At 42.2% G+C, this 72,089-nt stretch overlaps 2 protein-coding genes across 2 annotated transcripts; both read left to right on the top strand.

The window, feature by feature from the left end:
• The first annotated feature begins 5,106 nt into the window (after positions 1-5,106).
• LOC140537921 (claudin-1) lies at positions 5,107-8,426 on the top strand. The gene is made up of 4 exons (XM_072660240.1): positions 5,107-5,440; positions 6,738-6,902; positions 7,824-7,902; positions 7,996-8,426. Exons 1-4 carry the CDS (start codon positions 5,221-5,223, stop codon positions 8,153-8,155), a joined length of 624 nt encoding a protein of 207 aa, XP_072516341.1. The 5' UTR covers positions 5,107-5,220; the 3' UTR covers positions 8,156-8,426.
• Positions 8,427-12,000: 3,574 nt separating this feature from the next.
• On the top strand, positions 12,001-70,597 carry p3h2 (prolyl 3-hydroxylase 2). Its single transcript, XM_072660761.1, has 15 exons — positions 12,001-12,595; positions 53,739-53,891; positions 56,712-56,901; positions 58,094-58,225; positions 59,144-59,271; positions 62,238-62,327; positions 63,235-63,275; positions 63,591-63,682; positions 64,203-64,330; positions 65,941-66,036; positions 66,131-66,281; positions 66,451-66,568; positions 66,999-67,074; positions 67,156-67,296; positions 68,609-70,597. The coding sequence occupies exons 1-15, from the start codon at positions 12,188-12,190 to the stop codon at positions 68,696-68,698; spliced, it is 2,034 nt and encodes a 677-aa protein (XP_072516862.1). The 5' UTR covers positions 12,001-12,187; the 3' UTR covers positions 68,699-70,597.
• Positions 70,598-72,089: the final 1,492 nt, after the last annotated feature.

Genomic DNA, 72,089 nt, shown 5'->3' with positions numbered 1-72,089 from the left:
CAGTAACAAACAATAGAATTTTGAACACTCTGGTCAACATTGTTTTGTATTGATTGTTTCTAAGAAACCAGCAAACCTCAAAGTCTGCCTTTTTCATTGACTGTATAGTTGGATGAGTACATGTCCACAAACTTTTGGACGTGTTCTAAATACAAATCAAACATTCCAGTTCAGTTCTTCTGTAAAACTGACTACATCATGTGCTTGCATAACCAGGACCTGAAGGGAAGTTCTTGCGGGACTGTTATGGGTGTTCTCTGGAGTATATGAAGTGAACAGTGTCGCTTGCAAATGTGACTCTGCCCAGTCTGAATAATGATTCTGAATGATGTTGTGGTCGCTGACTGAGTGAATTAACGGAAGGTCAGAGGGCACGTCATGACTCGCCTCTGCTAGGAACAGATCTTTTTTTGGCTTCAGAACAGTCAGCAACCGCAACTTCCAAAAAAAATACTCCAACACGTACTAGAAGGCTGTCGTAGAACTATGGTGTGTAGCCTGGGTCTCCAGTTTGTTTGTTTTTCCCTCCTTTCATGAATGAAGCTGTTGGGTCATTCTCCATTTGGAGCGGGATTCAGGTGGATACATTTTTTAAAACTCAATTAAACTGATACTAGAAAACCTTACAGTGTCTATTAACTAGTGGTGTCAATCTATTAAACAGTTTAATCTCAACAATATTCTGTAATTAATTGTGATTAATCACAAGTTCAAATGCTAGCGAGCGTGTCCTTGAATTTTTGGGCGGGCCTAATAAAACCTTCTTTCTTATAATGATCTTAGTGTAGTTTTGAGAACTTTAGCCTCAAACACGACGAAGCTCGAACACAGAAACTTTAATGGAAAAAATGTTTCACTAACTTTTTAAGAGATAAATATATGATCAGTCACTGGGCTGGATTAAGCTAAGAGCCAAGAGAGGAGCACCTGTGTGTGTGTGTGTGTGAGAGAGAGAGAGAGAGAGAGAGAGAGAGAGAGAGAGAGAGAGAGGAGTAAGAAAATGAGAAATAGTCATGACATTTAATCCATATTTCAGCATAAATAAAGTGTAATCTACCCTCAACAGTAGCAACGCTGTGTTTACATCGCTAAGAAAACTGCTAATGCGTCACTAAACTCTGTAAAGAGAGAGATCTACCGAAGGAAGTTGGAGCCAAACTTGGTAAAATTATTAATTTGCGTTAACACTAACAACATTACTAGTAACATCTCCAATCATCATATATGCCAATTTGACCCAGTGGATCCAGATCGGGACAGATCCAGGTATATTTTAATGGATCAGGTTTTGGCTATTTTAATCCTAATTCCTAAATCCCTGAGTCTTTGGGAAATTCTCATTACGATGTACGGCAAGTTCGGACTGCCGCTGGACTGCAGGACCACACAAGTCACGTCCTGATGCATGCTCGATTGCACAGGGGGAACAAGAACACATCCAGGCATTCGGTACAGACTAGGCTAGATGTTAAATTTTGAATGGAACACTGCTACTGATGACATTTCACAAGTCCACAAGGACACAAGCACAGACAAGAGTGTTCAGAGAACCATCTGGTGTCCTCAAGATGCCACAAATGGACATTATTGCCCAGCCGGCAGAAGTGTGGACGTTCTCAGAGGGTAAATAAAGGAGATGAGAGTCTACAGTGTGGAACAATTTTACAGTGGAACATAGAAACAGATCATAATATCTGAACCTTTATAAAACTATCACTGCAACGCTCTGTTTTACCAGCGGGAGAACCGCTCACCTTTCTCTAATTTGAAACCAGCACTGAAGAGCCCATTTAGAACCGAGTGGAAGCTAATGCTAATGTTAATGCACATATGCTAGCTATAGAAACCAAAAACACACACAGCACATTCACCCACTATAAACCAGTTATTACACACCAGTAGTCGAAAAACAACAGATATCAGTCCGGAGTGTGTACCACTACACACCCTCCCTACACACACACACACACACAAAGTGGTTTGACTGCAGTGTTGTATAGGAGCTGGGAGCTGATTGGTCAGGAAGAAGAGTCAGACTGAATTATTATATAAGAAGATATTAAACCCACTATAAAACAATTGCTTTTAGAAAAGTCTCAACCAAACTAACTCAGTCAGTACAGAACGTCTCATTATGGAAACCGCTAATAAAAATAAAGGAATTTTACTGAACATATTAATCAGCAGCTCCTCTTTTATCTCTCATATATTTTTATATATTTATACAAACACAAAGATCAGATCAGTATCAGCTGATACTCAGCATTAAGAGACTCAGATGACATCGAGGGGGACAAAATAACCTATGAAGCACAGTGTCTAACGCATGTCTAAAGCCCCCGGCATTGAGCTGGAAGCAGTGGAACTGTGTTCTCTGGAATGATGGTGCTCCATCCAATACTTCCAAAGCCTTCGCTGGACAGTAGAGACAGTTACTGCAACACTAGCAGGATAAACTATTTTTAAATACCTTAATTTAAGAAGAAGCAATGCATGAGCAGGTGTCTGTCCCAATACTTTAGTCCATATAGTCTATCAATGAACTAACAAACAGATTCAGTGATTGCACTATACTCACTGATGACAGATGATTATTTGGCTTTATTTTGCAATATTGGGTGACTTGACCTCCAGACACCTCTCATGAGTATTAAGCAGGGTCTGAAATGAACGTTCAGGATCACCACTATCAGACAAAACCAGCAGATCAGTCTCTGTTCAGTAAACACTTCCAGGAATGCACCATCCCTTCTCAGCTATCTACAACAATCTTACATAATTCCTCAAATGCTCCACGTTGGTGTGGAAATAAGCTTTTATCTTTAGCATGGTGAGGAATGTTTTTCTGCAGTTTGAATGACATAAAGCAGGTTGAGGAGGAAGCCCCACCCACTACAAAACACTCCTCCCACCTCCCAGCATTACAGCAAACAGTGTGTGAGGTCAGAAAGACTTCCCATAAAAAACAACAATAACCACTGCACAGGAATGAACAGAGCATGTACAGTAAGTCCACCACCCACAGTTATACCAGGCCTACGGCCACTTGGGTCGAGGTCAAGACCACATACACACACACACACGCTTGCATTTACACTGATCAGCCATAATATTAATACTACCTGCCTAATATTGTGCCTCCAAAACTGTTCAGACCCAATGAGGTGGTATGGACTCCACAAGACCTCTGAAGGTGTCCAAGACCTAGCAGCAGATCCTTAAAGTCTTCTGTAAGTTGTGAGGTGGGGGCTCATGTGTCCTTTCCTTGGAGCACTTTTGGAAGGTATTGACCACTATATGGGTGGCATGGTGGTGCCCCTGGTACAGTGTATGTGTCGCAAGGCTCCAGGTGCATGGGGTTGCGGGTACGATCCCTCAACTCTGCAGAGTCTGTAACTGCAGAATCTACAACTCATCCCAAAAATATTAGATGGAGCACCATCATTCTAAATAACACAGTTCACTGCTGGGGGGCTTTATACCCCTCTAGAACATGTTTGGCATGAGGCAAGCTGAGGTGAGGAACTAAGTGAGCAAGACTGAGTTGATGATGTTGCATTTACAAAGCACACTGATGACACAGCCATGTGATGATCACATACACACATATACTCCTACGAGGACTGGGTCAGTCAAAGGCCACAGCTGCACCACTGTTTTGCGGAATATGGTATGTACTATATCCATATATAGCCAGACGAAGACGATGCTAAACTCTTACAGTGTCATCCACATTAAATGAACACTGTAGCACATCCAGCATCTTCTCAGTAAATTCATCATCTCTGAGCAAGTTTTTGGGCTTGGATCTTCTCAAATTTCACCTTCTTTTGGTCTACAATAAAATGCTAAAGCTCAAATTCAAACTCACAAAGAAAATCTGATTGAAAATTAGACCTAAATAAGGATTTAGTAACTAACTGTCATGGAAAATGAGGAAATTAGATGTTGCCACACTGAGCTCTTAGGAACTGCTTTAGCTCTCAAAACAGCATCAGTTCTTCATGCCATGAGATTCCACTCAAATCCTGCAGATTTTTCAGGATTACATGAATGCTGAGAATCTCCCCTTCTGCCACCTCCCATAGATGTTCTATTGGATTTGGGTCCAGGGACTGGGGAGGCCACTGAAGAACACTCAATGTCAGTGTCATGTTCATGAATCCGATTTGAGGTGAATTTTTGGTGCATCATCATGCTGGAAGTAGCCATTAGAAGATGGGCAAACTGTGGTCATGAAGGGATGCACATGGTCAGCAACAATCCTCAATCAGGCCGGCGATTTGTATTAACAAGCCCAACGTGCGCTCAGAAAACATTCCCCACACCATAACACCACCTCCACCCAACCTGGAGATATAATGTTGTTGATACTAGAGAGCAGCTCATCACCTCCAGACTTTATGGGAATACAGGTCGTTATGTGAACAGTCCTCATCATCGCAGCTTTCCCTTAAAGTTGTTAAAAATGTTCGCAGAGGAAACCTGGATCCATGCTAGGCTCAAACACACATCAGATGGGAAAGTTCAGTAAGACTCAAAGAACCTGGGGAAGGGAGTGAGGGCAAGGCTAAAAGCTAACCCAGCTGTAATCCTTTCCGCTAGCTAACACACATCGCTCTAAGAGATGGAGCTACTATGAGGCATCGTCGGTGCCGTAGACCAGCCAATAAAAGCAGAGCTTATTATCATTTCATTCGAAGGTATTTAAATAACAGGGTGGTAAATAGTTTTATAAGCTTTTTATGCTGTTCTGGTTCTGGTTTAGCGGGTGACTTAACAGAGTCATGATGGTGACCAGCGTACCAGTGTCCAACACAACCGAATATTATGTTTTTAATCAATGAATTATCAATACAAATTTATTTATATGCAAATTTGCATTGAAAATACCAAAAATGGGCATTAATAGGTTAAAAACATGAAGCAGTTAGTCATCTGTGTGTGTGTGTGTGTGTGTGTGCGTAATAAAGTGTAAGGGACAGTGTTGCGTGTTGCGTGCATTGCGTAAGTGCACGGTGAACGCCCCCCCTTCGCGACCTCATAAAAAGCCCCTGCTGGACTTCAGTGCCCAGTCAGACTCTCTCTCTCTCTCTCTCTCTCTTTCGGCTTCTCCTGAGCTGCTGTATCGCCTCTAGCCGGACCTCGGCACTGGTCACTACACGCGACTGTAAAGAGCAGCAGTGCTTCTTGGGTTTATTCCTGGACAGAGGCTTTCAGATGGCAAACACGGCCGGGCAGATTCTCGCCTACATCCTCTGTTATGCTGGACTGTGTGGTCTCCTGGTCTCCACCTGCACCACCGACTGGAAGACCATCGCGCGCGCTAACGGGGAGACGACGATGTATGAGGAAAGCGTGGGGCTGTGGATGAAATGCAGCACGGACTCCGGGGCACAGTTTAAGTGCACGCCCTTCACCTCCATCCTGCATCAGTCGCGTGAGTGCTCCGACACCGACACCAACTGCACCTGCCGACCACAACACCAACCTGCTTTAACTTTAATACTAACCCACCCCAACACCAACCTAATTTAACACCAACCTGCTTTAACTTTAATACTAACCGACCCCAACACCAACCTAATTTAACACCAACCTGCTTTAACTTTAATACTAACCGACCCCAACACCAACCTAATTTAACACCAACCTGCTTTAACTTTAATACTAACCGACCCCAACACCAACCGACCCTAACACCAACCTGCTTTAACTTTAATACTAACCCACCCCAACACCAACCGACCCCAACACCAACCGACCCTAACACCAACCTGCTTTAACTTTAATACTAACCCACCCCAACACCAACCGACCCCAACACCAACCGACCCTAACACCAACCTGCTTTAACTTTAATACTAACCCACCCCAACACCAACCGACCCCAACACCAACCGACCCTAACACCAACCTGCTTTAACTTTAATACTAACCCACCCCAACACCAACCTAATTTAACACCAACCTGCTTTAACTTTAATACTAACCGACCCCAACACCAACCGACCCCAACACCAACCTGCTTTAACTTTAATACTAACCCACCCCAACACCAACCTAATTTAACACCAACCTGCTTTAACTTTAATACTAACCGACCCCAACACCAACCGACCCCAACACCAACCTGCTTTAACTTTAATACTAACCCATCCCAACACCAACCTAATTTAACACCAACCTGCTTTAACTTTAATACTAACCGACCCCAACACCAACCGACCCCAACACCAACCTGCTTTAACTTTAATACTAACCCACCCCAACACCAACCGACCCCAACACCAACCTACTTTAATACTAACCGACCCCAACACCAACCGACCCCAACACCAACCTGCTTTAACTTTAATACTAACCCACCCCAACACCAACCGACCCCAACACCAACCTACTTTAATACTAACCGACCCCAACACCAACCGACCCCAACACCAACCTGCTTTAACTTTAATACTAACCCACCCCAACATCAACCGACCCCAACACCAACCTGCTTTAACAGCAACCTGCTTTGACACCAGTTTCCCTTAACATCTGCCTTCTTTAGCATCAATAAAAGCCTGCCTCAACACCAGCTTGCTTTAACACCAACCAGCCTAGCGCTCTATTCTATACAGACTCTCCCGGGCAGAACGAGCCGTGTTCATGAATGTGGTCATAACTACCATGCTCTTATAAACGCACTTCACTGTGACTGGGTGTTAATCCTGCTCCTTCCTCCATCACAGCTGAGATCAACATCAGCAGAGCACTGATGATCACCAGCATCGTCCTCTGCAGCCTGGCCTCACTGATCACCATACCAGGTCTCAAATGCACCAAGTGTCTGGACGGGAGCGAGCAGCTGAAGAGCAAAACTGCCATGATAGGAGGTGGCCTGTCCATTCTTGGTGGTGAGTTGTTGCCGTTGATTCGCCCGCTCTCTGGAGAACGAGGTGGAATCGGATGTTATGGGACATCTGGTCATATGGACAGTATATTAGTGCAGTGTGCTTCGTAATTGTTATAGGCTTTGGATGATAGACATTTTAAGCAGTCCCCAAGTAGCCACTTGACAGTCCATTTGTCTGCTATGTATGGTTCTTCAGTAAATGAGATTTGTTTATGTGAGGAACCATTTGAATGTTGAAGAACCTCCATGCAATGTAAATGTTTTTTGCTACTGTAGAAATCAGAATAGAAAGATAGTGTAATCGTTGTAGAATTCACAGAACAGGATGCTCTGGAGCAGCTGCACGTGACCCTAAGGTCACCACACCTAGGGGTAAAAAGCCCCCAGGAATTAGACTCTAAAAGTCATGTTGAAAGTTGTTGTGTAGTGTGCAAAGCACAACGCCTAAGACCCCGGTTACCCCTGGTCACTTCATGCATCTTGAGTATCTGGATAAGGCCAAGCCTCTTCAGGAGGTGGTCTGAGACACATTTGAACACGTTGGCTGCCTAGTGATGCTGCATTGGCAGCAGTGTCACAAAAAGTCAGAGGCTGACTGCACATGTATCAGAATAGGCATGTGCTTGTCCTCACCCTCCAAGAGCCTGGAGCTCTGCCAGTGTTAGGGGTCCTAGTGATTGAGGGAGTGCGTTAACTGGCTCAGCTAAACTGGGGAGAAGTGTAGCTTTGCGTAGCACGTTGTGTAGACGACTCTGAACGTTGTGTAGATGGCACAAGCCGAATTTGTGAGGGTCTGTGGATTGAATGCTTGAATGAATGAATGAATGAATGATTGAATGGACAGAAGGAAGAAATGCTCGAGATGATCGAGCCTCTGGAATTGGTGGTCCACTCTAACATGCTCCTCTGCCTGTCCCTCTAGGTCTGTGCGCCTTTGGATTGATCACTTGGTACGCCTATAATGTTGCTGCGGAGTTTCAGACCAACTCTGTTCTGATCAGGTACGTCTTTTCTGTTTCCGATACTGTAGTCCCTCAGTTCCTGCCGGGTCTGTTATATTTAACCTCATAATAATATCGTTTGGATGTCTGCAGGTACGAGTTTGGAAATGCTCTCTTCATCGGAGGAGCTGCAGCCCTGCTCTCCATCATTGGAGGCACTCTTATGTGCATTAGCAGCAATTCTTGGAAGCAGTTCAGGTCACATGGGGACAAGCAATCCATGTCCCAGAATCAAGCCACAGCGTACGTATGAAGACGTGCAGACGCTTCGTCTGGGATAGTTCCTGAAGAGAGAGTCAGTCCACCAGAAAAGATGGTGAACGCACTCCTATGTGAAGTCACTTAATTGTAAGGGTGATCATGCCTGGTTTACAATGCTGCCAGTCATCAGTTATGTTAATTAATAGAGATTAATAGAGTGTGTAGGTTTTTATATATAATATCCAGCCAAAGGAAATGATTGCTTTTCGTTGTTTAATATTTGTTTTTGTACAATATGAAGATTATGTGCACACAAAATAATGAATGCCTTTTCATGTTTTTTATATTAAATGATCTGAATCATTTTATGAATATAAAAGGTCTTGTAAAAGGTGTTTTTTGGTGTTAAATGTGAATTTAAATAAACTAATTAATTAAAACTGAATTTTTGGTCAGAAAGTCTTTGTATTTTTAATGACAGTTTAGATGTTCAGTCCTGATTCAAACACTCAAACAGTGGATGGACAGACACTGACAGCTCCATGTTTATGTAAAAGAAGAGAATGGATGTGTGCAGTACCCTGAAATGGGCTGGCACCCTCTCCAGTGGGTACTCCTAACCCTTGCATCCATTGATCCTGGGTAGGCTCCTGATGTACCACAACCCTGAGCTGGAAGCAATGCATATGATGATGGATGGATACAGACATGAAGTGAAGATAAGATAAGATTAGATAATCTTTTATTAGTCCCGTAGTGGGAGACATGTAGACATGTAGACATGATACATTTTCAGACTCTTAAGACCCTGTGTCCTCATATGGGGACATCACATTTCTGCTTCTCTGCACCACGATACTTCATTTTTTTAACCTTTGACCCTTTTTATGCCTGTTAGGTCCTACTAATCCCAAATAGCAGAAATTAAAAATGCACACCAAGCAAAAAGTCTGGGTCTCAGGAGGATAATACAAAAAAGTTTGAGAGTGTCTTGTTTACAGTGGCCTGCAGGGAAAGGGGGTCGGGTCTTTTCTGCCTAGTTTCATCCAGTACTTCTCACAGTATTGCTGGCTGGCACACCTCCTGAATGCCAGTTCTTGGCAGGCACTTAAATCTTTAATAAGTTAATACAACCAGTCAGGAAATCCTAAAGCATTCAGTATACTACCCAACACGCCCTAAAGCAGCCAGAACCTAAACCGACACATCTTAAAGCAGCTGGCACACTATCTGGCACATCTTTACAGCATCCGGCACATGTTAAAGCTCCCGAAACACCAACTGGTACGGCTTACAGCAGCTGGAACACCATCCGGCACATCTGCCAGCACACCATTTGGCAATTCTTACTGCAGCTGGTACACCATCTGGCACATTTTAAAGCAGTCGGCACATTACCTAGCACATCAGCTGGCACACTGTCCGGTACATCTTAAAGCAGCTGGTTCACCAAACGGCTCATCCTAAAGCAACTAGCTTACTATCCAGCACATCATATCAAAGCAGCTAGCACACCATCTGGCAGATCTTAAAGCAGTCTGAACATCCAAAAGCACCTGGCAAACCATTTGGCACATATGAAAAGCTGCTGGCACGTCTTAAAGCAGCCAGCACACCATGTGGCACAGCCAGAAAACCAAGATGCACAAGCAGTTATAATACAGAGGTGATTCTAATGTGCGCTTCAGCAGAGCTGGACTCTCTACTTGAGTTCAGATGCAGAATCCTGACCCATTCAGTTTTGCATGTTCTGAAGTTCATTTCGCTCCTCGTTTAGAACACATATTGGTGTGTTTATAAAGAGTATACCACTAAAGGTCAAGTAAGATCCATTATTGATTGGTGCAGTTCAGGAAAGTCTTGAGATAAAGTGTAGATTAGATTAGACTAGATTATTGTTTTAGTAGGAATATATGAAAACAGGGAAATACAAAAACAATACAAGAAATGATATATATGTAGACATTAAACCAGACATTAACCTCAACCTGGATATTAATTTGCATTAATTTGCATATCATCACTGTTACAGGAAGAAAAATCAAAACTACATTTTAACAGGAGGATGAAAATGCCATTCTGGAGCATTTCTATTGGTCTATTCACAATGAAAATGTTTACACTGACACAATATAAACAACAACCAACAGATTCATATTATGAGAAAACGGCAAAAATGGAAATACAAGGTTTGGATATTAAGAATTTGCGCGCAGAGCTGAGTTGCCCATAAGCCAAAAAGCTGTAATCAAACTCTCTTGCACTACGTTTTCCATCTCAAGGGTGCCTTCATGACAATAAACAGCGCGTGTGTCAGTAAACTAGAGAACCTTGTGTATTTTGATCTTTTTCAGGTTTCCGTGCGTTCTTACGCATTCTGTGCGCTTTGACGCATCACATGCGCTTTTACGCATTCTGTGCGCTTTTACGCATTCTGTGCGCTATTACGCATTCTGTGCGCTTTTACGCATTCTGTGCGCTATTACACATTCTGTGCGCTTTTACGCATTCTGTGCGCTATTACGCTTTCTGTGCGCTTTTACGAATTCTGTGCGCTATTACGCATTCTGTGCGCTTTTACGCATTCTGTGCGCTATTACGCATTCTGTGCGCTTTTACGCATTCTTTGCGCTTTTACGCATCACGTGCGCTTTTACGCATTCTGTGCGCTATTACGCATTCTGTGCGCTTTTACGCATTCTGTGCGCTATTACGCATTCTGTGCGCTTTTTACCCGTCTGGTGCTTTTTGCGCACGGTTGGCAAAACAAGGAAAACGGCTGCTAAAAATGTGCTGAGGGATGTGATGGCTGCTCTAAGACGCACTGAGTGGTGTTGCGGCTCTTTTAAGATGTGCCAGGTGGTGCACTGGCTACTTTAGGATGTGCCGGTTGGTGTTCCGGCAGCTTTAGGATATGCCAAGAGGTATCATTACCCTAGAATATCACTGAATTACTAGCTGTACCAGCTAATTATTGGAATTCTCAGGACGAATCCGCAGAAATTAGATTCCTTGGGCTTTATTTTGGTATTTGGTGTAAAAAAAATAAAATTAATAATACACCAAATATTAAGAACATTTGACCATGACTGCAGTACAACAAGGAGAGCTCAAGTGTTTGGTGCGTTGTACAACTGTAGCCTGAGGCCTTCTGTTGTGTCAGAATTTAACCACTAGGGGGAGACAAACCTCAATTAATGAAAACAGGAGAACTTCACCTAAAATCAGTCTCCCAATGTAGTTTCTTTTGTTTTGCACTGGGACTGAAAAGCTGGTGTAGCTAACTTCTAGGTCTGTTTGCCAGATCTGTGAGCTCATGATTTAAAGCCTAGCAGAACATAGATGTCTGACCAAATGCCTAAGAATAATATACATTTAAGCTGCATAAATTAGCCTACAGTCACAAACTAGCTTAGTTTACCTGATGGAAACACCACTGCCACGCTTAAAGAAGAAAGTTCGCCAGTATTTCTTATTGTAAAGGTTTTATTTTATTTTAGTACTGATTTATTTTACAGTGTTGGTGACCAGAAAGCCTGGGTCACTATATGTGTCAAGAACGCAGAGCCTCTTCATTCACCATCCATCACCAAACCAGGGAAAGGGTCTTTTTTCAGGGACTATTTTGCCCTGTCCTGCATGTATCTCTCCGCCATGGATGGCTTTGAATGTTCTAACTTTCTGTAAATATGTTTGTGAAGAAATTGTGTAGAATTGTGTCCCCATTAAACCCTTGTTTCCATGTAACATTTAGGACACAGACTCCAATTTTAACCGGTGAGTCACTGGTGACAGTGTGGGACAGACCGCAGGTTTCAGGGGGTCGTTATTCTCTATTAGCTCCTCAGTTCCTACTTGTGGAAGTGGAGGAGGAGTCCATTTGTAGGAGGAGGAGGAGGAGGAGGAGAAGGAGGGGGTCGCAGAAATGTCCCCGACTAATCGCCCCTTCACAATGACTAACACAGACCCTGGAATGATAGCACGGTGGTGTGTGTCGCCCACGGCTTCTAACATCACCACGGTGGACGGTGCGGGTCTATCTGACCGAGAGACGGACTCTGCAGAGCGCCTGAGGTGAGCGAAGATGGACGTGAATCTTCTGGTTCTCCAGCTCGGCGTGCTCCTGGCCCACATCCTCCAGATAACGTCGTCACTGGAACCGTACGACCTCCTGTACGACAACGGGGTCGAGGCGTTTTCCAGAGGCGACTATGCCGGCGTGGTCCGGTTCATGGAGAAGGCGCTGCAGACTTTCTCCCAAGTCCGTCACACCAAGATCCGCTGCCGGCTGCAGTGTGAGGACCAGCATCGCCTCGACGGCTTCATCAACACCGACCTGTTCTTCGACTCGGTTCTCCGGAGAGCCGCCTGTCTGAACGGCTGCATCGAGGGGCAGATTGGCACGCAGTCCATGCACAAAGTCAGCGACGATGTTCTCCAGGACTTCCACAGGAGAATCCCTTACAACTACCTCCAGCTCGCCTACAGAAAGGTAAGGTCAGGAGAGGTGAGGTTAGGGGCTCTGTGGTTGTTCACGATGAATGAAGCTGTGGAAATGAAGTGATGCTGAAATCCACATAGAAACGTCTTAGACTGACCAGTTCAGAGAGGTAGCCTGTATTGACCAGTTGAGAGAGGTAGCCTGTACTGGCCAGTTCAGAGAGGTAGCCTGTACTGGCCAGTTCAGAGAGGTAGCCTGTACTGGCCAGTTCAGAGAGGTAGCCTGTATTGGCCAGTTCAGAGAGGTAGCCTGTACTGACCAGTTCAGAGAGGTAGCCTGTACTGACCAGTTCAGAGAGGTAGCCTGTACTGGCCAGTTCAGAGAGGTAGCCTGTACTGGCCAGTTCAGAGAGGTAGCCTGTATTGGCCAGTTCAGAGAGGTAGCCTGTACTGACCAGTTCAGAGAGCTAGCCTGTACTGGCCAGTTCAGAGAGCTAGCCTGTACTGGCCAGTTCAGAGAGCTAGCCTGTACTGGCCAGTTCAGAGAGCTAGCCTGTACTGGCCAGTTCAGAGAGGTAGCCTGTACTGGCCAGTTCAGAGAGGTAGCCTGTACTGGCCAGTTCAGAGAGGTAGCCTGTATTGGCCAGTTCCGAGAGGTAGCCTGTACTGGCCAGTTGAGAGAGGTAGCCTGTATTGACCAGTTCAGAGAGGTAGCCTGTACTGACCAGTTCAGAGAGCTAGCCTGTACTGACCAGTTGAGAGAGGTAGCCTGTACTGACCAGTTCAGAGAGGTAGCCTGTACTGGCCAGTTCAGAGAGGTAGCCTGTACTGGCCAGTTCAGAGAGGTAGCCTTTATTGGCCAGTTCAGACAGTTTGTCCAGTTCGGAGAGGTAGCCTGTACTGGCCAGTTCAGACAGTTTGTCCAGTTCAGAGAGCTAGCCTGTACTGGCCAGTTCAGAGAGCTAGCCTGTACTGACCAGTTGAGAGAGGTAGCCTGTACTGACCAGTTCAGAGAGGTAGCCTGTACTGGCCAGTTCAGAGAGGTAGCCTGTACTGGCCAGTTCAGAGAGGTAGCCTTTATTGGCCAGTTCAGACAGTTTGTCCAGTTCGGAGAGGTAGCCTGTACTGGCCAGTTCAGACAGTTTGTCCAGTTCAGAGAGCTAGCCTGTACTGGCCAGTTCAGAGAGCTAGCCTGTACTGGCCAGTTCAGAGAGCTAGCCTGTACTGACCAGTTGAGAGAGGTAGCCTGTATTGACCAGTTGAGAGAGGTAGCCTGTATTGACCAGTTGAGAGAGGTAGCCTGTACTGGCCAGTTCAGAGAGCTAGCCTGTATTGACCAGTTGAGAGAGGTAACCTGTACTGGCCAGTTCAGAGAGGTAGCCTGTACTGGCCAGTTCAGAGAGGTAGCCTGTACTGGCCAGTTCAGAGAGGTAGCCTGTACTGGCCAGTTCAGAGAGGTAGCCTGTATTGGCCAGTTCAGACAGTTTGTCCAGTTCAGAGAGGTAGCCTGTACTGGCCAGTTCAGACAGTTTGTCCAGTTTGGAGAGGTAGCCTTTATTGGGCAGTTCAGACAGTTTGTCCAGTTCAGAGAGGTAGCCTGTACTGCCCAGTTCAGAGAGCTAGCCTGTATTGGCCAGTTCAGACAGATTCACCAGTTCAGACAATTTGGTCTCTTCAGAGAGTTGGCCTGTTTTGGCCGGTTTAGACAGCTTGGCCAGTTCAGAGAGGTAGCCTGTATTGACCAGTTCAGAGAGGTAGCCTATATTGACCAGTTCAGAGAGCTAGCCTGTACTGGCCAGTTCAGAGAGCTAGCCTGTACTGGCCAGTTCAGAGAGCTAGCCTGTACTGGCCAGTTCAGAGAGCTAGCCTGTACTGGCCAGTTCAGACAGATTCACCAGTTCAGACAGTTTGTCCAGTTTGGAGAGCTAGCCTGTATTGGCCAGTTCAGACAGATTCACCAGTTCAGACAGTTTGTCCAGTTTGGAGAGCTAGCCTGTACTGGCCAGTTCAGACAGATTCACCAGTTCAGACAATTTGGTCTCTTCAAAGAGTTGGCCTGTTTTGGCCGGTTTAGACAGCTTGACCAGTTCAGACAGTTTGTCCAGTTTGGAGAGGTAGCCTTTATTGGCCAGTTCAGACCGTTTGTCCAGTTCAGAGAAGTAGCCTGTATTGGCCAGTTCAGACCGTTTGGCCAGTTCAGAGAGGTAGCCTGTACTGGCCAGTTCAGACAGATTCACCAGTTCAGAAAGTTTGGCCAGTTCAGAGAGGTAGCCTTTATTGGCCAGTTCAGACAGATTCACCAGTTCAGACAGTTTGTCCAGTTTGGAGAGGTAGCCTTTATATGGCCAGGTCAGAGAGGTAGCCTTTATTGGCCAGCTCAGACAGTTTGGCTAGTTCAGAGAGCTAGTCTGTATTGGCCAGTTTAGAAAGGTAGCCTGTATTGGCCAGTTCAGACAGACTGGCCAGTTCAGACAGTTTGATCTCTTCAGAGAGCTAGCCTGTATTGGCCAGTTAAGAGAGCTAGCCTGTATTGGCCAGTTAAGAGAGCTAGCCTGTATTGGCCAGTTAAGAGAGCTAGCCTGTATTGGCCAGTTAAGAGAGATTCACCAGTTCAGACAGTTTGTCCAGTTCAGACAATTTGGTCTCTTCAGAGAGTTGGCCTGTTTTGGCAGGTTTAGACAGCCTGGCCAGTTTAGAAAGGTAGTCTGTATTGGCCAGTTCAGACAGTTTGGCCAGTTTGGAGAGGTAGCCTGTATTGGCCAGTTGACTGACCATCCAAAAAAGCTTAGACTATCCAAAACCAGCTGGTGTGGAGCTGGATGTCTCAGCAGGGTAACCTGACTGCAGTTTTATCACTACTAGATTTTCACTGGCAGCCCAGTTTTAGCATATTCTACGTAAAAGAACTGTCAATAGTCCATAGACTACTGTATGTTCAAAACAGCCACTGTACAAGAGGAAAAATCCATTTCTATGGAAGCCAATGTAAAAAAGACTTCTGCTGGACTTCTGCAGTGAGAACCCAAGTGCCCAGCTTGTTCATGCCTGAGAAGAAAAGAGTGAGTTGAACTGCATGCTGAGAAATACTACTAAATCCTGCATAGGCCCCCTCTAATAGCCTTTTTATTACCAAGATCAGGGCTGTGATAAGGGATTCACGTATTGAACTGCAGTAGAACTGCAGGTACACATAACCGAATAGTTGAAAGCCTGCAGAGCATTTCAGACGAATGTGTCTCTTGATGGGCTGTAATGTGATCTTTAGTGGCATCATCATGGTCTAGCCATGATAAAGCAAAGCATGAAAGGGAAAACCAGTGGTGTCAGTCTCAGTCCAGCACAGTTAGGCAATTTTCTGGCTCTTAACACACCTACTAAACCTGGACTAATACCTTCCAGGAGTGAAGCTGGACCTCCCTTGTATAAATAGCATATTTTTATAGAGTCCCTGAGAATAGTTCACTGGCTACAGAGTCCGTGCTGTACTCATATTACCACCTCCACAAACAAGCACACATACACAACCCTCAGCTTTTAGCTTCCCTGATTGCACATGATGGCGGAAGATCAAGGCGGCCTGGTCGTACACTAGGACTTGTGATGGGGTTGAAATCAGACGCATTCCTGCCTGCGTTCCCTAGTCAAAGGCCTTCAGAAAGAGCTGCTAGTTATGGATATTTTAGGTGTGATGTTTGTAAAAATAAATAGCATTCCTCATACGGCCCTCTCCCAACCTTTCCACAGGAATAAGGGAGCTTTCTGGCCAGATTATAGGTCATCACAGTCGGCAACTGTTTCTCCTTAGACGAGTTTGTGCTTCTGTCCAGTTCACTCTGTGTTTATTCGGCCAAATATTTTGTTTCCCCCCTCACAGGCTGTTTGCCTAGCAAAGCGGAAAGACGCCGCCTTGTTCCAGTTCATGAATGGGGGATATTTATGCCAGGGACAGTTATGGTTATTGGTTGGTTCCTGTAGGCCCTGGGTGCCAAACCACAGAAGGATCAAAGATCCTTAAAAGCTTATGTTTTCACCTGCCCTGAAAGCAAGATAAGCTGGAGTCAGGCAACCTCTTCAGAACCTCTTGGCAAATGATAGTTTCCAAACTTTGGAAAATACTAGCAATCCATTGAAGTTACAGACTGATGATGGCTTCGGCCTGAATAAACTGTTCCACTATGGCTGCACGGTATACTGTTTGTTAATTGGTCACATTACAGTGTTGGATTTTGGTACTGATGGTGAAGGCCAGTCTTTCACTGCGTCAGATCGAGTATTCATCATTGTGGTTTTTAAAGTCAGCATGAGCTAGAAATAATTTTTCCCACTAAATATTTGCGGACACCCCTTGTAATGAGTGCATTCAGCTACTTTAAGTTGCACCCACTGCTGACAGAAATGTGCAAATGCACACACAATCAGCTTGTCTAGTCCCTGAGTAGGACATTGTGCCCTCACTAATGCTCTTGTCAATGATTGCAACTAAATCATCAAAGCCATGCTCCCAAATCTAGTAGAAAGCCTTCTTCCCTGGACAGCAGAGACAGTTCCTTCAGCAAAAACAGGATGAATTCTTTTTAAATACCCTAGACTCTGGAAGAAACAGCAAATGACTGGGTGTGCGAGTGTTTATGTCTATCTAGTGTATTTCTGAGTGAGCTAATTTCATATTTTCGCCACCTGGTGCATAGTAATGTAGCCAAAAATCAGGAGAACCAGGAGTGATGTTGGGTGAGGTTAGAAATGAACAAAAGGCACAAAATTTAACTGAATAAACTATTTTTGTTTAAAATGTACCATTCAACTTCCATTCCAGACATAACATATGAAAACTAAGCTAACCACTGGCATTTTCATCATATTTGTGATATCACAAAAAAAACAGTATACTTAAATGAATCACCTTTTAGGCCTACAGCCCACTCACACTGAAGTTGTAAGAAGTGTTTTAGCCTGGACTGCCTTTTGAGTGAGCCAACATATAGGGCAGCCAATCAGAACAAAGTTAATTTACATATATGTCTTAACGGCACAATGCCACAAATCAGCTGTTTGGAGTTAAGGGATAAAAAGAGGTTGGTGTAGGGCAAATACTGAAAATGTTTTTTTAATACTTAAAACTACATAAATCTACACAAACCTTCATACAATAATATTCATTTTATTATTATTTGTTTAATAATGTAGGATGTAGGCCCTTTAAATATTATGACATGATGAGGTACGTTTAATATGACCAGATCCTTGAACCAACCAGGTTTAAAGGTCAACTTTGAGAAAAGAATTGAGCGAGCCCTTAATAGACTCAACTTAATAGAACTTAATTCAACTGAAAGGTTCTTTAGAAAACCTGAAGGTCCGTCGAATTGGCAGTGATGCATTACAGCCTGAGGGAAGGACCTGAAAGGCCCAAATCCATCTCAAGTAGGAATGGCTGACAGCTGAAATTCATTGTTTCGAAAGATGAAAACAAAAGTATGCACAATGAGTAAATGGACTTTGAGGTGCACCTGCACTGCTTGTGGAGTGTGTGTGTGTGTGTGTGTGTGTGTGTTCCGAATTTCCTCAGCAAACACACTCTCTCACCCTGAAAAGGTTCTGCTGCACAGCATGGCACTTCCTCTGCAAACCTACTTCTGCATGACTGGCACTAAGCGGATAAGAGTGTGGTAGGAATGTAGGGCCACACGTTCATTTACTTCACTTAATATAGCCTCACCTGGGACTGGTGAGAAGAAAACACTACAAAAAACTACTGTTACAGGTGGGCTGGTACTCCATAAGGGTAGTGGTGCACATCTGACCTGAAGCCCCAAGTTGCACAAATGCAATATAAATGTGTACAGAAGAAGAAGAAGACTTTTCTTTAGGGTTTTTCAAATGGTAAAGGCTTCTGGGTAAAACATTGTTTTCACACGTAGACCTGTCAGTGTTGTTTTATTCAGTTTTAATGGCCTCCCACAGTGGGTCAGAACTTTTGTCCAGAAAATCTGTGGTTAATGTGAGACCAGATGTTATCAATGATGTTTAAATCTGGGGCCATCTTAAATCTTGGGCCAGGCCCAAGCATGAGAGAAGTGGGCCTCCCTTTAAACCATCTATAGTGTTTAAAAGCATTATCTTCACATCGATCACTTGACTTTCTGTACAAAATGTTGATGCTCTGTGGCAATGATGCAGTGCTGCCAGGAGGAAAGGATCCAGATGTTCTTCTCAGGTAGAAATGAGCAGTTCAGTAGGACTGTTTGTAGAATAATAAATGAGAGGAGTGTATCACTGCTTATTGAAGGCATACTGCCCACTATTGAGAAATATCTCCAGACGATGACTTACCATCAGTTCTTTTTCAACCAAATAATTCTCCTCCACACAAGAGAGATAGCTGGAGAGAAGGTCCACTAATCTGATGTTTTGGTCTGGTGAAAGCCCACATTTAAACCCCATTGAGAACATCTGGTCTCACATTATCCGCAAGTGAACTGGGAGGCAGTTTCCGCTGCTTACCAACTGTGGGAGGCCATTAAAATGAGTAGAACAACATTGAGACGTCTATGTAAGTTTGCCCTGAAGACTTCACTATTTAAAAAATAAATAGAGCTTGAATTTTGCCGTAAATTAGTGCTACAGAAAAAAGGTAGAATTTTTAATTACTTTTTTATGCTATTTATTTATGCTGTTTTACTTACTGACTATTACTAGTAATAATTCTAATCAAATTTTCAGCTCTATTCAGACAGGAATAGTTCTGACGATGTCCACAGTATCTTAACATAAATCATATTATGATGTAATTCATCTATATAACGTATATACAATATCGCCCACTGCCAATGCAAGCAAAATTTGACCAATTACTCCCTCATTCCCAATTCCCACCCACTAACCAATGCTCAGCCTGCCACTAGATTCCACCAGTGCTAGCCAAGACATGAAGACATGAAGCCAGCCAGCACATCCCTTTATTAAACTGCCACAAATGCAGCGGTGCTCTCAAAGGAAAAGCTAAAACCAATTGTCAGTTCTGTTCCATAAGCTAACAGATGCCCCTAATGGTTAACATCACACTCTGTAGTCAGAGGAGATAGAGGGCCATCCTACTTACCCAAAGAGAGAGAGAGGCTAAATATGCACTCTGGGACTCCCTGTAACGGATGGCTGTGGCATCTTTTATGATCTTAAGATGATGAGGCCAACACCACTCGGGAGCCCCAGTAACAGCCAGTTAATCAACAGAGCAGCACTTTCAGCTTTAGAGCATCTACATATGCTTACGGATCTCTAGTTTACATGACCCTCATTAGCCTTACATCACCAGACCCCCACTCACAGTGTAGCTTGATTTAGCAGTAGACATCTCCAGTGTCTGAAAAACTGAAAAACTGGCCTATGGCATTCTTACTAGATCCTGATTTATACTTTATCACTAGCTGTTGACAGCATGTCTTGCCACATTAATGCACGCGTACGGCCTGGAGCTGGTAGATCTCTCGTTAAAAAAGTGTGTTAGATAGTTAAATGGTGAGCGAGCCCTCAGGAAGAGCTCAGAGCTGGCGTGTGAAGCTCATGAAGGGACTGATTCTCGGGGAATTCTGGCAGGGCTTAGGACAGATCCTGTTTTAGTGGAAAAAGGAGATACAGCAGCCAGGCAGACATCTGTTTGGGCTGACAAATGGCTGGTTGGAGTTTGGTACACTGTTTCTGTGTCACCCTTGGCTCAAGCTCCTCTTATTTTGAAGGAGATCGGTTCTTACTTGTTTTCAATAGCTTGGGTCCGGAGAACAGTGTTTGCTTTAGCTGCGGCTTTGTATTAATGTATACAAGGGATTTTACAGTAACTCTTACACACACACTGTTTGTTTCTCAGATCTAAAACGTGTCTGGGCAGAATACCAGTGTGGATATTACATCTCGTTGTGTTGCAACTTACAGTACATGTCCCATTGTAAATGTGTTTTTAATAATGTCATGTTGTTTAATGGACACTCTGGCCAATTTAAATAAATTGACCGTTGCTACATCAGTTGCAGACAGGCCTTCTGCAGACTCTCCTTAAACAGCCCTGCCATAACAATCTCTAGATTTAAGGACTAGAAACCCCCTCCCCATCTGGTGACATATGTTGAAGATGAAAGGACCTGTTTGCTGGGTATTGTAGTAAGAAGGGATGTCCGGATCCAATCAGAGTATCCACTGATATCGATCCAATCAGGTTTTTGTGTAATACACGTACACAATATAGGCAAGATGTGCTGTTATTTAATACTGGTCAGTGGTGGCTCTGCAGTTAGAGCACAAGGCTGTTGTGATGACAGGGTTGTGGGTTTGATGAAGGTAAATTTGGTCAGAAAGTGGACAAAAATTGGTCAAATCAAATTTAAATAAAAAATAATTTAATCATTAAAAAACAAGCTTAAGTACTTGGTATCTGCTGTCATTTTGCAGAGTCACAGCAGAAGGGTGGATTTGGAGGTCTAGAGGAAGGGGACGAGGGATTTTGGAGGAAATACAGGAAACAGCTTCTATTTGTGTGTGTGTGTGCGCACGCATGTGGAATGCACATACGACTGACTAATCAGTAGAGGTTAAAGCACTTATACTCACAGTAGCTCATTGTATTCGTATTTACCACCTCTACAGTAAGCCCTCTACAGTAAGCCCTTTTCTGTAGTGTAGACTTTGCTACAGTAGCAGTAGCCCACACCTCGTCCATGTCGCTGTGATAATCAGCATGTGTCTTTGATTACAAACTGTGATTCTACACAGTCACAGCGGAGAGACACTGTTTGTTATAAGAATGGAAGCACCAGCGGGGGCTTTACATACCAGTCTCTGGACACCCTGTTCAGTTCCTCAAATGAGAATTCTACGAAAACTTCGTTTGTGCTGGAAAGTTGACCCTTTTCCAACTTTAGCCACTCTTGAGCACCTGTTTTTAGTGAGTGGGACGTGACCTCTCAAAATCCTTAGCTATGCTGTACCATAACAACCATACCAACCAAAACCAGCCCCTCGCAAAGACAAGTGTGGCCTCAATCTTGTGGCTAGTGTGTGTTTGCGTAAGTATCTGAGCCAGATGGAAAAAAGTGCAATGCTGTGTCCTCCTACTCCATTCCTTTTGGTTCAGAGTCGGGCCAGAGCACAACTCGGTCTCACTCTTACTATTTCTCTCAGTAACAAACCTGTAGAAAGGAGAAGCAAATGAGGGAAGGTAGTGTATTGGGCAGTGTATATACTGTGTGTCAGTACTGGTGTCAAACAACAGCAGTATTGATCAAGGCCTAACATGGCAGATAGTATTGTCTGATATTGAAAAATGCAAAATTTTGCAGTATCGGCAGAATTCGCACTGATTGAGCACCGTTGATTAGTGGCTCGTCTTTTATTGGAAAGATCCTCTGAAAGATCCTCGCAGTAACAGAGGTTGCAAAATCTTATTAGTCATTACATGACTGAGTAATTAAAACTGCATATATTTAACATCTGCATTTTATCTCTCTAAATTAGTATTGTTTAGACCCTAGTATTGATAGATAACATGTATTATATCCACAATAACATTATATTCTTAAACACATGATGTACCTGTTGACAGATACATATTTTTAAAGGTGCCCTACAATGGAAAACTGTATTTGGCATAGTTCTTATAGTTTCTTAAAGAGTAATTTAAGTCCAGTACATGAAAGTGACATATTCCAACACGGTTGTCTCTTCATTTAACTGAAAACTCGGGATAACCAAAACAGAGCTGTGAAACGGGCCAGTTCCAAAACCTCAAAAAGTTTACTCAACGAATCTGTGCTCAGAAGGGAGGGCGACCACACCATGGTGCACAGCAGCCAGGGAGAGGCTAAACGCCTTATAATGTTTGGCCAACAGGTAGAGCTAGTCTAGAAAGGCTAAATGCTAGCCCATGACTCCACTGTGTGTCTCTGACCACCTCCAAATGTAGTTTAAGTGATGATCGCATGTTAATAGCCGGTGTGAACGGAACCTTTGTGGTTAGAAAATGTGCTTCAGCTTTGCACTGTATTTAGGTCTATTTTGGTCATTATGCTGCTGCTTTGATGAATTTAACATACCAAATTTGTAAGGTGTTCATGTCCTCTGGGCCGACTGACTACCATCTCTTTTGCCTGCTGACCACATACTATGATGACCTGGAAAACAAAACCTAAACCTAAAAAAGCTTGTTGAAAATATCCGTTCTTTCATTATCAGTATTCAGTAAGCATAGTTTGTCAACCTTATATAACCTGAATTATTGTCTTGTCTTGAAATGTGTGGAGAATGTGATAATGAATTTCATTAGTACCACCCCGTGCTAAGGGAAGGCCTGGGAGCTCTTTCAATGACCCTGCACTGACCCAGCAGAGACTTTATGGCTTAACCACATCTGATTCTAACTAACACACCTAACTTCACTGCATTATTGCTAACGTTGATGTCATCTTTAAGTAGCCGTGCTGCCTGATGTATACACATTAGTGTGCTCTGGAACAGAGAGGGGTTGGTGGGGGGTGGGTGCAGGAATGTGCCTTAAGGAGCAACAATCGGGCCTGTTGTTTTCTGGACCATGACGCAATCTCGCGCGGTCAAGTGTGTAACTTCACTGTAGCTTTCACAGGAAACAGTGTTTGCCTGATTAGATATTCTTTTTTTATATTAAACGGGGTGTCTAATATGTATATTAATTCACTTCTATGTTAAATGTTTGGTGAAAAATCTAATCTAATTTTTAGAAATTTCCCCGTCCTCAATTTATTCAGTCAAGACATGCGTGCTTTGAAATTGCAGTAGTGAGTTTTGAGGGTGGGTTTTGTCCACTTCTATAAAAAACTAGATGATACAGTTTTTGTCTGTCTACTTCAGGTCTACTTTAGATTCATGAATAACTCATAATTCATAATTATAATTCATAATTTACTCATAATTCATGAATAAGTAATAATAATAAAATTGGGGCTATTTTATGTATAACCAAATGTGGTGGTGGGGAGGCGGGAGTGAGCCACCCTACACCGCCCTGATGCTGTTCGCCTGTGGCCGCTCAGTCTACCGAGCCCAGGTGTACGGCATAAAAGAACCGGCTCAGTCATACACAGAGGAGCGAACAAGGAGAGAGCACACTGATCTGCCTGAGACTAGGAGTAAGACTGTACACGTATGTACACAGACTATTAGAGCCCCACTTGGGCTAGTATGTTTTCTTAGGTTTTCGTTTGGGTGTGGTGGAGGGTACGTTAAAAATAAAGGTATGTGAGACACTTGAGCCCTGTGTTTATCTCTCCAAGCCTCACTGCCTACCAGGTCATGGTGGCCACGCCCCTTTCGCCAAGTATAACCTTCCATTACTTGTTAGCTAGTGCAAAGCAGAAAAACGTGCTGTTTAAACTTACTGAAAAACAAATAGTTGGCCTGTTCACACCTGGCATGAACACGCATCTCAAGTGATCCGATCACAAATGATTCCCTAAACACGTAACTGTTCACACCTGGCATTTTAAATGGGTCTTCTGTGACTGCTTGTGATGGGACAGACCCCCCCGGTTGATGTGGTGAGTGATGTAAGAAAGGGAGAATACGGGGTGGAGGTGGGTGTGACATTTGTTCGACATAGAGTTGGACTGCGAAGCAGGCTCGAGGGCCAGGAGGAGGAGTTCAGGGTGTGGTCCTTCTCCTAAAATTCAGTTATGTGTCATGACTCCACTATGTGTCTCTGACCACCTCCAAATGTAGTTTAAGTGATCGCATGTTAATGGCCGGTGTGAACTGGGCCTTTGTGGTTAGAAAATGTGCTTCAGCTTTGCGCTGTATTTAGGTCTATTTTGGTCATTATGCTGCTTCTTTGATTAATTTGACATATTAACTTTGTGGCATATTGAAAGATGTTTAGAAACACTGTTGGATGCAGAGAGTCCCAATTATGCACAAACACCTGTTTTTTCAGCTTGTTCTGACTACTGTGCTTACGCAGATCTCCACATGAGGTTGAGGTGAGGTCGTTTTTTTAGCATTTTCAGAACAATGACTTCTGCCTGGCTGAACATCATTGAGGTTGTGTCTGGACCAGGTGTGATAGGTTATGGTGGATATCAGTGTAAGAAGAGCCTCACTTTGTGCAATCTGTTTGTATCAGCTGTTGCCTGTAAAGACTGGGTCTAATTTTATTATTGACTTTCTCATGAGATCCTGCATCCTCCCTCATGATTAAAGAGCTCAGCGGTGTCTGGGTTTGGGAAGGTGAGAAAGAACAGGAAATCCATGTCTAAGCTTAACAGAACTTTCTGTTTGTCAGATATTTGTCTGTGATAATGCGGATAAGTCAGCAATGCTAATTACAGCCACATGTGGGTTTAGTGTATGTCAGGTTTGGCATAGTGCTCCTAAAGTATCTGCTCACCATAACTGCAGGATGTGACTCATGTACAGTTGGAGTTACACTATATGGACAGAAGTATTGGGACACCTGCTCATTCATTCTTCTGGATTTTAAAAAGGTTATCCTGCTTTTATTGGATTACCTGTCGCTACTGTCCAGGGAAGGCTTTTTACTAGATTTTGGAGCAATACTGCAAGGATTTGATTGCACTCAGCAACATGAGCGTTTGTGAGGCTAGATTGTTGGATCCTCACTATCCCACCTCCTCCCCAACTCTCCAGCTCATCCCAAAAATATTGGATAGAGCACCACCTTTCCAGAGATGGAAGTACGTCTGTTCAGGGTCTAGACTAGGGATGCATCGATCCGGCTTTTTCAGTTCTGATACTGATACGTAAACTTTGGTCGATACCCAATATCAGCCCGATACCATTGCTGAATTAATAAACCGTATATATCACACCATGTGGGAGAGACTTAAGGCCTCAGGATTGACTTAAACATTACTCTATATAACAAATTAACACAGATATAAATGTTCTAAATTGTAATTTTTCATTTATTTATTTGCACATTTAGTGCAGTGTTAAACCACCAAATTAAAGTGAAAGGATTGGTTCCAAGGATTGGCCTAATTATCCGAAACCCGATCCAGCTAATTTTGTTAATATCAAGACTGATATCTGACCCTAATATGGGATCGGTGCATCCCTAGTCTAGACAAGGTGTGTGTGTGTGTGTGTGTGTGTGTGTGTGTGTGTGCATTATAGTGTATAGGTACTAGAAGCTACTAACTAGAGTCTTGATTAACTCATATTATAGCCTTAAATAAGCTGAATCAATTGCAATACCATGAAGAGAACTGTAGAACCATTTTTCACACGTTCCACAGTTGGAAATCATTAGTTTTCATTTGTCTAGCCAAGTGACATCACTATTAGACAGTCACTTATGGTTTTCACAAGCCTAATAGGCCACTAAGTAGGCCATTTACCTTAATTCGGTACGTAAACTCAATTGCAAGCACTTGCCTGTAGAAGTTTATTTGCCTTCTTAGCTACACATAAAAAGCATAAAAAACGCCTCAAGGCAGAGTACGTGCTGGTGGTGTAGAAAATGTAAACCTGGTGGTGTAGAAAATGTGACTATTTCACTACAAAAAGCAAGGTACGCAGGACATGTTCGAAGCACGGGAAAGTATCTTCTCAAATGAAGTCTAAATCGTGTTGAAGGTCTGTTGTTAATGGGCCATCTGTTTAGACTATGTCTAAATAATATCATGAGATTGGCCTTGTTGCTTGATTGTAAAGGGCGGATTGAAGACTGTTCAACAATGTGTCTTTTGCGAGAGCGTGATCTGTCCTGTCTCAATAGTAGTAGTAGATCTTAAAAGCAAAACCTCAGGCATTTCCTCCAAACATTAAACTCCACAATCATTAAGCTAGTCTCTTAATAGTCTCTTAATCGCCTGGGAGGATGGTTTTCTAACATAAAGCATTCCAGCACTCATTGTCCACATTCGGTCTGGTTCGAATCTGTATCATATCTGAAGCAGATCCTTAAGGGTCTTGCTTTATTGGCCCCATAGTCCCTGGTTAAATCCATTCTCAGCATTGGAAAATGCTGGTAAAGTGCTGGAAGACCTGCAGTTGACGTTTCTTTTTCCAGAGGGTGATGCTGCAGGTATAAAAAGACTGGCATCGCTCTGCAGTTATGACAGTGACGGCTCCAGAGAAGACTGTAGCCGTTAATGCCCGAGCTTAACCCAGAATAGAACTTGATGGTCATTGATTCTTTATAATATATAGACCTCATGAGTCAATAGACTACAGTAGTCTGTAGCCTCATCAGCCTAGGATCTGCTGAAGTAATTCTGTAAGTCATCCACATGCATTGAAAACTAACTTCAAGCAGGAGAATTTTACTATCAGTCAGGCCCTAATTTGGAGTTTCTTGTACTGCAACATCTTTAATTTGTGTGTTTGATTGGTAGAAGAATCAGAAAGAGCTAGAACCCAGTCAGAGCTATCCACTATGTATTGCCACGCCCACTGTTAAGGGTTTTCTTCCATTTTTGTGTTTTTTTTTGTTTGTTTGTTTTTGTGAATTTGTCATTTTGTATCAAATGGTTTATGGTCGTATCACATTTAAAGTGAATGCAATCTGAAGTACGGTACTGCTGACACTAATCATTCAGTAGCTAGCTATGCTAACCCAACATTTCAACAAGCTAATCAGCACTATTAAGAGCTATTTAGAGCAGTGCTTACTAGCTTTCCAGCACAGCAAAAAGCTGGCTGTGAGTTCTGTGGGGCACTATATCCAAAGAAGAGGAGCTGGACTATGGCTGGAGGCACTTAATTAAAAACAAACACCCACCCAAATGTCCATACACCTCCTCTTACCCTTTTGCGGAGGGGAAACCAACACTAGAGCGTCTAATATGAAGTTATATGGTGTCCCACAACACTGCAATTTTTTTTTTCTGTTGTGTTCATAACGCTGTTGTTCACACACAATCCTCCTGTTCTTCCAATTACTGTAACTCCCTCCAAATGAGCATATTATACTGGTCACTGTATGTTTATTATCGCTGAGGTTGAAATCTATACTCATGGATCCACAGTCGCACCGAAAGTTCTGCCCAAAATAAATTACAATGGCCACCCGCATTGTTAATGGAAAATGAGGTGCTCCCTTAAAAAGGGTTCTTCAAGGGTCATATCTTGCACCCTTCGCAAGGCGCATCGCAACGCTCGTTGCTATGTTACACCCTGCCAACAGCCTATTTTCATGCCTTCTGCCTGCATCGTTTCCATAGCAACGGTGTTTGAGAATATAGCTACGCCGATAGGCGCGGTGGTCTCAAATTGAGCTGTGTTCAGGTGAATTTCTGGCATATTGCTATCTTACACCCTGCCAACAGCCTATTTTCATGCCTTCCGCCCGCGTCATTTCCATAGCAACGGTGTTTGAGAATATAGCTACGCCGATGGGCTCGGTGGTCTCAAATTGAGCTGTGTTCAGGTGAATTTCTGGCATATTGCTATCTTGGCAATGGAAAGTGCAGGTGCACCACTAACTGAAAACAACCTAGGCAGACGCCAGCAGTCAGTTCGTTGCTGTCTTGGCAGTGAATTGTCAACACAGGCGTGTGCCCAATGCACGTACACACCCGCTTGATACAAACACATTCAACAATAAACATCAGTAAACAGAATACAAAATAGGATCACAGTATTCTAGAGGCGAGGCGCTCCACCGCTTTCCCGACCGCTCACGATGCGCCATTGAAATAACAATCCGCCAAAGTCAGACCGCACCTGGCTCTTAAAGGGAATAGCAAGCGACACGCTGATTGGTTTATTGCACGTTACACTCAAGCCACACCCCTGAATTATTAAGAGACTTAGTACATGGATTTGCTGCGTTTTGAGCCACGCAAGGCATACTTTCCTTGTCGTTGCGATAGCTAAGACACACTGACACGTCCTAAATCAAGCTGCGTGGTGGCCGGTTGACGGCTCACCTAAAGATCGCTAAAATGGGGCCCAGAATGTTGTATTTGCTTCTTTAAAAACCTCCCATGATCTTTTGGAAGCAATATGCTGTTGTTATAGATGTTGTTATTCTGTCATTCTCCACCATTATGTATAACCTGTTAGGGAAGGATGGATTCTCAGACTACTGTTAAAGCACAGTGCACTATAAATCAAATGCAGCTTCTGAAATATGCTCAGTTTCTGAAACAAATAAAACATGCTCAGCTCAGTAGAAACATATTTAATAAAACTTCGCCAAAAATATACGATTTCCAAATATTGCCTCTTGGTGGACTTCATGGCTTCTTCCAAGAAGTAATGTGGTTGAAGCCAGCGATTAATGTGCTTGCTCTGCCAGTAATAATTTCAGCTCCCTATTTGGAACATGATATACTCAGCTCAGATGCCTGGGCGTGTAGCACCCCGTCAGATGTTTTCCATGAGATGTACCAAAGCCCTCACAGACGTTTTAAGGGTGACTGAGCTTCATTTGAGCGTAGTTAAACTTCTAACAGCCTGTGTTACAAGGCAAATGATATGTTAAGGGAAGCCCTACGGTAGTGAGCTCACTCCCTCCTGCTACCTCATCGCTCTTGGGAAAGTGTAGGCCGGAGGAGGTTGACTACAGGGCTTGGCATCAAAACGGGAACTTCCCAAGGTTCCTCTGGGAGGTCTTTTGATATTTTGATCATAATCAACAGTTTCCATCCTTGTGGGGGTCCAAAAGCATTCTGAACCACTAGGACTGTCTAGACATCATGGGAAGCATGTTTGAATTCCAGTAGTTGGTTTCTGTCTGATCTTTGTACTGATCTTACTCTGAGCACTGTGTTCCTTTGCCATCTGGATTAATGAGTTTATGTATCACATGTTTTCCTTTGAGACTTTGGCCTTCAGAACCACACTGTCTGTTGTGTCTTTGCATTTTTTTCTTATTTATATTATATTTGATAAGTGGTGCTTGGTTCAGCAAACAGTGAAGGTACATGGAGTTATTAAGATCTGTTGCTGAACAAATACTGTGGAATAAGAGGAGATTTATTAATCTCTGGAGAATGTAATGGCCTAAGCCAGAAGCTCCTACACTGATGACCATTCCCCTGTGATCCTCCCCCTCCTGTCTGTTGCCATGTTGCCTTTGTGTACATTTTTGTTTTGGTTTCCGTCTCCTCTCTGGCCCCTTTTCTTCATTATGCTGCTCACCAGTGTTTAGTCTGTTGCGACAGGGTGGTATAGTCATTACTCCCAGACGTTTCAATCCTTGTCTTGTCTTCTATTTCTTAGGCCCCGTTCACACCTGGCATTAACCTGCGTCTGGCGTGATCCGATCAAAAATGACTGCCAGAATGCAAAGCCGTTTACATCTGCTGTTTTAAATGCATGTCCTGAGACCGCCTGTGATCATACTTTTTAACTGGAGGAGGTCCCAGTGCCCATTAATGAGTAATTAATCGAGAAGAGGCACCAAGTTACGCTCGTTATTATGTTATTATGCATGCAGGCTGTGCTTTGCTGAGAAGAGAGAAGCTTTGGGGTGCACACTTACAAGAATAGCGTGTTTGTATACGTCTCTGACCGACTCGGAATGTGGCTTGAGTGATCGGATTACAATGCGTCCTCAAGACACATTCTGCCCAGTTCACGCCTGTACTTTGTTTTGGCCACTTATGATCAGATCACCTTTGTCAGTTACCCTTTATTATTATTTTGCGTAGGCCTGTTACCTTGTGTATGATTTTTGATTTTTTTATCAAAAATTAATATCCTGTAAAGGGTTTGTGAGGCTTATTTTATCCTCCGCGCTAAATACTGATATGGATACGGACGGAGCCTTTTGTCCCTACTCTTATGGATACGGACTGAATTGAGCAGTACCAGTGGAAACCGAGGGGGCAGCATAGCCAATAGTTCAAGCATTACAAGGCCACTAGCATGTGGACACAGCAAACAGTCTGGAAAACTCTGGAACGTCTAGTGGATCTTTTTACATTGTTTTTAGGCGTTTACACCACTGCCACTTTCATCTTTTTTGTAGTAAAGTACATTATCTCGACCTTCTCCACAGACACAGTGCTTAGTGTTGTCAGAAACTCGTGCCGCTGTACTGCCCTCTAGTGAAGGTATTGCTTAACATCCATGCCAACGTAAAGGATGTGTAGAAGTCGAACATCTTCATTTTGGTATGTAGTGCCAAGTGGTGCCATGGAAGAACCATTTTTAGTTTGAGAAAGAACCATTTATGTGAAAGACATGTTTGTGTGAAGAACCTTGGGAACCTTGGGTTTTTTACCCATTTAACGCATCTCCTACACAAATTGTTCTTCTATGGAAATTTTATGGAAGCAACCAATATCAGTGCATCCCTAGTGAAAATGGTGTAAGATATTCAGCAAGTTTTCTTTGTAGCTGAGTCTCTTGTAACCATCAGATTCACTTCCAAAACAAACTATTAGCACTCTGGAGGCCTCCCACAGAAGCCGTGTATTATCCTATATCCTGTAACTACAGCTTACTTCAGTCCAGTGAAAGTAGAGCAGAGGAGAGACAAACTTGTAGGTGTGGGCTGCTCTGTAATTATCTATGTTCTGCTCAATCTTCCTCCCTGCGAACATTAGCAGGGCTTCCTGTAATTCCAGGCTCGTAGAGTCTCGTAGAGAGAGTTTGCAGCATAGCATTCCTGAAGCTCTCTCTGAACAAATATTTGGAGGACATGATGGGTTTCAGACTTGCGACCTCGATGATAAGGGTCATGTTTTAGACATTAAGCTGGAAAAGTAAGCTTCTGTGTTTTACAATCACACATTTAGTATCATGCTGAAAATGGATGTTTTGACCATTTCTGTCTTTAAAAGTGTCAGAGCTGCATGCTTACAAGGTTTAAGGTTAACCAAATATCAAATGTAACCAAATAGCTTTTTTATAAAGAGTGGTCTGACCTTTTTTCACAGGCCAGCACTACTGCCATTTGGTCTACTTATCTTCTATTCAAATCTCAAGTCACAATACCAGAAATTAGGTACAGTACCAGTCAGTACCAAAACCACTAAAATTCCTTGTTTCTCAATACAAATTTTGATATCACTACAAAATAAAATGATTATATTTCAAAATGAGCTTTTTATTTGGAAAGCTTTCATAGTTAGTAAAGTGTTTGCTTCTTTTCTTTTGTCCCATTACCCTAGGCAATTTTGCTGGATGTTTTGGTAGTTGGACTGTATTGCAGAAGGTATTTATATAGGTCTAGATTTGAGATGTACATATTAACAGAATATATTTGCCTGAATTTGACCATGTTTTTATTAAAGGAAATTCTTCAAATTTACCACTTCATTTATTGCTTGAAAAAACTGCAAAAAAAGGTTTGCATCTGATAAATCTGGTTAGAAATGGATAATTTAGTGTTCTTGAGCTGTACTTGCATAATTTAGATTTTTTCATCATTTTCTTTATCGTTCTTTGTGTTGATTAGATTTTAAAGGATATTTATAATGTGTATTTTATAACGTGACAGTAGTCCAAATAAAATTAAAACCGGAATATCCTTTATTATTTATTTGTTGTTGATGTATTAGTGTTTTAGTGACCGTTATTATGAAACTTCTCTGAGCAAACTAGTTTTTGTACCTTCAGTTCCATAGAAAACGAGTACTGTCACACTTTTTAGACGTTTGGTATCGACTTGGCACTAAAATATTGGTTCTTATGACATTTCTAATATGTAATTAACATAATCTAGCAAAACCAAACATGTTGATTTTAAGTTTGTTTTAAGTGTGTCAGAAACTAATATTTTAACTATGAAAACACATGAATAAAATTATAAGTCACATATTAGTCTTGTCTTCTCAATTCTCTGATTTAATAAAAGCTTACTTATCCAAGCAGCACTCTATATGGCCTTCTCACTCACTTAAGCAAAAACATAGTGCATCCAACAAAAATCAGTTTTTACTGTGCAGCATGAGCACGCCTCACTGTAACTGCTGTCGTGGCACATATAAAAATTAGTAATAATCAACCAGTCGATTGCCATTCTACAGGCAGGATGACCACTAGAAGAAAGAGGCTACCTCGTTTCTTTGATCAATAAGTAGGACATGCAAGGGGGTATAACTTTCTTCAAGCTCATTGCCATGCCTGATGTCCTCATTACCATGTCACTGCATCAGCCAAGCTTTGTCAGCTTCGCTTTAACCTACTACTTAACCCTGTCCTGCTACCCATCATACTCCTCAACTGTGCTGTGCTGTCTTTCTCCATCTATCCATCTAAAAAGGAGATTAGGACACATTGCTTGCCTGCACTGGCCAATGAACTCATTGTCTGGCCATGTCCAGGTGCCTGACTCCTCTGGACATTTCAGACAGTGATCATCTTTCATTGTTTGGATATTTTTGGATTTAATGGTGATGATGAAATTACCAAGGTTCTGCAATAAAATCAAGATCACAAGGCAAGGAATCGCTAGAGCCTTCTTCCTAAGCTCAAAAATGGTGATTCTCAGTTGTACTGGCCTAGTTCAAACCATAATGAGGTGCTGTAATCAGGGTTTTGTTTAGGCTGTATCAGAATTGCAGTGTTTATAGCGTGCTCTGAGGAGACCTCAACCTTGAAGAACCTAAGAAGCACAAGGCATTTAACAGATCTCAAGCAGCGGCCTCAAAGACTCCTAGATTATTAAGAGATCCACATGACTTTAGGACTTTAGCAGACTTCCTGTTCAGACTTTTCCTGTGTAGACACTGGAACCAGTACCTGAACCGTGATCTGCATGATTCAGAAGCTTGTAGGGAAAGAAATCCTTCATTAGTGGTCATTTTGGATGTTGTTTACCCCATGAAAAGCCAAAGCAAAGCTGTGTAAGTAATATTAACAGAACATTTTCAAATGTAAACGTTCATCCCCGACTCCGTCTTGTATTTACAGCTCTCTTCCTCTTTTCCTGTCAGCCACAAATTAGCAACTGGTCCTCAACCAAGGATCTGAAATTCTTGACTGTAGCCTCATGGAAATACTTCTCACTTGGGTTTGTGAGCTGTCATCCTCAAGTCTGCTTTGTGAGCCTCCACATTCTTGTTTATGTTTAGAGGGCAACATGTAATTGTTGGAAATATTTCGGAGCCAGCGCAGCTTGTACATAAACAGCTCATTAAACGATGAAGAGATTTATGTTAACTATGTTGCAAGACCACATCTGAAGTCAATATCGTGCAGCTTAATGAGATAACAGCTGAAGAAACGTTTTGTGAGCTCCAAGTGATGAAATGAGAACTTCCCCTTTTGTAAATATCTCATGTTTTGTTGTCGATATGTTCAACACAATCAGCTCTTCACTGCTAAATTCGATTGGATACGCTGTCGTATGTGAACTCAAGGTGAAGTAAACTTTGGCTAGCTTGTGCAAACAGGGCAATGATGATGATAAAAGGGTACACCCTTGTAGTATGTTGACCAAAGCATGTCATAGACAACCCCTTCAAGACCAAATTAACTATGTTAACTTTCACCTTTATATAACGCTAGGCTGCTGTGGTACATTCTACATTTTCTTCATGTTTATGTATTGACCATGATATCATGTAAAGATCGAGGCATATTGAAAAACATGAGTTAGCAGCATTCACCCATATTGGCAAATACTCCCCAGCTACAGTGACCGTGTGGGGTCTGAATGGGTAGCCCAGCTAAGAATACGTAGTTTTGTCCTTGGGTTCGACGTTGGCCCCACATATGGATGTCCACCAGGGTCAGTGATGGTACCAGGAGGGGTTAAGCATGGGCCCATTTGGGTTGTAACACTGCATACAGGCCCTAGGCTTTAATGATGGGGCCCATTTGAGAAGCCCAATTGGGTCCCAGTAAAAATGCATGTAAAAACACACTCATAAGAACGTAACACTTTTCGTAAGCACCACATGCTTTCTTGCATGGTATGTTTGAGTTCTTTACTGCTAGTATAATTTTCATTGGATGCATTGTTGTTGTTCTGATCGAAAGAGGGGGAGGGGTGGAAAATTCTGGTTGCAGTGTAAACGGTGTAATTGGATCTCTTAAAGGCTCTCAGGAAAGGTCTTATTAATTAAACGCAGCTTTACATAATAGTAGTTTTTTAGTTATAATGCATTCAAAGAAATGCTTGTGTAGAAGTAAAACCAGTATGGATTTGTTTGGTGAGCAAATAATTTGTATGCATATATAATATGCTTTGTTAACCTCATTAGTCATGCTACTGAAACTTTCTTTCCAGCTGCTGAACACCTGCAGATGCTGAACAGTGAGTCACTAACAGTAATTTTTGTAACATGATGCATGGCAGTGCTCATAGTTACAGGCTTTCCTACACATGCTACTTCAATTACGTGACACCACTGAAGCAGCTATTGAATAAAGTCCTAGAGGCCCCACAAAGCTCAGACAAGTTGATGGCGATACCGTTAAAAGTAGCTCATTGTATAGCGGAGGGCAACCCCGAGAGAGAGTATCTGCAGGAACCAAGGAATTATTCCATTTTAATCCTGGAAACTGAGGATGGAGTCTACCAATGATGAAGGCAGCACATGTGCTGGAAGACCTCCTGCCTGACCAGAGAGGAAGTCTCGTCCAGGGAGCATGTTGCAGTTGGTGATTAGGCTGTGGATAATGTAAACATGTGCACGTCTGTTCCTGTAACCGCAGGCATGTGTTCTATCAATCTGTATGCCAATTGTGCCCGGCATGGCTCATTGGTTTCATGTTGCGTTGCTCAGTCAGAGGATGCAGAGAGTATGAATTCCCTCATTGTCTGCAAAGGGGTTAAGAGGGTACGTGCTAAAGAGTGAGTGTTTTACAAGAGATCTTGAGCTGCATACTTTGCCGTATTGACACAGTACCAAATTTTCCATACTCACAACTCAACTTGGCAAACTCAGTACTTTGACATTCAGTACTTTGTACAGTTTTTTATTGAAGTAAGCTAGAAGAGCCTTGTATTAATTAAAATACTGAATACTAAAAAAGACATGTTAAATATTTATTGGTAAGTCATTTATCTGTATTTTTCTCTGTAAAATCCACATGCCGGTTTCTCAGACCCAGATTAAGACTAAACTTAACCAAAAGACAATTTCCAATTACTTTTCTCCAGTGACTAGTGGTTTAAAATGGTCAGGTCACGGGTGTGTTTTTATTTATTTATATTCATTTTATTTATTTAAAGATGGATGTGAACTCAAGGTGAAGTAAATGTTGTCTTGCTAGTGCAAACAGGGACAAATGCGAATAAACTAGGGAGTCTTAGGAAGTCTGGTATCCCGTGAAGAGGAGTGACAAAAAGGGTAAAGGGTGAGGCGCAGGGAGAGCAGCAGCTCTATTCAGCTCTAGTCACCTATAAATGATGCTGGGCTACTGTGGTAAAATATCAGCAAATATCATTTTCTTAATTTTAAGGCATTTAGTAAACCTTTTACTTAACCATTAATTTGCTCAATAATGCCAATCCAGTTGGACTGATTCCCAGTTTATACTTTTTTTTAAATGTTTTTGTATTGGCAGCGATTTCAGCTGATATATGCACATGGGTTAGTGGCATCGGCCCACAATTCCCATGTCGGCGCATCCTCAGCAGAGTTCTAACGTTTCTAAAACGAGTGTTTTAACATGTTTATGGAGTTAAATATTACACTATGAGTTTCTAGACAAAGAAATAAATAACACATGGTTGCTCAATAGAAATGATTCTGCATGAATAGAAAAAAGTATCTGGCTTCTAGCAAATGGAACTTTAATGAAAGATGGCTCTCAATGGAGCGTTTTGCTTTACTGAGAACTGATTCTGATCTTGAAAGCAGGCCTTTCACTTGTGTTTACTCCTGCTGAGCTGGCAAAGCCCTGCTCAATTAAATGCCCATATAAATAGTATCTGGCAAAAACATCTTAAAGCATTCAGCAGTTCAGATATACAGTATATTTGGGAACTTTTAAAGGAAAAAGGTTTTGGCCAGGTGGGGAAAACTGACCAGCTGAAACCCTGCAGTTGGTTTTCCGGGGGGTGTGTCCATGTATTGTGGACCTGGTTTTGACACTAGAGATGCATGTGTTGACACTTGAGAGCCATTTGCAGTTACTAAGATACAGCATTTGGTGTCCGGGAATAGATCTACACTGCACACTTTGGCATCCAAACAGTACCGGGTGTTGTAGTCTAGTTCCGTGTCCAGGAGAGGGAGAGACATTTAAGGTGGGACCATTCAAATATTTATGAAGCACAAGTGTTCTGAGCGAGGATCAGTGTTTGCGTCATTTACTCGGCTTGCCCAATTAACCCAGGAAGTGTGTAGTCTTTCAAGCAGGCTGTTTGTGTGTGTGTGTGTGTGTGTGTGTGTGTGTGTGTGTGTGTGTGTGTGTGTGATTCAGCTCTGGAGATGAATGAAGTATTGAGCCAGCAGGAGCAAGTATCTGCATTTGAAGTATATAACCTATATTTTACTAGGAAGTATATAACTTTATTAACTGAATTTAATATGTTTAGAAAGAAATAAAACATCAAATGTGGAATGTATAAAAGTAGTGACACATATAATTAGGCCTGTCATGATAATAATTACATGATTGACTTATTGTACAGTATACAGAAATGACTGTTTGCTGACCTCAGTAGTACTCATTATTATATTATAAAGTACTCATTTTAATAACCATTACATTTGCATGAAGTAAATGCAATTGATGAGGGTGACATGCACTCATTGGTAGAATATATTAGCTCAAATTAGTTATTAGCTAGCACATGTTTATTATACATTTACAGGACATGTTTAAATGGACACATCATCCTTGTAGTTACTTCTTTGTTTTTGTTTTAAAAGATAAAAAAAAAATAAAAATTGGAAGTAAAACTTTAGAACATTTAGAGATTTGTATGAATTATTACACCTCTAGTAGCTTCTGTATGTGGACTATGAATGGTATGTTCAGAGTAAAATTCACATTCCAATGACATGGGCCCTTTAAAGTTAGCATGCAAATGCTTTTCTGAGAATGGCGAAACCTCCTAAGTGCTTTTGAACAAGCCTGTGTTGAAGAGCTGTCAATCTCACCCTGAGGCTTTCCCTCACAAAGCGTATATAGGAAACCATTGCCAGATGCAGGAATTCTGTCCAGCGCCACTGTGAATATAATCTGCTCAGATGGATCTCTTTCACACACTCAAGGCTTTCTGCCTGCTTTGAGAAGACTTTGCCAGATCAGTTACGCTACAAGTTCCCTGCTGTACACGACATGTCAATACATCAATCACAGGGGTGCAAAAAGTACAGAGAAAGCTGGGTAAGCGAGCAGGTTTCTGTGCTAGGCTAAAAGCTAATGTTAGCCAGGCAGCTTTTACCGTCTCTTCTCTCCAGAATTTGCTCCCTCCAAAAATAAACTGGACAGCTCTTCAGATGACTACCTAAGTGCGTTTTCCTGTAAGGCTTCAGAAGGCCAAAACCTCCAAAGCAAGCAGGTGCAAGGCTAAAAACTAGCCTAGCTCCACATATGTGGGGTTTTTTTCTGAGACAAAATAACAGGGTGGTAAATAGACTTGTATAGCCACATCTGAGCATTTTCACCCCAACCAAAGTTACTTACGTACTATTTATACTTGACTAAATCCCTAAACGTTTAAACAAACTCTATGGGCCCTATTCTAGCGATCCTTTGGCAAGTCGCCAGCCGTCAGCTAGATTTAGGGTGTGTCGGTGTGTCATTGCTATCGTAAGGGTCTTGCGCAGTTTGAAACATGCAAAAGGTCTGCTCTGAGTCTCTTAATTAATCATGGGTGTGTTTTGGGCATAACGTGCTATAAACCAATCGGCGGGTCACTCGCCATTCCCTTTATGAGACAGGTGTGGTCTGACTTTGGCGGATTGCTGTTTCAGAGGCACATCGGACACAATCTGAGAGGGCTTGCTAAAGCGGTGGTATTCTATTCTATAGTTTTCTGTTTATTGTTGATATAAAAGTTTGCATAGCTTCCAACTAGCACACGCTATAGGTTTGCGCACTGCTGCGTGTCTATGTGTGGGTAACTAGCGGGGGTGTACGCGCGCCGGGCATGTGCCTGTGTTGACAATTCACTGCCAAGATAGCAACGAACGTCTGACTGATGGTGTCTGCTTAGGTTGTTTTCAGTTAGTGGCGCACCTGTGTTTTCTGTTGCCTTACGCCAGAAGAGGACAATACGCCAGAAATTGACCTGAACACACTAAATACAAGACCACCACGCCCACCGGCGTAGATCTAATCACAAACACTGTTGCTATTTAAACAACACAGGCGGAAGACATTAAAATAGAGGTGTAAGCATGCAGTGTGATGCAGTGAGTAACATAAATTAGGATTTTGCTCTGATATTAATTAATTATTTTTTTATGTGCAGAAACACCTCCTTGCCTTACAATTTTCAGTGGGTATTTTTATATTTTATTTATATTTATTTTATTTCCCTCTCAAAAATGTAAAAGCAAAAAGTATTCCTTTTCAATACTACAAGTCATACACTAAATGGACAAAAGTACTGGGACATCTGCTCATTCATTGTTTCTTCCGAAGTCAGTGTTATTAAAAAAGAGCTGATCCTGCTTTTGTTGGAATAACTGTCTCTACTGTCCAGGGAAGAAGGCTTTCTACTAGATTTTGGAGCACTGCTGTGCATTAATTTGATTGCATTTGATGGCAAGAGTGTTATTGATGTCAAGATGTTGGATGATATCCACCCCACCACATCCCTAACCCCCCAGCTAATCCCAAAAGTATTAGATGGGGCTCCATCATTCCAGAGAACACAGTTCCACAGCTCAGTGCTGAGGGGCTTTATGCCCCTCCAGTCCAAGCCTGGCATCTGGGGTGGCAGCTTAAAGTAGCTAATTGCATTCAATAGAAGGGGTGTCCACAAATATTTGGATGCATAGTGTATCATAACTGGGAAAACATTACATCTAATTGATTATTATTCATTTTCATGCTTTTATGTATCTAATAATGGTGGGTAATGCCAAATTAAACATTGCATGGCTCTGAAAAACAAAATAATTTTGGAACCCTCATATGTTCCTGCCACAGCCATACAGTAGACCGTCTAGAGCTTCCACACAGAACACAGCCCAGAAAATAAGAGCAAGTGTGCAGTTATAGTCCTGCACATACACATCATAAATATGTGTGTGTGTTTCGCTCTACTTGCTGCTCCGGCTGCAGACGAGCTGAGACCCAGTGTGGCTTTCAGCCCACATAATGCTAGCGGCCTCAAACATCTGTAAGAAATCTTCAATTTGTGCAGCTGGTACTTTAGCTAGAGGCCTTCCTTATGGTCACTGTTTGGCTTTGCATTCATGGAAAACGCTGCTTTTGAGGAACCTCTTTGTCTCTTTCAGTGAGATTTTTTCTTCTGGACATTTTTCATTGGTTCAGGTTCCTTGAGAAGCTGGAGCATGTTTACATACTTTTAATTTTCGCAGGTTTCACAGAGTGCCACATGTCCTTACAAGCTTGACGAGCATGCCTAAAGAGATAAAACAGAGTCACTGTAGGAAACGTATGGTTTTGATTCTTGACTTTGTGGCTAATGTCAGAAAAAACTGGTTTTGGTGGCCTTAAGTGCTTGATTTCCCCCTGAAATGAGCTTAATCACAGCAGAAAATTCCAGCATTCTGGATTCTGCTCTTCGCCGAAGCTGGAATGAAAACCAAATGTACGGTCCAGACCAAGGCCAGTTGGCTTCTGTTAAAAAATGGAGGCGGTGCCCTTGGTCATACCCTCGGCCATGGGCTACCCCCAACAGTGGGTTCTTCTCTTCGAGTGGTCCAGTCTTCTGAAAGTTCACCACAGCAGGCTTATTGATCTGGAGTGTCAGATCGTATAGCAAATTAGACAAATTAGAAACAGCTCTTCACAATGAGGGGCTTAAGCCAAAGTAATTATTCTTGTGCTGTTTGGCAGCTTACAGCGACAGGCATACCAAGTCAGTGCAGTGTTATGACATGACAGAAGCTGAGTCTGAAGACGGAGAGTGAAACTGTTGAAAGAAACCTATGAAAGAATGTTGATGACAAGGTTGTGGGTTCGATACCTGGGCTCGGCAAGCTGCCGCTGTTGGGGCCCCTGAGCGAGGCCCTCGCACCTCTGAGGAATCTTTTGGCTCGTCCTCCTGATTTGACAGAGGTTTGCCAGAGACTTGAATGACCTGCTATCTGTGCCATGCATGCCGAAACTGAAGGCGCTGTCATGCTTGAGAAAAAACATGAAAAACTTTTCCAGCAGATATGACAGAATATTTACTCTCATGTTGATTTGCACAGGATTACAGAAGGTCGTTTTACAGAAGGTAAAAGGCACCAAAATCTTTACTTATGCTGGCTCAAACAGTCGGTAATAATGACTGACATGGCGTATTTGGACGGGACTGAAATCACTGAGAAACTCAGTATTAATTACATTACCCCTCCTCCTCCTCATGTAAAACCAATCCTGTCTGAATGGGGCTTTAGTTTCTGCCTTTCTTCTAAAATGATGGAATTTCATCTTGTCTGCTTGGCTGTGCTTGCAGATGTGGAAACTTCAAGTTCAAGAGGCTTTTATTTATCGTTTCAACCATATACAAGTTCACAGCGAAGTGAAATAACGCTCCTCCAGGACCCTTGGTTACAGTACATTACACAAGACTATATAAAGTGCACATGTGCTAACAGAGCAATACAGTAAACATCAGGAAATGTGTTTTATATTGTGATCTTGATGAGTAGACCAATAGAAATGCTCCAAAATATTTGTTTTTTTTGTTTTTGTTTTTGGGTCCAAAGTTGCCATTTTGGAGAGATGGCTGAGGACTTTGCATGGCAGCGACAATTTGCACCCATTGTTTACACAGATGTGCAAGTGCACACACACACATAGCTTCTCTTGTCTCTATAGAAAAGTGTTGCCAATAGAAAAAGACTCTGGAGCAGATAAACATGAACCTATTGACACCATGTCTAATGCAAAACGTGGACTACAGGGCTATAAAGCCCCCCAGCATTGAGCTATGGAGCAGTAGAACTGTCTTCTCTGGAATACTAGTTGGTGCTCCATCCAGTACTTTTGGGATTAGTTGAGGGATTTGGGATGGAAAAGGTGGTAATCATCCAACATCCTGACCTCACAAACACCCTTGTTGCTGAATGCAATCAGATCCTCAAAGCAATGATCCAAAATGTAATAAAAAGCCTTTTCCCTGGACAAGAAAGACAGGTACTCCAAACAAAAGTAGGATAAACTCTTGTTAATATCCTTGATTTCAGAAGTAACAGTGAACGAGCAGGTGTCCCAATACTTTTGTCCTTTTAGTTAGGTATTTTTGTTCATACAGCACTTGAGGTATGTGTGGGTGTGTTGGGGAGTCTGATGGCCTGGGGAAGAAGCTGTAAATCTCAGAATTCCTCTCTTTCATACCTTCTAAACATAAATGAGGTGGCATGTGTAGAAGACATTAACTAATGATTAGATATGTTGCCTTCTTGTTGGGGCTGGCTGCAGGCTATGTGTTGGATGTAAAACTTTATTTTAGAATGATTTGCTTGTGTTTTTAGGATCATAAAATGTGAAAATGTGCTAGGATGATTTATTGTCAACTTACATTTTCATAAATTTTTAAGTAAGTAGTTTGAAACAATCAATTAATAGTGACAGACCTACTTGTTACGTGTGCTATAGGCACAGTGATGTATGTTTGTCCAGAAAATATATAAGAATGGCATTTCAGTGCGGTAACACTAGCATTACAGTATGGCAATGATATGAAGTAGTATTACTTGAACTTAAAGCAACACTATGTAGCATTTAAACCTAAAATTTGCAGCTTTAAAAGCATGTTGCTGCTCCACTGACCTGAAATGGGGAGAATGTCGCTGTATTTGTGTAAAATCCTGTAATAGTACTGTACCATGTCAGTCCACATGCTTCTTTCACTTTCAATGACAGTTCTGTATCTCTCAGCTTGTCCTGAAAAGTGTGTCCTTTATTGATGACTCAAACCTCAAATTCCACTTCTCAAATGTAGGGGGAGCCCAGGAGCAAGAAATGCCTATTTTCCATAGTGTTGCTTTAATTTAAACGAGTAAGTATAATTGATGCCACCAAATCGCTGGCCGATGCTTCATGATACCCTGAAACATCTTTGAGTCCAAATGCTAACTTCCGGCAAGAGTGACTGTTTCTTCTCACGGTATTGATCCCTGTAGTTGTAGAGTTCGGTGCACACTGTGTGGCCTCGGAAACCTCAGCTCTCAACTTGTTTTTTTAAGAGATGTGCAACAAATCCCGACAAAGACTCGGCCTTTGCCCTCACTGCTGTTTCTGATCACTACCGGGAGGCTCGGAGAGAAGGCCTGCCGACCGATGAGGTCATCTTCAGGCACAGTCATGACCCCTAACCCTCCTCTGCTCAGCGTAACCTGATAGGACCACAATTATTCCTCAGTTCTGAAGGGTTCTTGGACGGGTCAATGAAAATGCTCTGCAAAACTGAACTAGACATGATTATTGGAGGCACATGCTCTCTGCTCTGACTCATTTCCTGCAGTCCAAAAGTCATTAGAGGAATTTTAAAAAAGAATATTTTGTTATTGCATGAGACATCTGCTCCTCCTACTACTCTTGGATTCCACTTCCATAATCTGCTTTGTTATTTCCCAGGTGGGTTTGCCAGGCCTGCTTGATGGATTAGTCTCCTGTTCTCACAGCCGAACTGAGAGTGAGGTCTAAATGGTGAGCCAGCAGGCCTCATGCTGGCTGCCTTTGAAGCCACATGCTGAGCGCTCAGGCATGCTTGCTGAGTGTAATGTGACAAGAGTGGGGGGATGTTTGTAATGTTTATAGACACGGAGGTGGACCTATTTGGGGGGGTTGGGGGAAATATTGAGTAATGTAACTTAAGGTAAATAAGTGTTTAATTATCAAACCTTTTCATGCAAGATGATGTGGGGAAACTCTGGAATGCTAAGGGCTTCACTACCTAGTTTTTAAGAATGCCAAAAATTCCACTAATTTGGGCTCCATCTATCACAGTGCTACCAAGGCTGATAGGGGGAAGGTTAGCATGTGTCAAAATGTCATTTGTCAAAAAATAAAACAAATAGAAACATTAACATAGTTATGCAATATTATATTTATAACTCCCCTTTAGTTTTCTTTTAGCAAGATGAGACCTTATTAACACATGTTTAGATCAGATTAGATTAGATTTGAACCATGTAGTTTTTTTAATATTATATATGTTGTTGCCTTGCAATTTTTTACTTTTTATGTCATTTAAAGCTGGGTGTTCTTTACATTAAATAATAAAATAAAAGACATAAAATAAATGCACCAGTAGAAATGTTCCCAAATGCCTATATAAAACCTTTTACATTGATTTCTATTAAAGTTAAATTAATATTTTTTTCTTCTCCTGTAAAGTTGCCACGATTGAAAAGCTTAAAGTGTTGAAGGGGTATGTTTTTTTTTATTATTATTTATTAAATTCTGTTTTTATTGCTTGGCTTTTTTTTTTTTTTTTTAACTCTGATTACTTTACATGATTAAGTAGAATAAGTGATGGTAGTGCCAGCGATAATCATAACCGGAACCTTGCACAAAGAAAGTGTAACTTATTTATTAGTAATGGGTTTAGCGCTGCTATAAAACCACCCCTGTTTTTCGCACTTTCCTCTAAAGTGTTGCTGAGGAGACCATTTGCAGGCCGTAACTCTGCAAGTGTTCTGCAAGTGGGTATGAAAATGTTACACACACACTGACCTCTGACCCTGACTCCTGGCATTTATCACGTGCAGACCATTGGGGGGCCGCGAGGCTCTTGGGAGAAGCAGTTCTCTGCACTCGTTGCACTGTTAAAGCTGGTGTTTTTCCAGTATGTTCTAAGTCATACTGTATGTGCTGGTGGGGTTTGTGTTATGAGCAGCAGCTGACCGATGACTGCTCCGCTCATGCGTTTGTTTCTGTGTTTGAGTGGCGACGGCTGTTGTGTGGGTGCTGTATACAGTACAGTTCATTTTCGACTGGAGATAGGAGAACTGTTTATAACCTGTTTATAACACATTCAGAGTTCAGTGTCCTTTCTTTTAAGAGTGCTGACATCTAGAAAGACACCTTGGTTGTAGACTAGGTTCTGTTAGTTAATAGAGTTTAGAAGACTAGAACCAAGCTGTGTTTTAGTCTACTACTATTGCTATAAGAGGAAACCCTTTTTCTGCACCATATACACAATGTCCAAATGTTTGTGGACATCCCTTTCATGAATGCATTCATCTGGTGACACAAACACGCACATGCACTAGTCCCTGTAGAGTAGTACTGCCAATTAAATAGGACTTTCTGGAGCAGATAAGCAGATGTTAAAAGTAGAAGATCCTTGAAGAACTTTTGGAGGTTAAAAATTAAGTTTTGAAACTTAAGGTGCTTTGAGGAACCAAGGTTTTTTTTTTTAGAAGAAAAAGGTTCTCTAGAAGGTCTCCTGAAGATGTTCCTCCACAGTTTTGAACTAATGAACCTTCCTTATACTTTGAACAGTGGAGCACCTTAGAAAACATTTAGATGTACTAGACGTTTCCCAGTCCATACCATCCATATGTAAAAGCAAGGCTTCAAAAAGAGCTCATTTGTAATTAATCATGGTTGTGATGCAACAGTTTTGTGCAATGAGGCACAAAACAGAGCAGCCAATAAGAACGAGGCAATTTGCATACACCAGTCTAAAAGGCACAGTAGGACACGCAGTCTGTTGGTTTGTAAATCATGTAAAATGTAATAAATGGGCCTCTGAGGATCTCTTATTTCAGGAAACCGGGAGAAGCAGATACTTAAGGGGGTTAGGACCTTACAGGGCTGGGGGCTGTTGGTTTCGGATGCTTCTTTTCTTTTGGGGGTATTGGTGCTTGATTGTGAGGGCTCGCGGGGCATCTCTCTCTGCTGTGTGGAGCTTGATAACATGGCCCTAATGAGGAACGAACCCCCTGGAGTTCTCCTGGGGGTGTGGAAACCTTCCGACAGTGCATAGTGATTTATTGGGGCTGATATTTTGTTTTGTTCCCTTTTTTGTTTTCATTTAATTTGCCGTTGTTTTCTTTCTGGTGAAGGGGGCTGGGAGAGGGTTACGGCGAGCTGAAAAGACCTGTATGCTGTCTAGAGGTCTAGCAGAACAAGAACGTCAAACCATTATTAGCGTTTAACCATTAAACTGGAGGCTTGTTCTTATTAGACCCGTTATTCATCTAAAGTTATTCATTCAAGGGCTCACTGTACAGTATAACTGTTATATGGTATTTGGAAATTGCTGTAAAACTAATATACAAGTTATATAAAAAGGACCTTAAAAAGGGTTCTTCATTAAAAGCAACATTGGAACCCAAAGAAACCCAAATGGTTTTTACATAGGTTTAAAAAAGTGTGTGTGTGTGTGTGTGTGTGTGTGTGTGTGTGTGTATATATATATGTATATATATGTGTGTGTGTATATATATATATATATATATATATATATATATATATATTTATATATATATATATATATATATATGTGTGTGTGTGTGTGTGTGTGTATTTATTTATATATGTGTGTGTGTGTGTGTGTATGTATTTATTTATATATGTATGTATATATGTATGTGTGCAACATTGATGATAAAATCATCAGATAGATGGTCAATCATTGGCTTCATCCACTTGAACCACATCCCATCCAAAGCTCTCAGTTGCAGAGCATCCCTCTTGCCTCCTGATTGCCTCAGCAGGCTCCTACTGTCGGCTTCATAGACGGATCTGTATGTTGGGTTTTCCATTCATGTAAATTCCTGGCATATCCATTTCCACCGATTCCACTTAATAATACAACGGAAAACATATTGATATGATCATCTTTACGGTCAAGTCTGGCTTCCCAGCTTTGAGGTCCTTCCTCTTCCTCAGGCTTTCGGAACAAAACGATCCTGAATCTGAACCAGAACCAGATCACACTGATCCCAGAGCTTTGACAGTGAGCGAGTTTGGCCCTGAACTCCGCAGTACAAAAATATGAATCACTTTAAGCCCTCTGCCTTCTCTGCTCGACCTGCCTTTGAAGAAAAATGAGGTTGGCTGTTTAGGTTATCTAAGCAGGGCAGTTTTTTTTTTTATACAAATGAATTTATAAATCTAATTCAGGCCTATTCATTTTTCACCGACTAATTCGCAGTGTATTTTCGGGGACTGGCTGCTTTTTCTTGTTTTGTGGAGAGTCGAGAAATGTTAAGAATGCCAAGTAAAACTGTCGTCTAATCTCCTTGTGTTTTATTTATGAGGCTTTTCCAGTCCTGATCGTCCCTGCCAAGGGTCAAAGAAGGATGCCTGTGGCAGCTGCTATAGATCTTTCCAGGTTTCCAGATAGAGATGGATCCTCCTGACTGCGCAAGAATAGCCTTACAATGACTCTTCAATCTCTGGTTTGAAACCAAGATGCTATTTAAGGTAGATGGACAAGGCCGTGTAATGACACAATGTCCTGCAGTATTCCAGGCTCTGGTTCCAGCCTTTACAGAACGTTCCAGCCCAACAGATTGATTTCAGCACGAACAAATACGTTTCCCAGATCTCCTGGGAGGAGAACTGAGAGGAACATGCTTTGGCTGGTTTTGCAAGAGGATGAATGGTAGCATTGTCTGGGCACAGCGATACCATTGACCCCTTTGTGTCTGTCGTAAGGGTCTGCAGCGTGTGAACAAAGTACATGCCTGCTTTAGATTTGACACTCCGACACTGCTGCGAATCCGGCCCCTCCTTTTTTTTCCACCCTTACATCGAACGGATACAGTGAGGGAACTGATCTCGCCTGCTCAGACAAGGGCCGCTCAGTGACGCCTATGAAACCGCCTACTCATGTAGGCCTTCTTAAAGTGCTTTGTGCCGAGGTTTCAGTGGGAGAAGCTGTTCCAAGCAAAACCCAAGTTTAACTTAAGTAAACTGCCCTTCATCTCCGTTTCTCAGGACGTTGGCCTTTGAGTAAAATTCTCTGGAGGACAACAGAAATGTTGCAGATCAGGTTGGTTATGATTCGGCTGGTTTGTTCCCAGCTGCCCTGTGGGGTGCTGGTCATTACGGGGTATTAGGGTAAACCAGTCCATGGGAGATTGACCTCTGAGGCCTAGGGCTTTGGAAGAATGTGAGATGGGACGGCAGAAGTTGACGTTCTGAGGCCTGGACCAAAAAAGCCATGCAACAAAAAGGACACATTTACACTGTCAGTACCCAATTCCAGACCTCTCAGTTCTTCAAAGTGTTTGAGACTAAGGAAGCTCCATGTGGAGAAAGGATTATCGAAGTACAGAGAATGTTTTCAGAAGGTCCTGGGAGATGGAGAATATGTGTTTCTGAGGCAAGGAAACTTAACTGACCTGAAGTGTGTCTTTCAAATCTGGACAGATTTCCCCAACACAGTTCTTTGACTATGGGTGCTTTCACACCTACCTTGTTTGGCCTGGGTCTTCAGAACCAAAATATTAGGTGTAAAGGGTGCCTCGACCATGGTCTGAACCAAAGGACCACAATTTTGTCCAACTAAAAGAGGTGGTCTTGGTCCGGATCAACTGAACCATGGTTTGGTTTGTTTGCAGAGTTCAGACTTTCCAGCCAATTACAGGACGTTATGGCAGGCTATCGTCAACCATTAAACAGTAAAGACAGATATAATATTTTTTTCTTTTGGTGATGATGTAATTGTTGCACGACAAGTTTGTTTATTTGGTAAATTGGAACTAGTCTCGAGTTCAGTGCCTAAGGTTTGTGTTGCTCCATCAGTTTAAAAAAAAAAAAGGCAATGGCTTGCTTTGCATATATCAGAGAAGGCATATGCTAGTCCTCACTCTCCTAGTGTCATTTCTAGTGCTAGGGGAGCTTGGAACAGTGGGTTAATTGGCAGTACCAAATTGGGGGAAATTAAGGTTAAATTTGATAAACATTATAATTAATATAAGAATGGATACAGTAAAAAAAATAGGACCATTGATTCAGACCTTGGTCTGGACTTTCAGGTGTGAAAACGCCCTTTGTCTGGTCTTGTCCAGATCTCGAGTCAAACGTCTGGAGGTGCATAGCTCGACTCGTAGATCATTTATGGACACCACATGAATTTCCGTTCCCCAAACCCTGCCACCGTCTACACCAAAATGAACTGAAGTCAGCTCACTTAATTCAAACAAGAACCAACAGAACAGCCCCATCAAACGTGGACCACACGTAGGCTACACAGCCTACCATTCAGCAGTGGCTTCAAGTGCAGCGGTGTACAGTAGGAGGATTATTCCAGGCCTCTTTTAGCTCTGAGCTTTTTTCCAGCCGTCTCATGTCTCCACGTGCTGACCCTAATGAAAGAGGCTGTGTGCACCATTAGCCTTAAAGGCATTCCAGAGACATTACCTTACTAGACCAGCGTGTGTCTGAGGTGGTGAACGGTGGGGAGAGGCAGAAAGGAGCCAGTGTGTCAGACTGCCGACAAGGAGGGAGGTGCAGGGAACCCAAAAGCAGACACATGACATCATAGGTAGGCTTCCCACAAGCGGCCGGTGTCTTCTGAAGCCCACATGAGGCCGTGTCATACGTGCCTTCACGGCACTTCGCCTTCCTTGTTTGAACAAGGCGAAAAACTGGATTAATGGTGGAGAAAATTAGTGGGCTCCCAACCAAACCATGAGGGAGTCCAGGTCAAGCTTCTTTTTTCAAGTAGTGAAGTGGCTTCAGAAACAAGACGGGGGTTGGTTTCATGTGTTGCCAAGGATAAATATTGAGAGCGGAGTGAATCAGTACATTGGACGTTCCTACAGCTGAATTTCTGTTTGGTGCTGAAGAGTATGATGCTGAGCGTACATAAATAAATCAGCAAGCAAGCAAAACATCTTAAAAGAATGAATGATGAAAATAAGCCCATTTGAAGTTTTTGTTTGATTATTATTGGAAAGGAATTACATAATTAATTACAGGGATGTAATTCATAATTTCAGGATTCCTCAGCGACGGGTCTAAATAAAGAGAAAATTTGGTTGAAAAATATACCATATGATAATATGCTCTTATATTTTCAGGTTTTTGGAGCTTGTACATACATGGTCATGTCACGCGAAAACCTTGTATCTCCAAAATGTCTAAGGGAAAAATCTTATGAACTTTCAATTGAAGTCAGTGTTAAAAGATTTTATTCAGGGTAATTTTGGAGCATTTCTATTGGTCCATTCATCATGTACTTTTGACCCTATCCAAGAATAAGGATGCATATGTCTATGTATGTATGGACAAAAGAGACACCTGCTCATTCATCATTTTTTCCTAAATTAAGAGTATTAAAAAAGGGAAAGCTTTCTACTAGAATTTTGTATTGTGGGATTTTGGATTTTGGAGCATTGCTGTGCGGATTCATCTGCAGTCACAGATGAGCTGAGCACAGACGAGCCCCCATCTCATCCCCAACTCTTCCCAAATGTATTGGACGGAGCAGCATCCTTCATTTCAGAGAACACCGTTCTACTGCTCCACACTGCTCAATACTATAGGGGCTTTAAACCCCTCTAGCCCACATCTGGCATTAGGCATGGTGCCAGTAGGCTGATGCAGATCTGCTCCAGAGAATCCTATTCGATTGGGAATACGTCTCTAAAGGGGCTAGACAAGCTGTGTGTGTGTTTGTCACGCTTCACTAGCTTGGCTGCATCTCTGGCCTTATTACCATTCTGTTTACAGTTCTCGTCAGGTGTCGGCTGAGAAAAACATGGCAATAAGACTTTCACTTGGCCTCATTTAAGCCCCCACATCAAGGTGGATTTTTTTCCCTTTTACAGCGAGAAGGTTAATGGTTTGTGTGTTCTGGCACTGGGCAGCCGTGACTGGGCAGGCTGAATACTGAGCAGCAAGACTGCAGGTGCTCTTTCCGAACTATTCAGTGGAGCATAATATTTACCTGAAAGGACGTTTCTGGCTCCTGTTGCGTGGTGTGTCTCAAGTTATCTCAAGTAAGAAGCTGGTAATAGTTACGTTCTCTTAGATGGTTCTATAAACTTCTGAGGAACTGCAGTTAGATTACAAGTGCGTGATGGGTAAGTTTGCATGATGGGGGAATAGGCTTCAGTGCATAACTCAAGAAGCAGACTTTGCACACCACACCAGTTTTGACAGATTATTTAGCGTCAGGTAAGCAATTGAATACCATAGTAATGCACTACCATACTTCAGTCTTTTCTGGGTTGGACTCTGGCTCATAAACCAAGTTTACTATATAGGAAAAGACCACAGTACAACACTGCAATGAGCCACACAAACACCTATGTAATTTATGCTGGGCTGACAAAGGACACACAAAAATGCAGTCAACCCCTCTTTGGCCTTTCAGAGAAAGCCAAGCATGGCCCCCCAAATCCTTTCATTCTTCACTTTTTTACCCCAGCAGACGAGAAAGCCTAACCTTGGAAGTGGGGAGGGGGGGGCAGAGTGATCTGGGGGTCAGTCCCTCAGTGGGCCCTCCCTCAGAAAAGGAGTTGGGAGTAGGGAGTTTAATACAATCTGTAAAAACAAACCTTTCAGACCACATTTCATATCAGCGCTGTCCAAAACAAATCACAAGTTTTTCATCATCATTTAAACACAGAAGCCACCCTGCAAGAACATTTTATGATAAATGGACCAATGTAAATACTCCAAAATGACTTCATAAACACATTTACAACTGCCTGTAACTAATATGAAATGTTGTTACTACAGAAAGTATGATGCAGAGCTATGGGGATTATAGATTATGATCGTTGTGCTTTTGCTGACTGTCAATGGATTGAAAGAAGTGGGGTGTTATTTCAACATCCTTTAGGATATCTGTCCACCCAACTGGCCACAAACATCAGTAGACATTGTAATCTGGCTGAATGTAGGGTGTATTGTTGGGTGACCAAAATTCAGTGTCAGAACATTGTCTAATGCCAAGATTTGTTAGACATAGCTGATGTTAGTACTTTGTTGGATTTAAGTGATTGTAAATGATTGCATCACATGCCAGTGATATATTGACCTACAATAAAAAACATTTAGTTGAGGTGTGGTGACCAAAATCCAATGTTTGTTAAACACAGTTAGAAGTTGATGTGTTGTTGACATGAAGTTGTGGTGTTAAGTCCCCAAATTCAACCCACTAGTTAGTAACTCTCCCTAGCACTAGCAATGCTCCCAACACTAGCAGGGTAAGTACTTAACACGTCTCCTTCAATACATGCAAAGCCAACCACCAACTCCATTCGAACTGCCAGGCAGCCGACACCCTCAGAGGAAAGTGCTGGGTCCCTAATTGAGCGCTGTCTGCTCAACCTAATTGTGCTCTCTCAGACTCCGGCCACTGATGTCAAAGCAGCATGGCTAGGGATCTTAACTTGCGACCCCCAGACCATAGTGTTTGCACATTAAACCGCTGGGCCAATCAGACCCCCCAATGTTGTATTTGACAGAATTGGTTTCCAACTAAAATTCAACGTCTGTCCAACATTAGGAGTCCAACGCCTTTATTACGTCAAATTGATGTCCCGTGCCTGCTGGGCAAGATTTCTAAAAGGTTGTTCACCCTTAGTGTGGTTTGCCTGATGCTTGTCTAGAAAAGGCAGATGCCGAAATCAGGCCGTGGTTGAAACTTAATCTTCCCATGCCACATCTTTAACAGTGAGTTTCTGAGGTAGTGCCCACTGCATTGTGAGCATTGTGGTGTATGCACTGAATCAGAATCTGTGGGGGCTCTGACTCTTACTTTAACACAAATCTAAACCATATTCTGTATGGGTTTATGTGTTTTTCCCTCAGTAATTGATTTGGGAGCTCTTAGAAAATGAAATGGTTGGATTAGTAGAATCAAATGGGAGTTAAATTAGCCTGTTGTTGTTAGAGGAAAGTTTACAGAACGTTTGGAGGAGGTCTGGTCTGGAGCAGATCTGTGATCTGCGCTTCATCAAGGCTGGAAAATATCAGCTAACGGCCTCCCGGTTTTCGCCGTGAACTTGTTTTGACATTTTTCTCCAGTGCTTCTCCAGTTCATATGAATACGGGCCATAAACGGGAGGCTGAGGAAACAGAGCGAGTGTGCTCATTTATTCATCGAATGCGGAAAAAGTAACATTTGTGCCTCAGCGTTCACTCTGATTTCTGTAGGATCGTATTTCCGATCTTTTTTTAAGGGCTGGAGGTATGAGCAGCAATAAATTTGGAGAAAATTTCCAAGGAATACTGAGATTTCATTTAAAAGTAATGTAGAATTGCAGATTTTTGAGGGGGTCAGTTTATCAGTGTCCTTCACAATACAATAAATTCTAATTCCTACCCATCTAGTTAGAACTCCCCCTATTACACAATGTTACTAGTGCTGGGAGTGTGAAAACCTGCATGAGCTTCCTTCATCACATGAAGCACCACCACAACTGTTTGAACATCTGCTAATGCAACATTATTGAACAGTTGAATGCGCTTAAAGGAGAACACTAACTGCACTTGCTAGCACAGCGCTAGTAATAGGGAGAACGGGTGGGTCATCTTATCCATCCAGTTGCGCTCTCTTAGACTCCGGCTTCAATTTCTACATCATTTGAATGTAGTAGGTCCTTTTGAACCAACAGAAATGCTCATCATCATCATCCTCCGATCCATTCCTCAACCTCAAAACTACATTACATACTCCATTTAGCTACCAAATAATCTGTAGACACTGATAAATAATACTTAATAAGAATAGCACCTTAACAATAAACCTGAATTTTAAGGGGTTTCTGTGGTATCCTAACATCTTCACTCTTCTATACGGAGGTACACACTGTAAGTAATCTACACAGTGCAGAGAGGATTCCACCCCGTAATTCATTGAAATGAGTGCTGTGTGCGCAGCCCCAGCTGTAGGTCAGGAGTCACGTGTCCACTGGGCTTTCTTCCTGCCAGCAGCCTTGTCCGAATAGTTGCTAATCTAACAGCTTTATCTACCCCTTGCGCTCTCTCTGTGTTTAGAGCTGGATCTCGTGAGAGCTCCACTCGTGTTTCATTGTACAGATCAAGCAGATGATCATGAGCTTCATCTCTATGCTGTCCTGAGACTCGCACTGGCATTGTTTTGCGGAATTCGACTGCATTTAGGGAAAAGTCTCCTTGGCAAAGCACAAAAGCAGACTCTTCTCACCATACTGTAACTTGAATCCATTGCAGTCCTCTTCACTTACCCTTCTCTCTCTCTCTCTCTTTTTCTCTCTCTTTCACAGCTGAATCAGCTGGACAAAGCCGCGGCTGCTGCTCACACATACTTCCAGGCAAACCCCGAGCATGTGGAGATGAGCCAGGACTTGGAGCAGTACAAGGCTCTGGAGGGTGTGGAAGAGAAACACTTCATCGACCGAGAGGCCCGTCCGCATCAGGCATGTGAATGCTATCCTCAGTGCTTCCTATGAAGTGCAGTTAAGGTTAAGGACTAGGGTCTGCACAGCCATGGTGGGAGGTTCGCTGCTGTTCAGAAGTTTGGAATTACATTTAAAACCATTGGGTCTCGATTACCAACATCATCCTAAGAATGTTCTTACATTTGTTCTTGAGAAAAGTCCTAGCAAAAAGTCTACGTCAGATTCAGAGTGTTTTTGACCCACAGAATCGGTTGCAGCTCTGCTCTAACAAGGATGGAAATGGTTGGTGTTTAAGGTCAAAAGTTTTTAATTAAATAAAAAATAATTAGTGGGAAAATGAGAAGCTGGGATCTTGGATGTGTCCATAATAATGAACAGAGCTGCAGGTCAGTGCTTCCCGAATCTGTTCCAGACTTTACATTCTCATAACGCCCCTGACATTAAACTTCTTGCTGCATACCCCCCTCTCAGTCAGGTTAGAGAAGCGGGCTTGGGACATGAAGGTCACTAGTTTGATCCCCACGACTGGCATCCATGGCTAAGGTGCCCTTGAGCAAGGCATCTAACTTCCAATTGCTCCTTGGGTGCCAAAGTGGCTAGCGACTGTTCTGGGTGTGGGCTCTTACAGCCCTAATCACTAGTGTGAGTGTGTGTACGGATGAGTTAAATGCAGAAAGGTTGAATTCCGTTGTGCAATGGCTGTAAAGTGTCTTTGGAAGGGAGAGGGTGGGACATCCTGGCATCAGACATAACAGTTGCACCATTTTAGTCTGAGGGCTACAAATGGCAGACACTCCCATAACATGCACACTCATGCCAGCTGTGCTATATTTTCCTTTCCTATTTAGTCTACTGATTGTATACACTCCTGTTCCAGATGTTCCATAACTACATAGAATAATGACAGTATTGCATTTATACCCATTTTAATAGGGAGCCACAGGTTCTATAAATAGGCTTAAAGCAATTGAGATGGTATTTTAGGCCTCTGGTGGAAAGCCTTCTCTACACCTTAACCCAGACTTTACCAGCAGTAAAGAGCTGGAGCTTTCCTGTTTATGGGAAAATGTGTGATTAACCTTCTTTAAAGAGTACCATCCATCCTCTATGCCTGCGGGTCTCCCAGCCCTGTCTCGCACATGTGAGGGGTCAATAACACACATGCAGAGGTGGGGCTTAGTGATGTGTGGGCATGTCCAAATGTTTGTGGTCACCCCTTGTACTCGTTGCCAACACAGATGTCCACATACACACATACACAGTCCCTAGTCCCTGTGAAGAAGTATTGCCTATTGAATAGGACTTGAATAAGACATGAATCTAGCATGGGCTAGAGGGGTATAAAGCCCCTTCAACATTGAGCTATGGAGCTGTGTTCTTTGGAATGCTGGTGCTCCATCCAATACTTTTGGGATGGTCTGGGAAGTTGTGTATGAGCTGGGGTGGTGATTATTAAACACCCTGACCTCACTAACTCTCCTTTGTTGCTGAATGCAATCAAATTCCCACTGTAGTTCTTCCAAATTTAATAGAAAGCCTTCCCTGGACAGTAGTGACATTAACCCCCCAAAAAAACTTTTTTTAATGCCCTTGATTTTGGAAGAAACAGTGAATGGGCAAATGTCCCAATATTTGTGTCCATATAGTGCATATACAGTTATTCAGGTTACACTGTCGAGGTTATATAAAGTATTGCAGCTTGGGAGAACAGAAGTCAAACTTTAGTAGTTACAAAACTGCTTGTGTACTTCTTAGCATATAAACCCATAGACCCCGGTTAAGTGGACTTGAGGGGAAATAATAAAATGCAAGATAAATATAGCTCATAGCCTCCTAAATGCATAACTGTTGTCCTTATAAAGGTCGTCCAGTGCATTTGTTCCATCGCGGAGCACTGCGGCTTCCTCAACGTCTGACTTTCCATCAGTAATGCAGTGACGCTGTATATAAGTGAAAGCAGAAAGCTCTGCATGCTCTCAGATGATCTCATGCACTGCTGTGAGGAAGTGATTCTCCATCATGTTGAGTTTAATAAAAAGGCTTATGTTTGCAGTTGGTCTCGCATGATGAATTCTATGGAGAGAATACCACATTGTAATTACATTGCCATTACATTGCAACATGTGATACATTAAAAACACATTTGTGAGCCCTTGAGGTCAGAGCATTATGAAGAGCAGTATTGTGAGAGTGCTTAATACTGTACTGTGCAGTACTAATTTCAATGAGACAAGTTTAGGGTTTGTTTATTGACTTCTTTCATTAATAACAGTGCAGTACAATACATGTTGACCAGTGGCAGGTGGCAGTCAAGTTTGGACAAAATATGTGAAACTCTATGGTAGGGTCGGGTAGTGATATACTAATGGCTAGCATGCATACACACCTGTTCATTCATTATTTCATCTAAATTACAAAGGTATTAAGAGTTGACCCTGCTTTTGTTGGAGATACTGTCTCTACTGTCCAGGGAAGAAGGATTTCTACTAGATTCTGGAGCATTCGTGAGGCTAGAATGTTGCAGGATAGCCACCCCACCTTATCCCCAACTCTCCAACTTCTTCCAAAAGTATTGATATTGGCACCATCATTCCAGAAGCTCCATAGCTTAATGATGGGGCCTTTATACCCCTCCCATAAGTCTGGAGGCCTGATGCTGTATATTATACAGAGAAACCACTAACCCCTGAATTTAGACAGTAAGGACACAATGGCTTTGGAATGCAAACTTTCTGGCTGACCTGCTGTTTGGAAGAAAGGCTGTGGTCAGTGTTTGGCTGCTAAGTTGCAAAGCTGTTCCACCATTCTTGACAGTAATTGTTCCCTGTGTGTGTGCAGAGAGCCTTCGCAGCTGGGGTGAAGCTGTATGATAAAGGGGACTATGAGGAGGCCGTGGCTCTGTTTGAAGAGGCTCTGACTGAATACTACAAAGCAGATGTGGAGTGTCGAGCCCTGTGTGAGGGACCCCAACGCTTCGAGGAGCAGGACCATGTGCTGTACCGCTACAGTCTCTACGAGCTCGTTTCAGGTACCAGCACTTACGGTCTACTACATACAACATGGAGCTTGTTTTTTTTAAAGGGGTTGTGGCCAGCATATTATCAAAGAGTGTTGTCTGGTTTAGAGAGATCAGGTTTAACTCTTTTGCAAGTTTGATCCTATCCATGGGATGAGATGGGATCAGGTCTGTCCACTGAATAGTCTTCGTACAACATACAGCACATCCCTAAAATACAGGCGCTTTTCATTCCATCTTGTGCTACAGAAACTCACTCTGGGCAGATGTTACAGGTAACCAGAACCTTACTTGTGAGAAGGTTAAAGGAAATGATGTACTGTATTCTTGTCCCCTCATAACTCTAAATTCAAGATTTAATCACAGACCTTAGATAAAGAGGAAGGAAAACGAGCCCTTCCTCTTTACACTTTCCAAACAATAGACGTCCTGTTTCCTACCACCAGGTCCATCCTTTTCGAGGTCACCCTTTTTATGTTGTGGTCATTGTTCATTTATCTTTCCTTTCATGTGTGTAATATGAATCTCTCCATCTCTCGTCCTATTTTTATCAAAGGCCGCCATGTGGTATATGGCACTCAGTGGTCTTGCCACTCCTTAACTCTTTAATTAAACCCGGGCCGAGCCTTGCAGGGTGACGTCTAGCCACATGAAACAAGGCTGCCAGCTCAGCTGGTCATTAGCATCTGTGTTTAACATCTTGGAGATGATCTTACAGAGCTTTGATTGAGCCCCCTTCCAACCCTTCCTCCACCAAACTCCAGCGGTCTGCAATAGTGCTGCAGCTGCGAAGTTGAGTATACGTCAGTAATTACTGTATAAACAGACTTAATGAGCCATCGGGTCCCAGATAAACACCAAACAAGCTGAGCTGATGGAGACTTTTTAGGGGCCTAATTAGGAGAAATGGCAAACACACACACACTTTCATTTCCAGTAGCCTAGCGTGATAACTTCTGCTTTCTAACTAACAAGGAGTGCCCCGAACGTTCAGATCTACCACATTGAGACAGATGGCACATTACTTGAATTTGTTTGCCTTGCACCAACTTGAATTGAATGATTAGAAGCCATTAAATATTGGGCAATGTCAGTCATGCCCTTCTCTCAGTGCCAGAAATGCATCGTTTGGAAACCCCTTAAGCTCTGAAAGTACTCTGTGAAGTTGACTCAGTCCTAATAGCTGTTGATTCGTCTCTTCCAGATCACTACACACAGGTCCTACACTGCAAGCACGAGTGTGTGAGGGATTTAGCCACACGTCCCGGACGTCTCTCGCCAATGGAGAACTATCTGCCCCTTCACTATGACTACCTGCAGTTTGCCTATTTCCAAGGTAAACCACAACTCCAGACTTATTGTTCACTTATAAACTCCTGAAACTTCAGGTTAATTATTCATTTATTAACCTCTTAAATTTGAGGCTTATTATTTACTCATGAATCCATAAAACTAAGCTTATTATTGTGTGAATAGCCCCAGAAACTGCAGGCTTTTCATTTATTTATTAATTCTGGAAACACCAGGCTTATTATTCAGTTATTAACTGCTGAAACTCCATGCATAGTGTTCACTTAATAACTCCAGAAACTACATGCCTTATTATTTACTTATTAACCCTAAAATTCCTGACTCATTCATCATTTTTAGGGTTGTTATTAGTTTATTATTATTGTTATTTTCTTACTAACCCCCAAAGGGTTCAAGCTTTGTTCACTTATTAATCCCTGAAACGTTAAGCTTAGTATTCACTTCACAACCTGTCAGTGTAGACGTCAGTTTTGTCCTCCACTTCCTAAAAGCAGGGGGCTCGGAAATGAGCTGTTGAACTGGTAAGTCACTCAGATTGCTGAGCCAACAAAGTGTGTGTGTGTTGGAGCCTGTCGAGTGTCTTGGAGCTGCCTGTTATTTCCACTATCTCAGCTCCGTCTGCTCTGCTATGGTCACTGGGCTGGAATGTGAGTGTTTCAGTATAACATGTGTGTGATATGCTTCCAGAGACCCCCACATACCCTTAAGGAGAGCTGGCTTACCGCCCTGTGGGAAAAGTGACCTTGCAGACACTGAGTGGATACACACACTGCCTGTTAAAGTGAACAACATGTGCATGCTAAATCAATGCTGACCTTACCCACTGTCTTATTCATTCCCTCTCTCTCTTTTATTCTCTATCCCTCTGTCTGTCTTAATCTCTTATTCTCTCGCTTTCTCGCCCTCTCTTTGTCTTTCTCTTTCTGCTCTCCCTCTCTTTCAGTGAATAAAATTGAGGAGGCTCTAGCCTGCGCTCTGACCTACCTGCTGTTTCATGAAGGAGCAGAGTTCATGACTGAAAATGTGGAGCATTTCAGAGAGATGGCAGGACAGGATGGTCAGCCTCGCCTGGTGAGAAACTTTATTCTGTCTCACAGGATGCAGCTGCGCAGTAAAGGAATGCTGGAAAAGCTGAATAAATATAGCTAAGTCATGACAATGAGAGCATAGAAGTGAGATACGAACAGAACACATTAATACATGGAGATTTAAAATGTTGCATGTCAAACATCATATGGAACCTGATCTGTATTGGTTTCAGAATGAAGAGTACCAATACCCAGCAGTGTAGCATACGATGGAGACATGTTCATTGAGCACATCTCATTGGTTTTAGAAAAAAAAGGAAATCTTTCCAGTTCATCATTCACATAAGCTTATTTCCATTGACCAGCTCAACTACTATTTTTGGCAATTTAGCAGACGCTCTTATCCAGAGTGACTCACAAAAGTGCTTCAGTATTTACTCAAAAATAACCTTCGCTAGTCTGCGTTTGAAGACAGCAAGCGACTCTGCTGTTCGGACACCCAGGGGAAGTTCGTTCCACCACTTCAGTGCCAGAACAGAGAAAAAAAAGCCTGGACGCTTGTGTTCCGTGAATTTTAAGGGATCGCGGGTCAAGCCGAGCTGTACTTGAACATCGAAGGGCTCTTGGTGCAGATCGGCTTTTGAATACTAGACTTCTCATGTACCACTGAGTCCAGACTGAAGCATTAAACCACACCCACATTTAGCTGTATCATCATCATCGTTATTATTATTATTATTATTATTATTATTATTATCCTACATTTCCTCTTTACTTGCTGACCACTCATTCAGCATAGTCTAATCTGCTGACCTGGGAAAAAAAACCCTCACAATCAAAATCAGACCGTAAGAAAGCACAGTTCATATATTCACCAAATCCCTGGAAACAGAAAGCCTATTATGCACTGTAAGGGCACGCCACTTTCCCCCATGTTCATTACAGAGCAAGTGGCTTGGCTGAGCCTCTAGCGAAAAACCCAAGCAGCGCTTAGCTCATTCTGCAGTGGCCCACTTGCATTTTTCATTCATGCTCAGCGATTCTTTCCATTTCTCAAGCTCTCAGAGGCTAACTGCCTGCTTTACAGCACCTCTGTTCTGACAGGGGGAGGGAGGGAGGCCTGCCAATGAGCTCTGCAGTTGAGAAGTAGAGAAGGAAACACAGGGTAGCTCCTGTTGAAATATCATAGAATCCCGGTTTTACAGTTGTTTACATTACTGTCGCGAGAGGGGAAAATTTCCCCAAAGCCACAGCCACTACTGGCTGCTCCAGTTTCATAACATTCACAATAGCAGTCTTTTACCCCCTCACCGCCAAAAGAGGGTTCAAATTGACCCCTAATTTAGCCTCGGCATCTCTTAAAGAAGCGTGCGGCCTAGCTCTTCTTGGAAAGTTCCAGTAGTGAAAAGGGGGGGGGGGGGTTGGCATGAGAAAAGGGCACCAGGCTTTTCTGACGTAGTAGATGGGGATAGGGATGCACCAGTCCAACGTGTTCTGTCCTGAGGCCAATTTTTTTTTATTTTCACTGTGTGGAATTGCTTGGGATTTGCAGTCGCGATTTAACGTCAAGCAGCAAGCGACACTGCAGCAACTGAAGTGAAGTGGGGTTCGAAACCTAAGGGTGTGGATTGGCTCCAACAAATCCTTCGGACAAATTGTAGACACTGCGGTCCAAGGTCCCCAGCTTCTGCTCCCTAAACTTTCAGTAGTGTTTGTGGCATTTTCGTTTCTATTATGAACTGTGCTGCTGAACAGGGAAGAATTAGATTAGTTATTGTAATGATTTAATTAAAAAAATTTCATCTTAAATTTAGTGATTAAATACACATATTTACTAATACATGTACAGTGTAGTACTACATTTTCTTGTCCGGAGCTGGACCTTGTACACGCCCAAATGCGGCAACACAAGGGACAAACTTGTGTGAAAGCAGGGGACGTAAGGATGCAGCTAGTTCAAGCACTTTTTACAGCAGATGTTGTCACAAATCAGTCTTACGGAAATCCAGGTCAAGACCCCCAAGTGATTAAGCGATAATGGCAGAAATACTCCCTCAGAGCGAGAAGAAGAATCCTTGAACCCGTCGTCCTCTGGTCGACACCAGATAACACAATAACACAGCAAATGCATGAAACGCTGACTAACTAACAGATACCACTGAAACCAGAGACCAGTGTTAGAAGTCAGTGGAATTGTGATTAGATCTATAATAAAGTCATATTAATTTGAATGTATAAAGTACTATATAATTAGCTTTGTTGGTAGTAATGGTTTTAGTAAAAGTCTATGGAGGGACCAGTCTTCTAATGGGAATGAATGGAGCATGCCGGTGTGGCTCGGTCGTAGGGAGAATGGCGCATGCAGGCAACTCAATGCAGGCAGCCAGGACTCCCAGTCAACATTTACTCAACACCAGCACCAGCCCAGACAGGAGGGTGGTTCTACTTGGCAGAAAGAAAAACACAGGTGTTTGATTGTTTTTAAGGTGACTAGGTACAATATGAGTCAGAGGGCAGACAGTGACTCCAGCAGGCCTCACTGTAACAGCCTAGCTAGAAAAGGAGAGCCAGAAGGAAGCACACTCTTGGGGATTCCTCGAGGCATCAGCAGCCCTAAGCCACCACCTCTTTACTATGGAAGAGAAAATAATAAAATAATAACAGTTAAAATAAATATATGACAAAGTAGGCTACTGGAGAATGTGCTGTTACAGTGTTATAATGACTGTGACTAAAGAAAATAGTATTTTCTGTGGATTGGTCACATCTGGCTAAAGTCTGGTACATTTAATTAGGTCAGCATCGGTGCCTATAAGGATCCAGAATATCAGATCTAGCACTTTCTCAATTTTGTAAAAACATTTTAATAGGTATTCATCAAAATGAAGCTTCCATTAAAATTATTATTACCACATTGGTAAATTCATCCATATTAAAAGGGACGAGGTGTCAGGTGGAAAAAACAACTGTAACGTTAAGACCCTGTTCTTTTCTTCTCTGTATCTGTAGGAGGCTGTGCAGTATATACAGAGGCACAAGCAAGAGCTGGAGCTGCTCTTCATTGGCACTGAAAACATGGGAGTGCCGTACACTGAGGGGGTGAGTGCATTTCACTGAGCACTGAAAGCACTGTTTTATAGCTAAATGCGCTGATCAGCCATTGCATTAGCACCACAGACAGGTGAAGTGAAAAATATTGATTACCTTCGTCTACAGTGGCATCTGTAGAAGGGCTGGATATATTAGGCAATAAGTGAACAGTCAGTTCTTGAAGGTGATGAAGGTGTTAAAAGCAGGAGAAATGGGTAAGCGTAAGAATCTGAGCCACTTTGACAAGAGCTGGGTCAGGACATCTCCAAAACATCTGGCAGGTCTTCTGGTGTGCAGTGGTCAGTATATATCAAAAGAAATGGTCTAATGAGGGATAGTCGGTGAACCGGCAACAGGGTCATGGGCAACTAAGGTTCACTGATGTGATCCATAGAGGCCAGGACATGTCCTGTAATGACACTTTCAGAGGTAATGCCTCGAATGGTCAGATTTGTTGTCTGCAGCACAAGGGGATCTCAATATTAGACATGCTAATGTTCTGGCTGATCTGTGTATTTGTTCTTTAACATACTACATACTGAAGTAGAATGATTAGCCTTGAAAATCTCATTAGTATGATGTGAACATAAACGGCTTTATGAAAATCTGACTATGATTTGAACTTGTCAGCAGGTAGTTGCACATAGTGAAGCAGTAACAGGTTGACCCTGTCAATGTTGTATATTTAATTAGAGTGGGCTGAGAGAAGCAGCAGGTGCTTCAGTGAGCTCCAAAACCGTAAACCTTGCCTACAGCGCCCCCTTGTGAGGAGAATTATTGACCTTTCGGCTGCTGCAACAACACAATGCTAGTGGCAAGTCTGCCCTGTAAAGCCTGTAAATGGATAATGGCGTATGCAGGCCGCAGATATGGAGTGTATGTTCTTAATCTTAATTTTCTTTTGTTTCTGTGTTAGAACTACTGGAACAGCCTTGGAGGACGAGACGATGCAAACCGGTATAGACCTCTGCTTCATTCATCATAGAGAAGATTGTGAACATAAAACTGTGCATGTAAAATTATCATCTACATACATGTATTGTTTCAAAGGAGATCATCAACAGGCTGATCGTGTGATTAAATAATGGAAATAATAAAAATAATCATTACAATTATAGAGATATAATAGTAACATTATTTTTACTAGCCGTAGTGAATGCTGGATGATTATTCATGAGTAAAGAATTAATAGAATTAAAACAAGCTGTCTACAGCAGGAAGTAAATGTCAGTAGGAATACCCATGCCTTTGTGTCTTGCTTGTTGCTTTCAGAATCCCCTCTGGAACAGACGGCTGGATGGAGTACGTGCCCATCTCAGAAAAAAAGAACACCTCATTAACTCTGGTTCAGGAGCTTAGGGAAGGTGAGTGGGTGCTCTAGTATTGCATTGGTGATGTAGATGTAGCTGTCTGTAGCTGTGCTTTGCAGCATGAAAGAGTGAACCACTGGAGAGCTGACTTGCATCCGAAAGAGAGAGCGGTACGCCGCCTGGCCGCCAGAGAGAGCGGTACGCCGCCTGGCCGCCAGAGAGAGCGGTACGCCGCCTGGCCGCCAGAGAGAGCGGTACGACGCCAGGCAGTCAGAGAGAGCAGAACGCCGTCTGGCAGTCAGAAAGAGCCTTACACTGTTACATGCAAATATACAAACACATAAAGTTATATAGCGCAGTACCAGGTGTGCTGAGTCCAGAGTAGCAGTGATAGTGACGCTGTTCTCACTTGTACGAGTCAGTGGAGCATCACAATGATTTTGAAGCTGACAAAAGGCTAAAAAAACTACATAGTGTTGCTTTAATGTGTGTAATTGTGTAATGATGATCTATTGGCTGACAATGCAGTACAATTCAGCAGTACTTTTTGTGATTGTATATTTTGTCTGGACAGGAGGGCCTTTACTGTATGACAGTGTTCATGTGGTGAAGAATTCAATGGCTCTTAATGGAACCCAGAGAGTTGTCTTTGATGATGTCATTTCTGAAGACGAGTGTTCTGAGCTGAAGCATCTGGCACATGTAAGTATTTTGCGGCTATGTAAAGCTGCTTTGTGACAGTTGTAAAAAGCGCTATACAATTAAATTTGACTTGACTATAAAGCCCCCAACCTTTAGCTAGCTGAGAAGCTAGAAGGGTATAAAACCCTCAGCCTCTCAATCATTGGGCTGCAGAGCAGTGCTGTGGTCTCTAATGGAGCTTCATCGTATTTTTTGTTCAGAATCAGTCCGTAATCACTCCCTGATCTCACTAATGCTCTCGTGGCTAAATGCAAACAAGTCTTTACAAACTCTTGTGTAAATCCTTCTTATTATGGGCTGTAACTGCAACAAAGTTGCACAACCTCTTTGTTTCTCTGAAGGATTGATTAAATATACTTGTATACTATATACTAAGTGTTGGATGGTGACTGTAAATACTGGGCTTCCTTAAAGGGGAGCTGTGGAAGTGATTAAGCTGACGCACGTTAAATCACAGCTTATTGCTTATTTGTATTTACTATTAAATGTAACAAATATTAATGTTTTTACTAAACAAGCAAACATTTGCTACCTATTAAATAGTTTTAAATATGATTTTCTCATACGCCTAGTGAGGGCGAAGCACTGACTGCTTGTAGTTGAAGAAAGGAGGCCAACTACAGTTAGAAAATGCTTGCCACAAGTGACAGGAAGGAAACAAAATACTAGTTACCTAGAGCTGTTGTCATCTGGTCCACCTAAAAACCACAGCTACTCACCTCAATAACAAGTATCGCAACTTACAAATGCATTTAGCCAACTCGCTGTCACTTATAATGATAAGGGGCCCCGGGTGGTCCAGCGGAGTAAGGTGCGTGCTGTCACTGTGATCAAAGGGGTTAAATACGGGTAATTGGTAATTGCCGATCTAAATTGGGGAGAAAGCAGGTAAAAACTCTGAAATAAAATATTTTTAAAAATACTAATAAAAATACAAAATATTCTATTTAAAATTTAAAGCAATTCTGATGTTCTGTGTGCTGAGGTAATGGGAATAGTAGCTTAACATAGAGGACCAGAAAGTATAAAATGCACAGAGGAACAGCCTGGATAGCTCTAGCTTGCTCAAACCAGTAGCAATGTAGTCCAGGAAGTTGGAATAAAATCCATGCCATGTCTGCCTCTGAAGGTGGGAAGTTATGAAGCTGTGTCTGTAACCCTTGAAGTGTCTTCTTTGTATCTACTTCTTTCTGAAGTGTTGAATGCTCTACTCCAACAATTACTAAGCAAATACTAAGAATTTTCTTGAAAGCTCCACAGTTGGTGTCTTGGACTCAAAAGCTTGCCAAACAAAGCAGCAGTAACCAAAGGGGTTAAGCCTTAGAAAAAGCCCACCGATTGAGGTTTATTTGGCAGAGTAATGAGAACACCCTGTCTTAAACAATTCTGTTGCAGTCAGACAAAAATCATGTATCTCCATTTTTTCACTTTTTGACGCATTAGTCATCGATTTATGTTGTCAGAATTATATGATGACATTGACTTCCATTGAAAGTTAAGACTTTTATTTCCTTTCCTTTAACGTAACCATTTTGGCTTTAAACAGAGAGGATCTGTAGCCTGATATATATAGCCTAACTATAACAATTCTGCTGTCCTGTTTACCCTAGACCACGACCACTGCTGGGGATGGCTACAGAGGCAAGATGTCTCCTCACACACCAAATGAAAGATTTGAAGGGACAACTGTGCTCAAAACCTTGCAGGTGAATAAAATAAAGTCTCTTAATTCTGAGTCTTGAATGTGGATTTTGTTAGTTTCACACCTTTTAACTGTGATACGGCATTTGTGATTTGCAGTATGGTTATGAGGGACGCGTCCCTTTGAAAAGTGCCCGTCTCTTCTATCACATCAGTGAGAAGGCCAGGAAGATAGTGGAATCTTACTTCATGCTGAACTCCACCCTGCATTTCTCATACACTCATCTTGTTTGCAGAACCGCTATCTCAGGTATACTACATACTGTAGTAAACCACCACCACAGCTTAAAAGACAGATACGTGTGTGTGTGTGTGTGTGTGTGTGTGTGTGTGTGTGTGTGTGTGTGTGTGTGTGTGTGTGTGTGTGTGTGTGTGTGTGTGTGATTTTTTTTTAAGCTACTTTTTTTTCCTCACCCAAGGTCAACAGGACCACAGAAATGACCTCAGCCACCCGATCCATGCTGATAACTGTCTACTGGACCCAGAAGCCAACGAGTGCTGGAAAGAGCCTCCAGCCTACACCTACAGAGACTACAGGTAGAATCATCTGTTTCATATATCTCATACTGTCATGCTGTGGTAAGCAAACATGTCCCATATCCTGTATGTTTTGTCCTGTGGACAATCAAATCCTCAACAACTCCAGAATCTATTAGAAAGTTTTCGCTGGACACAGTTTATGGCATTGTACTGAGGTTAGGCAATTGTGGGTCAACATCCCTGACCCAAGTCTTAACCCAGGCTAAAACGGATTTCCAGTGGTGTTTTCCCATGTGCCATTCTCTGGCATATGGATCACTGAACTGTAGAAGTGTCATAGAAATACAGACGATCACTGTGATTTACTATAAAAATATACAGTGACAACAGTCTTAACTTTGTTTTTGTTTACTTATATCCTGTAGTCTTTTTTCACTTTCCATTGAACTTCTATGGCATATAGAAAACTTAATTTTGTCTCTTTCAGTGCACTGCTGTATCTAAATGGAGATTTTGAAGGAGGAGAGTTTATATTCACTGAAATGGACGCCAAAACTATCACGGTATGAAAGTTACTATCATTGTGCAATCCTGCACACAGGTAGCATTTGTGCCCTTGTTTAACCATCTTCTTCCTCTTGCAGGCATCTGTAAAGCCACGGTGTGGAAGGATGGTGGGTTTCTCCTCCGGTGGTGAGAACCCGCATGGTGTGCGCGCCGTCACCAGAGGGCAGAGATGTGCTGTGGCGCTCTGGTTCACTCTGGATCCTCTTTACAGGGAACTGGTGAGTCTTCTACAGCAACTAAATTCAGAGGGAATGCCATATTCATAGGCATCCTCACTGTGTAGCATGTGATGGTTGCTTAAGGTTTTTGTAAAAGAACAGTTTAAGTCTGATTAGCATTTAGCAGTGTATGATTCCATGTGAAGTTACTTTAAAAGACTGACCAGAACAGTCCAAAAAAGAGCATTGTGAGACAGCTCACACTAATATCATCTGATACTGTGATATATTGTGGATTTTGAGGCTTTTGCTTTAACATGGGGTTTTTTGTTATGTAATCACCTTTGGAGGTCACTTCAGTAGCCCAGGGTAAGCATGCCCATGACGCACTGTAATCAGATTTAGATCAGATTGTTCAAACCACATTCGCAGACAGTCAGAGACGCATTACGACCGCATTTAACATGTTTGTGGACACCCCTTCTAATGAGTGAATTCTGCTACTTTGAGTTGCACCCATTGCTGACACAGACGGGCAGTGCGTATACTCAGCTTGTCTAGTCCCTGTAGGGAAGTATTGTCAATAGAATAGGACCCTCTGGAGCAGAGTAACATGAACTTATTGACACCGTGCTTAATGCCAAGTGTGGTTTAGAGGGGAATAAAAACCCCCAGCATTGAGCTGCGGAGAAGTGGAACTGTGTTCTCTGGAATGATGGATGGTGCTCCATCCAATACTTTTGGGATGAGTAGGGGAGGAGGTGGGATCTAGTAAGAAGCTTTCCCTGAACAGTAGAGACAATTACCCCCACGAAAGCAAGATAAAACCTTTTAATATCCTTGATTTCGGTAGAAATGGTGAATGAGCATGTGTCCATATAGTGTAAACAGAATCCATTTTCCATTTCTAGTTATGCAAGCAAACAGAAATCTGTCAAAATCATTATGGTTACTTTTTTGATGATTGATTTAATGCTCTGAATCTAGCCAAAGTACATCCAGGTCTGATCCGGATCCTAAACTGTACAAAGTTTATCGGAGAACTTTATTTTTCAGATATGGATCACATGTTAATGCAAAATGTAAAAACATCCTCTTGGATTTTATTTTTGAAAGTTTTTGGACAGTACAGTTTATTTGTTCTTATGCAGAACTGTTGCTTTCTCTTCTTTATTTGGTGTCCTCTAACATCCAGGTCACCTAGAACAGGTCTCTTCAATTTTGAAAAATGAAAATTAGAAATGAAAAAAAATAAATATAAGCAGCTTCTCTGGACTACATCTACCAAAACGTTACAATTAAGATATTAAAGTAAATATTTAATATAAATATTTTCACAAGACTAATGTAACTTTGTTGGACTGAATTGCAGGAGAGACTGCAAGCTGATGAAGTGATTCAAGCCCTCAATACCCAGCATCAACAGAATCAAGGTCACATCAACCCCAAAGACGAGTTGTAGTCCAAGATCCGGTGGGAGAGGAAGCCTTTCGTTCAGAACAGTTCCTATTTATTTCATCAGAACACTTTTATTTTTGTACTGTTATGTTGTTTTAGGCTCTGAGAATATAGAATATTTTGTGCAGTCACTTTTTGTGTTTTTTTTTCCCCCTCTCCTTTCTAGTGACATGATGTGCAGTAGGGTTGGGGACTGAAGTCACTACTTTTAATAGTAGAATCCGAATTACAGCGGTACTACTGTGTACCGCTTTACATTAAACCAGTTTGGCCATGGGAACCCTTCTAACCTGAGCAAACACCTGCTCAAACACAAACTACACCTAAACGCTGAAAAGCATGGCATATTTGATATCTTGAAAGCCAAGTCTGACGATAAAGCATCCATTTTATTCTGCTGTTATTTCTCATTTTCTTCACTCAGTACACATAAACCACTGGGCCAGTGCTGGCCGGTGTAATGTTTAATACGGTCTTATGTACTGTAACTACAGTCTGTACTAGTAATAGTATACTACTGTAACAGTAGTAATAGTGGTAATACTGTAATACCGTTATGCCACAGGAAAATGCAGAGCGGAATTTAGTGCTGCGTATTTTAGCATCGAAAACAGCACTAACAAAAACAAGCACGCTCCATAACGGATCCCAGGCAGTTTTCGCTTCCACCTGATTTAAGGTAAACCCGCTCACTACTGCTGGCTAACACGATTATAGATGAGACCACATACACACACGGTCACGCTACACTAATGTTGAAAGCGGAAATGCTGTCTGAGGTAAAACTGCACTTCAACACATCCGCTGCTATGACTCTTAGGAAGGATATCACATGGGCGTCCTCACACTATGCCCAGGTGACCGATTGAAGGTTGTAGGGATGGTTTTGGGAGGGGAGCAGGGGATAGAGAGCAGTTATAGTTCACATGGTATATAAAATGTAAAAAATGAATAAGAAATGTTGAGATTCAGACGTTTGGAGACGTAACCGAAGTTATGTTTTGGTGCCGAATTACAGGTACAGGTACAGGTAGCGGTACAGGTATTGGTTTGAATGTGAATGGTACCCAACCCTAATGTGCAGTGTGGTCAGTATGATGAGTTGAAACTGTGCTTGTATCTTTTGGAAGCAAACACAAGCATCTGTTCGCCTGTAGAGCATCGTAGCCGTTCACAATTGACTGTGCAGTTTAAATCACATCACAGAATTTGGAGATTTGAGTATTATTTTATTATATATATATATATAAATATATATGACATATTATACAGATTAATATACAGAAATTATCAAAATCAGAAGCTGACTATGGGCATTTTCAGGATTTTGAGCTTACTGTACATGCTTTAATATGTAATTTAATTTTTTTTCAACCTTGCACCCTCATTATTTAGAGCACTGTAACTGTGTGTTTTTGTGTGTTTTTGTTTTTCTCTTGTTTCAGGATGATATCGGTTCAGTTGTCCTGTGAAAGTAGATATAATTAATTGTTTACAGCAGTACTGACTCAACATTATGGTCTGTTCTGATCACAAACAATCCACCAAAGCATGTGTCAGCATTTATTGTTAGAACCTTTTTAATAAAAGATGTTATTTATTCCTGTTTCAAGGAATTTGAGCTTAACTGTGGCATACAACAGTCCTTTCCTTTCAAATGTACACTCTCCTATAATTACAAAAGAGACCTCTGTGGGCAATCTGTGGAGGCGCTGTTGGCACTGTTCTTTTAAGACGGCATTTCAAGGGGTTTACTGTTTAACTGAGCTCATGATTTTGATAAGGAGGATGGCCACCTTTATGTCATTGATATTTAATGTTACAAATATTTATGCTTTACCTAATGCAAATGAGATTTGTAACTGTGTTTTTGTTTTTATTAAAGATTTAACTATGTGTCTGATTTATGTTGGCTTTCATTTGCAATCTTACAAAGGATCCACAAAAGATCTTATAATTTTATTATAATCATTGTGAATCTATTTAGTGCTTCAACTATTAAACTGTCTGCTTTGTGATTGGCTAATTGAATGCTGTGCCTGGACTGGGTACTTGAATCTGCAATATGATTGGATAGTGGAATCTTGGCTTCCCATTAGCAAAGTCAATCTCTAGCACCAATCAAGTTCCACCCTTACACTCTGATTTGCTAGGCAATTGACTTCCTGAATTTGCAACCTGATTGAGTTGTTCAGCTTTGATTGGCAACTCGAATCTCATCTTCTGATCGGCTAGTTGAATGTTGCACTCTGATTGGCTACACTTTTAGAAAAATAAAAGTGCTTGAAATGATTCTTTGAGCGATGTTCGAGAAGAAACATCATGTGTGTGATAGAGATACGTGAGTGTGAAGAACTTTTAAAGGTCTAGAAAACCGCCACTTCAATCTAAAGGTTCTTCTCACTCACACCTGCCTCTCAGTGGCGGAGTTAACTGGTTAAGCCTCTATTGTCCTCCAGTCTCAAGTGTTTTGGCATTAGACTCATAGATCTGGGTGTTTTCCCAAGCTCTTGCACAATTCAAAAATAAGGCCAGTGATCGGCCGACCTCTCTCTCACTGTTAGATCTTGCTGATATTGCTCCACTGCCATGAGTGTAGCAGCTACTCACATGCTAAAGTTCAAGTTCCTGTTTGGTTTGACTATCTCTACATCTCATCTGCCCCCATTTCTACAATACTGTACACTACTTTATGATAATTTTCAATGGTCATTGGAAGTCCCTGCCAACTGCATACACAATCAAGAAAATGCATTTTCCATTGCAAGGCTGTTGCCATTGAATGACTGAGGCTGCACATGGGATACACTTTATTGTTATCATTAGGGATTAACAATGTTCAACCATAACAATTATCATACAGCCATTGATATAAAATATTGGCACCCCTGCACCAGATACTTTAGGATGTTTATTTCTTTCAGCATTGAAACCCACAGGAAAAACGATCGGATATCATTCCATAAAGAACTGCAGAAATTGACTGGCCAAACTTGTTAACTTTTTCAAAACTAAGAAATCATTGGATTTCAACCATTCTTTAATATAATTTGGAACAATGTTGGGTGCTAACATGTAGAACAGTTTGTATCTGTGTACCACACTGAGAACACGGAGAACCGAAAGAAGAGCAAAAATGTGGAAAAGTTTGGCTAAGTCCATCTCTAGAAATCGCCATGTTCCTGTGTCCACTGTGCACAACGTCATTAAGAAGTTTGCAGCCCATGCCGCTGTAGCTAACCTCCCTGGACGTGGACGGAAGAGTATGTATAGATGATAGAAGATTGCAGGAGATTGAAAAACAAAGAAGGATTGTTTGTATGGGGACTAATGAAGCTCAATCAACTTCCAAACTAATTCAAGCTGACCTGCAGACACAAGCTACAACAGTGACA

Source organism: Salminus brasiliensis, chromosome 17 (genome assembly GCF_030463535.1).
Source record: "Salminus brasiliensis chromosome 17, fSalBra1.hap2, whole genome shotgun sequence".
In the NCBI taxonomy this organism is placed as follows: Eukaryota; Metazoa; Chordata; class Actinopteri; order Characiformes; family Bryconidae; genus Salminus; species Salminus brasiliensis.
Note: the sequence above shows the minus strand (reverse complement) of the source record. Positions and strands in the feature narration are given on the sequence as shown.

What these genes read in the sequence shown, in the direction of transcription:
- LOC140537921 (XM_072660240.1), top strand. Translation starts at nt 5,221, where the DNA reads ATGGCAAACACGGCCGGGCAGATTCTCGCCTACATCCTCTGTTATGCT. An exon ending in CTCCATCCTGCATCAGTCGC is followed by an intron (nt 5,441 to 6,737) that starts GTGAGTGCTCCG and finishes CCTCCATCACAG; the next exon opens with CTGAGATCAACATCAGCAGA. An exon ending in TGGCCTGTCCATTCTTGGTG is followed by an intron (nt 6,903 to 7,823) that starts GTGAGTTGTTGC and finishes CTGTCCCTCTAG; the next exon opens with GTCTGTGCGCCTTTGGATTG.
- p3h2 (XM_072660761.1), top strand. Translation starts at nt 12,188, where the DNA reads ATGGACGTGAATCTTCTGGTTCTCCAGCTCGGCGTGCTCCTGGCCCAC. An exon ending in GGTTCAGGAGCTTAGGGAAG is followed by an intron (nt 63,683 to 64,202) that starts GTGAGTGGGTGC and finishes TTGTCTGGACAG; the next exon opens with GAGGGCCTTTACTGTATGAC. An exon ending in ATCCTCTTTACAGGGAACTG is followed by an intron (nt 67,297 to 68,608) that starts GTGAGTCTTCTA and finishes ACTGAATTGCAG; the next exon opens with GAGAGACTGCAAGCTGATGA.